This window comes from Dermacentor albipictus, chromosome 10 (assembly GCF_038994185.2).
Source record: "Dermacentor albipictus isolate Rhodes 1998 colony chromosome 10, USDA_Dalb.pri_finalv2, whole genome shotgun sequence".
NCBI lineage: Eukaryota > Metazoa > Arthropoda > Arachnida > Ixodida > Ixodidae > Dermacentor > Dermacentor albipictus.
Window position 1 is genome coordinate 26,251,116 of NC_091830.1, and position 60,948 is coordinate 26,312,063.

The 60,948-nt window shown below is 45.9% G+C and overlaps 3 protein-coding genes across 8 annotated transcripts in view; 2 read left to right on the top strand and 1 right to left on the bottom strand.

Annotated features, from left to right (window-relative positions):
• The window catches only part of LOC139051039 (uncharacterized), a 47,824-nt gene extending 21,538 nt beyond the window's left edge, over positions 1-26,286 (top strand). For 3 of the 6 annotated variants that reach the window (XR_011509210.1, XM_070528071.1, XM_070528073.1), the window contains one exon: positions 563-740. Coding sequence is in view for 4 of the 6 variants with exons in the window: in XM_070528071.1 (XP_070384172.1) it covers positions 563-652 (90 nt within the window). In the remaining 2 variants the exon portion in view is untranslated. Of the gene's footprint in view, positions 1-562; positions 741-9,438; positions 9,519-21,739; positions 21,924-24,073; positions 24,210-26,031 lie in introns of those variants that run through there. The other 3 variants (XR_011509211.1, XM_070528072.1, XM_070528074.1) reach the window with 2 other exon arrangements.
• A 9,688-nt stretch (positions 26,287-35,974) lies between these two features.
• Positions 35,975-43,672, top strand: LOC139051040 (uncharacterized). The gene is made up of 4 exons (XM_070528075.1): positions 35,975-36,283; positions 41,684-41,837; positions 42,003-42,138; positions 43,322-43,672. The coding sequence occupies exons 1-4, from the start codon at positions 36,151-36,153 to the stop codon at positions 43,394-43,396; spliced, it is 498 nt and encodes a 165-aa protein (XP_070384176.1). The 5' UTR covers positions 35,975-36,150; the 3' UTR covers positions 43,397-43,672.
• An 8,422-nt stretch (positions 43,673-52,094) lies between these two features.
• On the bottom strand, positions 52,095-56,826 carry LOC139050728 (uncharacterized). Its single transcript, XM_070527409.1, has 4 exons — positions 56,491-56,826; positions 54,072-54,249; positions 53,121-53,274; positions 52,095-52,312 (listed from the first exon to the last, which is right to left on the bottom strand). Exons 1-4 carry the CDS (start codon positions 56,582-56,584, stop codon positions 52,199-52,201), a joined length of 540 nt encoding a protein of 179 aa, XP_070383510.1. The 5' UTR covers positions 56,585-56,826; the 3' UTR covers positions 52,095-52,198.
• Between the last annotated feature and the right edge of the window lie 4,122 nt (positions 56,827-60,948).

Below are 60,948 nucleotides of genomic sequence, written 5' to 3' on the forward strand. Positions count from 1 at the left end.
ATTGAAAGATCCAGGTGGCCCTTCCGCCAGAGACTCGATACCTTGAGTTCTGACTGTTGTCTACGTGCGAACACATTCACACTACCTTTAGGTAAAAAACACGGCTCAGTGTAACTCCTACGTAAGTTTTTGCCATGCGGTTAAAGCATATCTTGTGATTTTGCTTTCACTTCAAATCGTAGTGATTTTCGATCAATTACCTTATCAGGAATAAGGAGTTTATCGCTGGACTGGAGAGCTCGGCTATCTTAATTAATATGTCGTGTGGGCAAGCTGGTTGGTTCATAGGATTAACAAGCGCACACATTAGGTGCGACAAGGGCGTAAACACAAGACAAGCGCTAACTCGTAAACATAGTTTATGGTGAACAGACAGCTTACGTAAAATAAAAAAACAGCGCATGAAAATCCCGCAACTACGTGGTCGTCTTGCGATGGATACAAACAACCAAATCACATCATTATTTCCAGAAATTTTTGGTAATTACTTCGTAGGAGCATATATGCATTGTTATACTGTGGGTGTCCCTTTGACGCACACTTTATTTTGTTTCATTTTCAGAATGGTCGTCTGGTTTTCACTTTCAAGATACGAGACGAAGGTTTTATTTTAGAGTGCGTGAAATTTCCCGTAGAAATCGAGCAAGACTGATGAGCGAGTGGTTAGCTCTTTGCAAATGCTTCGCACTCGGTTTCAATTTCAAACAAGTAATAAAGACACGAGCGATATGCCAACATAAGTTCACTGTTTTTTTCAATTAGTTATATTGGTTCGCTTGTAAACCATCTAGATTGATGCTTCTTTCTTTTTTTTCTGTTGTGCCTTAATTAGGCAGTACAGCAACGACGTTATAAATATGTGTTGCGCGGCATTTTCTGGGACGTGCACAGAAGGAAAGCCTTCTGTTTTGTTCTTCGAACACGCCAGGCCCGCATCTTTCTAAGAGAGCACGGGATAATATTTTTTTTTACTTAGACATGGTGGGGAACGTCTATGAATTGTACAGCATTAACCACAGGGTAGCGACCATTGTAAGAACGCTAAATTAGAAGTATAAGTTTTTATACGTATATATAGAGGACATCCCCCATCTATTGTGAAGGTGATGAAGCAGCAGAATAGTTCCGAGCAGACATCAAACTAGAAATAACAAAAGTACTGTAGTACACTACAGCACTGTGATAGGAGTTTGGACTGTTTGAATGTCGCGGCCGAATGCGCGTGATTGCTGTGCGGCGGCGACGGACGAAGAAGAAGAGAAGGACCGGTGTCTGGGCGGAGACGGCAGCCATGCGATCTGCCTGAGCTGCCTGGGCTGGCCTTCCGTACGAGCCGAGCAGTCATCTACCCAAGGCCGGTGTTCCTGGGTGTGCTGGCAGAACAGGCCGGGCTGTCCTTGGTCTTCAACCGGCCTGCTCCACTGCTGGGCGAGCATCCGACAGCGGCATGTTCCGGTGCAGCTAAGCCTCCCGAACGGTCTACCCTGTGGCGGGCCGACGTCCCGACCCTGCTGTCGCGCGAGTGGCTCGTCGTGTGCCGGGCACCCGCCCCGGCCTCCAACACCTGCGCCACTCGCCGCTCGAGATTCATCTCTGCGCCTCTTCGTGCCGTGAGTGTGTGAGACCGACGCGCTATCGGACGCCTTCCGACATTGACGCTGAGCGCGACGATACTTACGCGACAGACATTTATGAAAGGAACTCTGTGTGTGTTATCGTGTACGTTATCCTAGTCCCGTCCCCGTGTCATTAAAGCCTCTCTGTGTTCATTGTGCCATCCCTGTGTGCTTGAGGCCTGGGCCCACATCCTCCTATCACAAAATTTTGGCGAGCCTGCCAGGATATTCAAACGCACAGGAGGAGCGATGGAGATCGAGAGGTTGTACGCCATAGGGAAAGAGCTAGGAATGACAGGAGCGGAGTTAAAGCGTTGGATTGATACAGAAATCGTGAGGGAACGCGACCAGCGCGCCCAACATCGGGAAGACGCGAAAGCGCAGGCGCTGGAGGCCGAAGCGCAGGCAGAACAAGAGCGTCTACGACTAGAAGCGGAAGAACGAGTACTAAAGCTCAAGATCGAGCTCCAGGAAAAGACTGCTGGCGTACAAAGCGCACAGAGAGACAGCACTATGGAACAGTCGGTTACCAGGGCGGCTCCTGAGCTATTCAGTCCTCATAAGCTGATCCCGCCCTTTAACGAAGCCCGGGATGATTTAGACGCTTACTTGCAACGTTTTGAGCGAGTGGCAACAAGTCAGGAATGGCCCCGCGCAAAATGGGCGCTCTCCCTCAGCCTCTGCCTGACAGGAGAAGCGTTGACGGTCATAGGACGGCTTGATTCTAATGCAGCCCTAGACTACGACCAGCTGAAGGTTACTCTCCTTCAGCGCTTTCGGTGCACTGCTGAGGGATACCGAGAAAAGTTTCGAAACGCAAGGCCCGAAGACAATGAGACTGGCCTACAATATGCAGGTAGAATATCGGGCTACTTTGACCACTGGCTTGAAATGTCCCATATTGAGAGGACCTTCGACTCCCTCAGGGACACCATGATTGCTGAACAGTTCTTGAGAAGATGTTCTGCGTCACTGCGAGTGTTCCTGAAAGAAAGGAACTGTAAGACCCTCGCTATGTTGTCGAAGAATGCCGATTGTTTTATAGAGGCACAAAACCTGACCAATCTAGGTAGAGAAAAGTTATCCAAGGAGGGCGTGTTAGACTCTGCTCGCAAGACTGAACCTCCAACAGCGATGCCACGTGCAACTAATCGGTGCTTCCTGTGTGATAAAGCGGGACATCGAGCTTCGGAGTGCTGGTCTCGGACTAAAGAGGACTCTACCGGTCGCGGATGGTCCGGCAGAAAGGGACAAGGCGGTGAAACCTCAAGAAGGAAAAATCAAGGACAAGCTTCGTGTATTCTGGCTCCATCGCAAGCCGAAAAGCCGACAGAAGAGAGTGGCGGATACGTAGTGCTTCAAGGTGGCGAAACGGTCCCAATAGTCAACATGACGTTAATGCGACAAGGTCCCAGATGTGACAGTGGAAATCTGCCAGTGAGAAGAGGCTTTCTCGAATCACAACCGGTTTCTGTCTTACGAGACACTGGCTGCAATACCGTGGTCGTGCGACTGTCTTTGGTACCTGAGGACAAAATGACAGGAACAAAAAGTCCAGTGTTCTTGCTGGACCGTACAATCCACTACTTACCGGAAGCCATAGTATACTTAGACAGTCCGTTCTTTACCGGCGTCGCGCGAGTTAAATGTATGCAAGATCCCCTGTATGATGTCGTACTGGGAAACATTGAAGGTGCCCGTGCACCTGATAACCCGACCAATTCTTGGTCTCCGCTGAAACATAACAGCGACAAGATGAGTTACCCTGCTAACAGGATGTCATCCACCGCTCAAGCAGAGCTACCAGACGTAGAGGGCCAAACGTTGTCCACAGCTAAAAACGCAGCCGCATCCTCGAAACATAAAGAAGACTGTGAATTTGGTGCCGAGATCGTTGCTCTGACAAGGGAAACGAAGATACGGTCCCTGCCTACTCTGCCTGTCCCGCAACCCGCAGTCGTTGGAATAGAGAAAGAGAAATTAAAAGCTTTACAGAGGGACGATGGGTCTCTGAGGAGAGGTTTCGAAAAGGTCGGCAAGAGGATGACCGCGGATGGCCGCGTAAGCGAATATTACTTAAAGGATGACATTTTATACAGGAAGCACACAGTGCCAGGTGGGAAAATACTCGATCAACTAGTGGTGCCAAAAGACCTCAGGGAGATGGTGATGAAGTTGGCTCATGAAGGGATCCTCGCCGGTCACCGGGGTGTGAGGAGAACGGTGGATCGAATTGTTGCTGAATTTTACTGGCCAAGGGTCCAGTCGGAGACGAAACGGTTTGTTAAATCGTGCGACGTCTGTCAACGAAAGGTGCCGCGCCATTTAGTCGGACGCGCCCCACTGAGTACAGATGACGAGACAGGTCTAGAGCTTGGAGAGACAACACCGCTTTACCCATCACTCGTCGGAACGCAGACATCAAAGGACATCGCCATTTCCAACCAACTGACTATGGATCAGCGACTCAAAGCTGAAGTAGAGAAGTCTCGGAGCAGTTCTTTTGCAAGAACCCGACGGGCGTTTGCATCCCGTGTTCTACGATAGCCGCAAGCTTCTGCCGCGTGAAGCTGTCTACTCCACAATTGAGAGGGAGTACCTCGCCATAGTGTGGGCTGTACATAAATTTCATGTGTACCTTTACGGTAAACTGTTCATCGTGCAGTCCGACCACCAACAAGTGCGATACCTCAATTCGGCAAAGCACGTGAACAGTCGCGTGCTACGTTGGAGTTTACTCCTCATGGATTATGACTTTCATGTGGAGTATATTCGTGGATGTGATAACGTTGGTGCAGACTATCTAAGTAGAATAGCTACGGACACGGACTAATCTGTCATGAGAGTAATAATTTGAACCGTGTCATTTGTGATACTCCGTAGTGCTACCCTCCTCGACTTCTTGAACTTGGGGGGAAATGTGATAGGAGTTTGGACTGTTTGAATGTCGCGGCCGAATGCGCGTGATTGCTGTGCGGCGGCGACGGACGAAGAAGAAGAGAAGGACCGGTGTCTGGGCGGAGACGGCAGCCATGCGATCTGCCTGAGCTGCCTGGGCTGGCCTTCCGTACGAGCCGAGCAGTCATCTACCCAAGGCCGGTGTTCCTGGGTGTGCTGGCAGAACAGGCCGGGCTGTCCTTGGTCTTCAACCGGCCTGCTCCACTGCTGGGCGAGCATCCGACAGCGGCATGTTCCGGTGCAGCTAAGCCTCCCGAACGGTCTACCCTGTGGCGGGCCGACGTCCCGACCCTGCTGTCGCGCGAGTGGCTCGTCGTGTGCCGGGCACCCGCCCCGGCCTCCAACACCTGCGCCACTCGCCGCTCGAGATTCATCTCTGCGCCTCTTCGTGCCGTGAGTGTGTGAGACCGACGCGCTATCGGACGCCTTCCGACATTGATGCTGAGCGCGACGATACTTACGCGACAGACATTTATGAAAGGAACTCTGTGTGTGTTATCGTGTACGTTATCCTAGTCCCGTCCCCGTGTCATTAAAGCCTCTCTGTGTTCATTGTGCCATCCCTGTGTGCTTGAGGCCTGGGCCCACATCCTCCTATCACAAGCACACAGCATCGCTGGCCGACTTCAACGGGAAAGCGGGGCAAAAAATATATGGAACCAATTGGCAGTACACTGAATGCTGCATCAATATTATTTATTATTATTTTATTTATTAGTACCTCAAAGGCCCCATTGAAGGGGTATTACATGAGGGGGTGGAATTTCAGCAGAACATTTCTTCTATGGATGATCTGAATGACGATGAGTCGATCTGATCAACGATGGCGTTTGGCAGGTCATTCCAGTCCCTTGCTGTATGGACGAAAAATGATGACAGATGCGCAGAAGTGCGAGCAAGGGGCGGGTAGACGGCGTTCCCGTGGTTTGTGCGACTTGAAATGCGATGGGCGGGGCTGATAATGGAGTTCAGAGATGGATGATAAAAGAATTTATGAAACAGACACAATCTGGAAATTTTCCGGCGGTTAGCTAAAGTTGTGAGATGAGCATTACGTTTTAGTTCAGTTACACTTACATGGTAGGAATAGGCGGAGAAAATGAAACGAGCTGAGCTATTTTGTACAGATTCAAGAGTAATGGAAAGGTTATTTTGATGAGAGTCCCAGATCGCGCATGCATACTCTAATTTGGGGCGGATTAGTGTTAAGTAAGCAAGGGATTTCACTGATGGGGGTGCTAGTCGCAGGGTTCGTCGAAAGTAACCAAGGACGCGATTTGCCTCGTTAGTAATCTGTGAAATATGAAAAGACCAATTTAGATCAGATGTCAAATGGATGCCTAAATACTTATAAGTTGATACTGAAGCGATTTCTGCATTCCCAATTAGGTATTTTGAAGATGGTTGTGAGTGACGTCGGTGGAATGATAGCAGAGATGTTTTTTTCACATTTAAGGACATTAGCCATGAATTACACCATGTTAGTACGTGCTGAATGTCAGACTGAAGAAACAAAATGTCATCGGTGTTAGTAATAGGCCGGTAGATAACGCAGTCATCAGCGAATATGCGGATGTTAGAACATATGTTAGCAGGCAAATCATTAATATATATGAGAAAGAGAAGGGGGCCCAAGACGGTGCCCTGAGGTACCCCAGATATAACAGAGGAATAAGAAGATGAACATTTATTAGCAAAGACAAACTGCTGCCGATTAGTGAGAAAGCTGCATATCCAATTAAAAACATGTTCGTTAAGATTGAGACGAGAAGGTTTTAGGAATAGTCGTTTGTGAGGAACTTTGTCAAAAGCTTTTTCAAAATCGAGGAAGAGGGCGTCAATAGGAATGTTAAGGTCAATGCTAGAGCTAAGGTCGTTAATAAAGAGGGCTAACTGTGTTTCGCAAGACAAACCTTTTAAAAATCCATGCTGGTTAGGGTGGAAGAAGTTGACGGATACTAGAAATTTTATAATTTGAGAGAAAATTATATGTTCCATTAGTTTAGAAGTGATACATGTGATAGATATCGGTCGATAATTATGGCGAGAAGATGAAGGCCCTTTTTTGGGGACTGGGATGACCTTGCCTATTTTCCAGTCATGAGGTATAATGGCTGATGAAAGCGATTGCTGAAATATATGAGACAGTATGGTGCTAGTTGCATGTTTTGTATTTTTCAACACTTTAGTATTAATATTGTCGACACCAGCTGAGGCGGTTAATTTCAAAGAGTCGATCATTTTGACAATGCCATCAGGTTCGAAGTTTAAGCCCGGCATAGGTGGAAAGTTAAAGGAAGGGAAATCAGGTAATTCGTTATCGGGTTCGTGGGTGAAAACTAAGCTGAATGATAAATTCAAAACTTCCGCAACGTCATGATCTTCAATTGGATTATTATCATCGTCACACAGTGTTATGTTTCTGATGGGGTTAGGATTGATGCATTTCCAGAATTGACGTGGGTTTGTACGAATCATGTCGGGTAGAGTAGAAGAAAAAAATGAGTGTCTAGTCTTGTATACATTTAGGTTATAGGATTTTTCTGCTTCGTAATAATTTTGCCACGTGGTGGGGTTATTGGTTTTTTTGGCGCTTCGGAAAAGTCTTTTCTTTTTGTTATTCATGCGTTTTAGCACGGAATTGAACCAAGGTGATTCATGGCGCTCAGTTACGGTGATGGTAGGTATGAATTTTTTGATTAGAGCGTGCATTTTGTTTTTGAACAGTAGCCAATTAGTTTCAGGAGTGCGATCATGAAAATCGGTTAGAAACCAGGTTCGGAATGCATCAAGTTCACTGTTGATGCTTTCATAATTTCCTCTGTCATAAAGTGTGATAGTTTTAGTTATTTTTTTTGGGGTGCGGCAAGTGGTTGAAAAACGTATTACTGAGTGGTCACTGATTCCCGGCAGATTTAAGAGTAATATCAAGTTTTCTGCATGTGATGTTAGTATTAGATCTAATATGTTCGATGATTGAGCATTTTGCCTTGTTGGGCTGGTGACCACTTGGGTCAGACCAAAAGTGTGGCACGTATTCAAGAAATCGCGCGCACAAGAATTAGTCGTGTCAGTTGGGTTCTGCCAATTAATTTCGGGAAAGTTGAAGTCACCTAGGACAAAGAGACAAGCGTGTGGAAGTTCCGAAGTTATCATATGAAGGGCGTTGTGGAAAGAAGGTATAAACGAAGCATCACTGTCTGGGGCACGATAGCAAGCGCAGATTACTGTCGGTGGAAATGAGGCTTTAGAACAGATGAATAATATTTCTATGGGAGAGTCAATCGGCATAACATGAAATTTCAGGCTGTAGTGTGTTGCTATTAGAACGCCACCGCCTCGTTTACCGATGCGGTCGCAGCGGAAGACGTCACAGTTGAGCGCAACACGACTTTACCTGCTAAACTTTAGGCTGATTTGCGCTCAATTTTAGCTCAGAGGTAGCATTTCGCAGTGGGTTAGTTTAACGCCCCGTTTTCCGGCATTCCGTACAAAATTTGTGCGTAATAAATAAGAAGTGGATGTCGTCTGCGGCGGCACCGCTCAAAATTTTCGATTGCGCTGAAATGAAATGGTGGCGCCATCTGTCGTCTCTTAGGCTGAAATGCTGCGTTTGCACGAGACATCCAACATAGCGCGCGCACGGTGACCGTTCATCATACGGCGGGCGGACTGGACTTCTCGCGTGTTAGAGAGAATACGCCCGGAGCCCGATCTGGCCCTGTATGTAACCCATGGCAGTCACGGGCATCCCGTTACAGTTTAATAACCATGTTTTGAGAGGCGTATGTTCGCGTACTGCGCTTACTTCGTATTATTGGGGACGGAACTTGCAATTAATGTCCACAAACGGGGCAGTAAACTAAATTCACCGCGGCATCCTACTTCTCTGCCGATTGGCCCAACTTCAGAACCAAACTCCAAATAGTGCCTTAACTATCTTCGAAAAAGGCAACTTCGTGTTCGCGTAACGCAGTAGAGGGGTGGTTAGGCTACACGGTGCCATAATTTATTATTTTAAATCCTACGGATATTTCTCTGCCCTTCAGATCATACGTGGGTCAGACCAGTTTGCAGCATCATAGAGAGACTTCAAAATATTCGTATCCCCCGAAACGGTAACGATCCATGAAAGCCTCAGTCCCCAAGCCGAAGAGGGAAACTGAGACATGCTTGTTTATTTGTGGCTTTCACTTAAGATTGAAGCCCTTCATATGACTTTCTAGTCCTATATTACCTCGATGTCATGGAGTATATTGTTATAGAATATGTTAAAACTTTGGGCTCTTTCGTTCATATACATTCCTACCGCTCCATACACGCCACAGCGAGTTTTTCAACTGCGCAGGCCTCTGCCAGAGTCATAGAAGACCAAAATTCCATACGAAGACTTCTCAATTTTTCCCTTCGTGGGAAATTCTTCTCAATCGGAGAGGTTTCACGTGGGCTTACAAATAAAGTCATCCATCACGGCCCAGTGGAGCGTTCGAGTAATCCCGAAACATATCTCATTGAGTCGTCAATAACGCATTGGCTAAACTGTCTCGATAATGAGTTTGCAGACAGCTTTACAGCAAGGCTTTCTCGACCTCGTGATCCGCTCATCACATCATCAGATGCTTTACGGGTGCTTGTTCTTCTTTGTTAGAAGTGAAACAATAGAAGTATGGCCAGAAAATGGGCCGGCTATCCTTAAGTTAGGGCTATGGAAGAGAAAAAGAAAATGCATTGAAAATGCCATACACAGTCAAAAGCATACAACAAAAGATTTGCAGATCCGCACATATCGGAAAGTATGTGAGCCATCGAAAGTTTAGTGATTGGTGCTCTAGTGATGAGGTTATTTATATTCTTTACAGCTAACGGTGATGCGTACAATTTGGTATACTTTGATCCTATGCAACTTGGAATCTGGTGCAAAGTTTACGTTTACCTACCACAAAGGTAACAAATTCAATCTCACGCAATTCTTTTATGTTAACGCACTGCACCATTCACAAGCTATGCCGAAACTGAAACTCCAAATCAGGTGGATGTGCAGTTTGAGGCGTCCATCCAGTGATGTCGGGAAGACAAAGACAATGCATGGTGCTTGATGAGAGAAGAGTGGCGATTGCATGTGCATGCACAGAGAAGTATGACATATACCTAGCGATACTTCAGATTCTCTCCTTTATTTTGTCACACTGACCCATACTGAGTGACACATACCGAATGGCTAAATCAACGAAAATCTGGTAAATGAAGGAATCCGTTGAACATATTGCGCAATTCTGCCAAGACGTCGGCTCACCTCTGGAGATAAATGTGAGCCGAGATTACATGTGCCGGCTTCATGGTAGATGTGATTTTGTTATGCACAATGGAAGTGCGCTTACTGCTTATTTTTGCTTATCGGCACTGCAAGTAGTTGCATTCTACGCACATATAACTTTTGTATGTACGAGCGTATCCAGAAACTTGTCCGCAGAGATACTGACTCACCGAGCAGCAAACTGCAGCAGCAGCATACGCGCCAAACCTAGGAGGTTTGGCGACCTTTTAGGTTCACCTCCGCTATTAAAGCTTATAACGAAGCACTAACAATGGTGTCTTGATTACCAGACAACTTCGGTTCTGTAAGGGCTGCTTGTTGTAGGCTTATTCTTGGTCACTCCTGTAGAATTACGGTCTGCAACTGGTACACAACGGTTCACGAGTTTTAAATGTACTTAGATGCGTTTTCGAACCCTTTTGTAGCTTCATCACTAATCCGGATACTTTCCTCGACAGGCGTCATGCATGGGCTCCGTACTTGTGACAGATACAGCTAAAAGCTTGGTTAGCCGCTACGGCTGCTACCTCACTAACTCATTATAAGTATTTTTCTCTGCTATAGCACTGGACTGCGAAAACGTCGTTCGTAGGTGCGAATCCTCACTGCGAAATAACAATTTCCGTCTTTGTAAGTTTCTCGCAAAGAATTTCGGGAATCCACTGAGGACCCCGGCGAATACAAAACAACCAGGCGAATGAGCCCGTAACAGCCATCGCTGTCAATAAACCAATATGCGTCGTACCATTATCCTATATGGTCATACGATGAAGAAAAAAAAATGGTATTCACCCGATTTGTAGCAGGAAGCTTAAGAAAATCCATGCGGATTTCTCAGAAAAAAAGCCTCTCAGTTCAAGAAACATTCTTCCTGATCCGGGACTCGAACCCGGGACCAGCACCTTTCCGGGGCATTCGCTCTATCATCTCAGCTAAGCAGGAGGCTAGCTGATCGCAGGGCGGGGGCGAATTAATCGACAACTCGATGCACAGTGACCCTGGATATGGCAAATCGGTTCTGCGAAGCCCTCAAGTAAATGAACCTGTTTGTATTTCCCTTCACCTTGCGAGCTTCCGCAGAACTCATTTGCGATGGACATGAGAGTTTCGATGGAAACATATGGCTTTTTTATATCACTGCTCCATGTGATCATATGATACCATGCGTTCGGGGCATTTTGGGCATACGATTTTTTCAATAGGGTGAGTTATCAGAAAGTGATATAGTGAAGCTTTGATACATAGCTACCAACCATTGCAATTTCTCGGACAAGTTAATGTCCGATTCTTCACTCAGTCTTCCTGAAGAGGCGCAAAATTGCGGTGAATGCGCCAGGCGAAATCAAAAAGAAAGCATATTCAGACTAAAAAAAATAAGATTATAAAAAGTGAAGGAAGACATTCCAGACTAGAGCCCATTATTTAGCATGCAATGTCATTGCCAGCTCAGGCACAATGTGCTACACACCGGTGTTCTACAATAGTAAATCAAGTGAGCTTCCTGAAAACCTTGAACTCGCGAAATGTCATGCCGGCACAACTATTTTTCTGACACATGCGCAAAGTTATGCTCACACTTTTACGAGTAAAATTTCGTTGGTGAGATAACTGCACTCCAAACGCCGAAAGAGCTGGCAGAAGAAACCGATTGTTAGCTGTTGCTATTCATTCAATGATGTGACTCGGAAATATAGGATTCACTCTTCATTGAACTCATGTGGCCACTAATGAGAATAAACAACATTTGTGAACCCCACCCCTTTTGTAAAACCCGCATTGAGGGGTCTTTCAGGAACTAAAAGTGAAGTGAAGACGGGAAGTAATCTCACAAACATGAATGCTGAACTCTAGTAACCAAAAAAAATGCAAAAGAAAAAATAACTACAAGAACAGAGCAAACGAAAAAGAGAGAAATTTAAAAAAAATCACTTATGCAAAGCACAGCTTAGTATTATGTATTACCAACTAGCACTAGTCTGTATGCATAGACCTAGGCCACAGGTTAGATTTTACTTCTTGCCATATTGACCATATTTTAACAAAATATCGCTTTATCAGTTTATTGTTCGATGTAAGACGTGCTCACTTTGTGCTGTATTTCTCTAACATTGTCGCCCGGTATTGGTTAGATAATAAGATACCAAAAAAAAAGACCAACTATATGTGGCAATGCATAGCGTGCTATTAGCATTACAAATAGCAAAAAATAGCCGCTTGAACTTTTGTCTTTCATTCTGAGTGGCGGCAGTGCGGTGTCTTAGGACATTGTTGTGAAAATTTTTGATGTCACAGTCATAAATGACGCAATGGATGACACTGTATCCACGACTGTCCTGCTGAAACAAACCTGAGCAGTGGCGACAGTGAAAGCGGGGATGAAGAGACTGGCATCTATGGCATGATGCGCATGCACGAACAAATAAATGCATCCCGAGAAAAATATTGTTTCCTCTTTTGGAACCAAGGAATCGGGGGATTGGGAGGGGTCGAAAAAAAAACTTACTCAGAAGGAGCGTAAACATGTAGGGCCGCACCTCTTAACGATCGCGAAGAAAAAAGAAGGTACTGTCTTCAAACTAGCGTATCTATACCTTATACGGCGTTTCCATTTTACCATCCTTAACGTAGAATGTCTCCTTCCGAAGTACCTTCCCAAGGGAAGCGTAGCAGAGGGTGGCAGAAAGTTAGGTGGGCGGATGAGATTAAGAAGTTCGCAGGGACAACATGGCCACAATTAGTACATGACCGGGGTAGTTGGGGAAGTATGGGAGAGGCCTTTTCCCTGCAGTGGGCGTAACCAGGCTGATGATGATGTTGATGATGAACGTAGAATGTGATTTGCAGTCTTCATTAATATGAGCGTGACCTGGCGGTTCGTTGGATCAATAAATTTAGAGGTGAACGTCCAGAGCAGCGAAAGGAAAGGATTGGGGTTCGGAGAAGCACGAGTACCGGATGGGACCTGCCGCCGGCATGTCCACTAAATGTCTCGTAACTGTCACGCAAGCGCCAACTGAAAGAAAAAAAAGCATGCGGTCTTCGAACTTCCTCCGGAATCAGCTACATTTCGGCATGCGTTTAAAAGCCAAGGGTGTCCTGCTGTACAACCAGCAGTGTTAAGGTTTCAGCTGACAATGAAGACCCTAACCATCGCGAGCTTTACCTTGCTGGTCGTCCTGCAGCTTGGCGAAGCATCGAAGGAGGAACAGCAGCCAAAGTTAACCAGATGTTCTTGTAAGTCTTGCGCGCCTTGTGTATCGACGCTGGCGCGTACTTATGCATCATTTGATAAAAATAATTTTCTGCAAAGCCTAATTAGTGTTGCGCATGCTGGCATTGATAATTACGCTGGGCTTCAGAGTATTTGCATGCCAACTTCTTTCTTCGTGCAGCCTTCGCGGTCATCTTGGCTTGCTGAAATGTTCCATCTCACTGTAATTTCTATTAACAGCACGCGTATTGATGTTAGTGTCATCGATTTTATTTGATGTGTGTATATTCTGCGCCTTGATTATCATAACATATACGTGTCGGTTGAGTATACGCTGCGCACGAAAAGTCTTCAACAAAGCGATGTTTTTATAAATGGTGGAATTCGCTGCTGAAAGCGAAGTTGTCCTAAAGGTTAAACAAAGCTTTCGTAACTCACTGGGTCTGCAAGATTAGTGTGTTATGGTTAGTATCGGTGCCACATGATATTCTGTGGGAGTTAGACCTCAAAGGCTTAGGTGGCAGTCGACTCTCGAAAGAACAGGTCATAGGGCCTTGGCCGAAACACTCTTGCGTGCACAACACCACAGAAGCACTGGAATAGAGTTCTGAAGAAGTAGGAAAGTTTCCTCATGGACGCCTGGTTACTCTGCCTACCAGGTCGGTTTCCGGAAATTTCCAGCGCTTACCGGCCAGGCATGTTGATGCTTGCTGATTAGGGATGACGCTTCAACAAGGACCAAGTTGGGTTTATTTTGCGTTTTAGAGGCATTAGGCCCAGAAGAGGAAAATTATGGAAATCGACATTATTTTTCTTGAGGGATACACAGCAGCAGAACGAACGCTGCTCTTGAAAGTCTGAGGATTCCCTCACCCATAGGCGCACTGCTGCTTTTCCCACCTCTTGGCCCGTCGGGGTTGTAAATGGGCTTCTCTACTTCGGGTTCTGTTAATTTGAGAACGTCCACTGCCCTGCACTCGATGTCAGCCACTCTGTCCCGATGAAAACGAGCTATCCTTGTGGTTCTCGCACGATGAGTTCTCTGGAGACAATTCACCATCTGCGCGATGACGTCGACGAATTTGCAGAGGGCGACGGTGGAGTCGAGTTCAGTGTTCGGGCGACTCGTCAAAAGGCACGTTACCATATGGTGCCCACGGACACGATAACCCTGACACACACGCTGCTCGCGAAAACACTGGTTCTTTGGCCAAGGATGAAGCGCAGTGGGGCCTCGACGGATCATCAGTCCCTGCCGTCTCGCACAAAATGCCTGGAATGTATTTGTGACAGCGGGTGGTTTCTTTCGTGAAACATCGGCAGCAGGCGCTCAACCGACCATCTCTAAGACCCTAAGGCGCTTTTGGAAGGCGACAGTGTTTGTCGCGCGCTGTAAAGAACGGCGGGTTGCACAACAAGATTGTCACCTTGCCACCCGATTACGACAAGGGGTGCAAGACGCGCACCTCCCGCTCTCCGCCGCTGCAGCTGCGAGGCGTCAAAGAAGCGACCTTTGCGCTGGAATCCGCCGCCTTCCTCCAGCCCGCTTCGACATTGTGACGGGACGAGTTTGGTGTGGGGACAATGATTCCAGAGTTCCTCAACGCGGCGCTGATCTGACACGCCTGAAGAAGCTACCGCGGGAACGTCTTATTTTTGCGCTCTCACGGTTCCGCATGTTGCAAAACAACGAGCGTCCCTCGAGCGGCGTCGATTTTCCGGAACGGCACCACCTTCAACGCCGTCGCTTGGGCTTCGGAATGTGTGTGCCTTTGTGTCTGTAAACTGGTCTTCAGAGCAGCTGCGAGTTGGTGGTGTGTAAACGAACAGCCGCCGCGTCGTAGGACCAGCGGATCGAGTGTATAAAAACTGTGGTTGTGCGATTGTTGGACACACTTCTCTTGAGCAGTCTTGTTAGACTGGTTCACTTCTCTCATGCAGTCCTGTTGGACTAATACTATTTTTCTCAAACAGTCATGTTAGACTGAGTTAATTTTCTGTAAATAAACCCCTTTTTCCTCGTTCTCGATGAGAAGCAGTTCTTCACTTCATCAACGATCTCAGCGTAAATAAGTTGGACGACGGCATGGGCCAGCTACCTTCGAATTCATGCCGTACTCCAATCTTGGCAAAGGACCACGGACGAAGGGATTGAGCCCCCAATCCTGACAACTGGCTGACAGCGGTGAGATGGACTTTGCGACATGGTGCTGTATCTGTGGTGAGTGCTTGGTTTTTGCTTTGACTCTCTAGGCTTCATTTTTGTGGTTGTTCTGTTTAGAACAGTAGGGAAGCTAGATTGTTGTGTGTTAGCTAGGTTGTGTTTTCCTAGCTAGATTTAGAGAGCAGAATCAAGGCAGTAAAGCAGCAGTCATGGAGTTAAGGACACTGCTGAGAGACGAGTTGTTGATTGTTGGTGAGGAACTGGGCCTAGATGTACGCAAGGAAATGCTCAAATCGGAATTATTGGAGCTAATTTCCAATCAGGCCAGTGAGCAAGATATTGAAATGGGATTGGAACTTCTCAAAAAGAGAGAGAAACGGGAAAAAGAAAGAGAAGAACGAGACAGAGAAAAACGAGAGAGAGAGGAACGCGATAAAGATCGCGAGATAACAAAAATGCAACTTGAACTTGAAAACAGACGTTTGGAGTTGTCTCAAGGAAGTGAAGGAGCTCTGGGTCGATCAAGTGAGGCAGAATCGTACCGCATGGACAGGCTATTAAAGCCATATGAGGTCGGGACCGACATAGGCTTGTTCCTAAGCAATTTTGAAAGGACTTGCGAAAAGATGAACTTCGGTCCGAGTACATGGCCACAGCGGTTGCTGTCTATGTTGCCGTGTGAGGCGGCGGAAGTAATCGCCAGATTGAGTGTGCAGGATGCATATGATTATGCGAAAGTTAAGGCTAGTCTCCTGAAGAAATACCGCCTTTCAGCCGAAGCTTTTCGGCAAAGGTTTAGGAGCACAGGCAAGAAAGATAGCGAGGGCTATCCGGAGTTTGCATATAGCTTAAAGGCCAACCTAGTCGAGTGGCTTAAAAGCGCGGAAGCGTACGACAGCAGAGACATGATCATTGAATGCATGTGTCTAGAGCAGTTTTACAAAACCATTCCCCAAGCTGTGAAACTTTGGGTGCAAGATAGAGGTAATGTAAACACTGTGGAAAGGGCGGCTGAATTAGCCGAAGAGTACGCAACCCGTAGAAAGTTGAACGCCGAGGAGGGAAACTGGGACGGTCGAAATGGACCGCGGAAGCCATTTCCGTTCAAAAAGGGTGCGCAAGCTAGACGATCCGAGCCTGTAGACATGGCGGAAAAGCCCGCAGAAAAGAGCGAGGAGAAAGTTAACGGAGAAACCGCACAAAAAGAACAGAAAAGAAAATTCGAATCTGTCAGACCAATTCGCTGTTACAAATGCCACAAACTGGGACATATAGCTGTAAACTGCGAGAAGCCAAGCGTAGTTTTTTCCTACGTGGAGGAAAAGGATGAGAATATGGAACTTTTAAGTCCATATCTCCACGACCTGCAAGTTAATGGAAAACCATGCCGAGTGCTAAGAGACAGTGCCGCCACGCTGGACATTGTCCATCCGTCCTACGTGATGGTAGATGACTTCACCGGAGAAGTAGCATGGATAAAACAGGTTGTAGAAGAACACAGCGTATGTCTGCCCATGGCCAAAGTCAAAATCAGTGGACCATTCGGGGAGCTAGAGACTGAGGCTGCAGTTTCCAAATTTTTGTCACTGCAGTATCCCTACATCTTTTCGAATCGTTCGAATCAGTTACTGCGTGACAGAGGGCTCAAACTGGGAGAGGGCATAGTACAGGCATTGACCAGAGGCCAAGCTCGTAAGATCGCGGCGCTTTCGGCTGAAAATGCTCAAGCTCCTCCAGCTGAAGCAGAAAAGGGGATAGCTTCAATACCCGAATCCGAGCTAGGCCCGACGGACAAAAGAACAGTTGAGGAGAGCCTGCCAGTTGACCAGCTCAATGAGAGCGTAGCACTAGAGTGTCAGAGTTCTAGCCTGCAGGAAGAGCATGCAGACGCGCTCCCAAGCGAGACAGGGTCGTTATTATCACCGGCCTCAAAGAACTTTGATCAACTCTTACGCGTGGATAGAGAGTCACTGGCAGCTGAGCAAAAGAATGATGAGAGCTTAGCTAAATTACGGGACACAGCTAAAGAAGGCATTGCTAGGCGCAACGTAACGATACATGAGAAAGGAGGATTGTTGTATCGGCATTACAGAGATCGAAAGGGTAGGATTTTAGATCAGTTAGTCATACCTACTAAGTATAGGGAGGACCTTTTGAGTCTTTGTCATGGAAATGGGTGGTCCGGCCACCTAGGCATAAACAAATCAAAGGAAAGATTGCTTATGGAATACTACTGGCCTGGCTGTTTCAAAGATGTAGAAAACTTTGTAAGATCATGCGACGCCTGCCAGCGTTCTGGTAAACCAGGAGAGACTTGGAAAGCTCCACTGAAGGTAGTGCCCTTAATAACAGAGCCTTTCAGACGGCTTGTAATAGACACGGTAGGGCCTCTTCCAAAAACAAAATCAGGCTACAGGTACTTGTTTACCATGCTGTGTCCGGCTACCAAGTTTCCAGAAGCAATCCCTTTGAAAGAGCTCAGCTCCACTGAAGTAGTAGACGCGCTTTTGACAGTGTTTGCACGAGTTGGGTTTCCAGCCGAAATTCAGGCAGATCAAGGGTCAGTATTCACGAGCGCACTGACTTCCACATTCTTGCAAAAGTGCGGGGTAAAGTTAATACACAGTTCTGTCTATCACCCTCAGTCAAACAGTGTAGAGAGGTGGCATTCGGTGCTTAAGCGAGTTTTGCGTGCGCTCTGTTACGAGCACAAGGAGGACTGGGAGAACTGTCTGCCGGCAACTTTGTTTGCTTTGCGAACGGTTCCACATGAAGCGACAGGGTTCTCACCAGCAGAACTAGTGTATGGGAGGACACTCCGTTCTCCACTGAGAATGTTAAGAGAGATGTGGGAGGAAAGAGGGGAGAGTCCAACCGTGGTTGAATACGTGCTAAATTTACTGGAACGGCTAAGCGCAACCCAAGAACTAGTCGGAAAGAACATGGCACTAGCTCAAAAGAACGCCAAATTCTATTACGACAGGAATGCGAGGCTTCGTACGTTTAACGCCGGAGACCAGGTAATGATCCTCAAACCTTCAAGAAAGAACAAGCTTGAAGTTCACTGGGACGGGCCCGTTAAAGTGTTGCACAAACTTTCAGAAACTAACTATGCTTTGAGAATGCCCGGTCGCAGGAAGGAAGTGAGGATATATCACTGTAATTTGATGAAGCCGTATGTAGAGCGGAGCGGAGTCGTTAACTATACTGTCAAAGAGCCGGATGGCATTGGTACCAAGTTTAAGGAGGATAGGGCAACCTCCAACTCTGAAATCGGCCTAGAAGAAGTAGTAGAACACTCGGTAAGCTCGCATGCTCTAAGACCCGAGCAGCTAGATGAGCTAAAAGGGGTGTTAGGGGAATATCTCGACAGATTCAGCGATCGGCCGGGTAGAACCGAACTGATAACGCATGAAATTGAGCTGACCTCTGCCGAACCAGTAAGATCAAAACCTTACAGGGTGTCTCCAAGACAGAGAGAGATTATGGAGGCAGAGATACAGCGCATGCTAGAGTTGGGAGTTATTGAGCCCGCTGAGAGTGACTACACGTCACCGCTAATACTCGTAGAAACCCCTAACAAGGACCCTCGTCCGTGTGTTGACTACAGGAAGTTAAATGCGATCACTAGGGATCAGCTGTACCCGATACCCAACATTGAGGAACGAATTGAAAGAGTTAGCGCTGCTAAATACATTTCAACTATAGATCTCGTGCGGGGGTACTGGCAAGTTCCCCTTTCCGAAAGTGCCAGCCGCTATGCCGCATTCATCTCGCCTGTAGGCACTTTTCGCCCTCTCGCACTCAGCTTCGGGCTGAAGAACGCGCCGTTTAGCTTCTCTAAGTTAATGGATATTGTCCTAAAGGACTTGCAGGAGTTCGCCTTACCTTATCTTGATGATGTGGCCATTTTTTCGGACAGCTGGGAACAACACGTATCGCACCTCAAACAGGTGTTCTCACGGTTGAGGGAAGCCGGCTTAACGATGAAAGCGGAAAAGTGTAGGTTTGGTTGTTCGCAGGTTACTTATCTGGGCCATGTTGTTGGTCAGGGCATGAGACGGCCGGCTGAGCTGAAAATAGCTACGATTGGAGATTTTTCTCAGCCGCGCACGAAAACGGACGTTCGTTCATTTTTGGGACTTGTGGGGTACTATCAACGGTACATTCCGAATTACTCACAATTGGCAAGTCCATTAACAGACGCCCTCCGAAAGGGAGCACCGAGTAACGTACACTGGGATAAGGACAAAGAGAACGCTTTCCAAAGTTTGAAGACGCTATTGGTTTCTCGCCCTGTGCTTCGCGCGCCAGACTACACAAAGGAATTCATAGTTCAATGCGACGCAAGCGACAGAGGTATGGGCGTGGTACTTAGTCAAGTCGGCGACGATAACGAGGAGCATCCTATCCTCTACGCCAGCCGTAAACTAAATGTAAGAGAGGAGGCCTACAGCGCTTCAGAGAAGGAATGCGCTTGTTTGGTTTGGGCCGCCAGAAGTTGTCGTGTTACTTGTACGGAGCGAAGTTCATCTTCGAGACCGACCACTGTCCTCTGACGTGGCTCAATCAAATGTCACACAAAAACGGCCGCTTGCTCCGATGGAGCCTCACTCTCCAAGAGTACAACTTCTCCGTTAGATATAAGAAGGGAAAGTTGCATAGCAATGCGGATGGTTTGAGCAGGCTAATTTGAATTCTGCGTTTGAGGGTCCCGCCTAAATTTTAGGGTTACTAGTGTTAAATTTATTAAGCGAAGAAGATCCCCTCTCATTTAGCAGGATTCCCTCCATGATTGATGAATTTGTCAGCAGGAATTTGCTTCAGAAATTGGCATAGTGAAATGCAGCATTTTTTTTGTTTCTGCACTTATGTTGTTGTTGTTTTTTTTGAAGCCTAGCGAGTCTAAAGTGAGAGCCAATGCACGTCATCTCGGCGCAGAGCCGTGTTGTGGGGTTCATTTTGCAGTTGCCTGTCCTTGTTGGATGTTTTGGGGCGGTGACATCAATGCACAAGTGGTCGCTGCGAGCCAAGACATCAATCCCCCCCTGACCAGCAGCCGTTCTCTTCCTGCCTAGCGGTTGTCAGCGCTAGACAGTCGAGACTTTTGGGGCCATGGAGGCGCTGTAAAGAACGGCGGGTTGCACAACAAGATTGTCACCTTGCCACCCGATTACGACAAGGGGTGCAAGACGCGCACCTCCCGCTCTCCGCCGCTGCAGCTGCGAGGCGTCAAAGAAGCGACCTTTGCGCTGGAATCCGCCGCCTTCCTCCAGCCCGCTTCGACATTGTGACGGGACGAGTTTGGTGTGGGGACAATGATTCCAGAGTTCCTCAACGCGGCGCTGATCTGACACGCCTGAAGAAGCTACCGCGGGAACGTCTTATTTTTGCGCTCTCACGGTTCCGCATGTTGCAAAACAACGAGCGTCCCTCGAGCGGCGTCGATTTTCCGGAACGGCACCACCTTCAACGCCGTCGCTTGGGCTTCGGAATGTGTGTGCCTTTGTGTCTGTAAACTGGTCTTCAGAGCAGCTGCGAGTTGGTGGTGTGTAAACGAACAGCCGCCGCGTCGTAGGACCAGCGGATCGAGTGTATAAAAACTGTGGTTGTGCGATTGTTGGACACACTTCTCTTGAGCAGTCTTGTTAGACTGGTTCACTTCTCTCATGCAGTCCTGTTGGACTAATACTATTTTTCTCAAACAGTCATGTTAGACTGAGTTAATTTTCTGTAAATAAACCCCTTTTTCCTCGTTCTCGATGAGAAGCAGTTCTTCACTTCATCAACGATCTCAGCGTAAATAAGTTGGACGACGGCATGGGCCAGCTACCTTCGAATTCATGCCGTACTCCAATCTTGGCAAAGGACCACGGACGAAGGGATTGAGCCCCCAATCCTGACAGCGCCAGTGATTTTGCGCGAGCATGCGTTTGCAACTGTGTTCGCAATGACTGCTCCCTGTGCCTAGTTTTATTATCCCATTCTATCTTTTCTCCTTTCCCCGTGCCTATGTCTTTAGAGACATTTTGACGTCGCGTTATCTCGATGGAGCGGGTGCCATTAAATAATTCCGTTATTTTGAGCACCTTACAAACCTTACTTACTTAACACCTTAACAACCTTAATAAGTAACCTTACTGCACACCTAAGCAATTACCTTTAGCGAAGTTGTATAGTTTCTTTTTTTGTTTGTTTGTCTGTTTTGTATTGCGTTAACATTGTGAGAGCCATGTCTCATGTTCGCCAGCTACTATTTGCATAATTTTTGGTACTTCCTTTTTGTTACTTCCCACAGTTGTATTGCTTCATTTATCGTATTATTTGTGTTGTTAGATAAGTATTCTTTCATATTTACTCGCTAACAATGTATAATTTCTTTGTATTCCTTCCTTTTTGCTAATTCCCAGTATCCTCACCTCACGTAATACTCCTTCAGGAGCCTGGTAGGTAACTGAATAAATAATCTTTTACAGTGGGTTCCAATAAGTTCATCACCATTACTAATATCACCCTCGATTACAAAAGAGGGTCGAAGAAAGTACACCTGGATGCCGGAATTCGCGTGAACAGAACGTTCGGGTCCAGTCCTGCTTTGGAAATCTCCGTCGAGGAACCAAGAGGAAGTTCACGTTCTTGCGACCTCTATGCCAAGCCGGAGTACGTACATAAAATTCAAAACTATTATTGTGTCGTTAGCTGAGCTCATACGTTCTTGCGCATTACACATAGGTTAGCAACGTTCGTTCATTTAGATCGTGAGCACGCCGGGATGTGGATGAGAGAGAGAAAGCACTTTATTTGCACCCGTCAGGGAGTATGGGTGATCGGGGTGAGACGTCGCTCCCCCTTTCGCCATCTACCTCCCCCCCTATACGTCTGCCGGAATTAGTTGGCTTCCGGCGGCGGCCTGGGCTTGATCGATGACCTCTTTTTGGGCTTGTTCTTCCTGTCTACGGAGGGTGGATTCCCAAATCTGTATATCCTACACAAATGGCATCCTGAGGTGCACTCTTCCAAATGCAAAAACTTTGAAGGCATAGCGATGCTAAATCACGTGCTCTGGGCTTGCCGAGCACTAAACGGTCTATATGGAAATAAAGAGTCATGATGTAGATGAGAACTAGCCCATTTTCATGCAGTTCCTCCAATTATATTTAAGCACGGCAGGATATGAAATCGTTTGCGATCCTATCACTACCAGTGTGCGGTTAAATGGCCTAACAAACCGCCCAATTCAGGTCTGTACACAAATATATTGTCACGTAGTAGTGACCGTGAAGAAAGCAGCAATACTGCGAATGACGAAACTAGCGTTTTTATTGGGCGGACCTGTGCCCTGAAAAGCAGGCTACACTCAAAGAACAACGATAGCGTCAAACAGTAGGCTATCGTCGAGAATTTCCTCTTACCCGCCGTGGTTGCTCAGTGGCTATGGTGTTGGGCTGCTGAGCACGAGGTCGCGGGATCGAATCCCGGCCACGGCGGCCGCATTTCGATGGGGGCGAAATGCGCAAACACCCGTGTACTTAGATTTAGGTGCACGTTAAAGAACCCCAGGTGGTCGAAATTTCCGGAGTCCTCCACCACGGCGTGCCTCATAATCTGAAAGTGGTATGGCACGTAAAACCCCATAATTTATTATTATTTTTTAATTTCCTCTGCCAATCAAGCGCGCCGGTTCTTATACATGAGTCGTCGAAGGTCCCAGATTAATCGCTGGTGCCCGCATGTCTTTCAGAAAGTTCCACACAATTCGCGTGGCCCATGCAATAAGATTACGCAAGATTCTGTGACAACAGACAGCAGCCAGAACCATCGATAACATCGGAGAAACTTCCGATACGCACAGGCGCGTCCGGCGCTGAGCGATAACATTTGTTTGACGGTGGAAAGCGGTCACCCGAAAAAGATAAACAATTACACGCGTCAATATGCACGTAGCTTTTTCTTTTGCGAAGTAATATAACTATCGTTTCTACTTCACCTTCTGCCTACACTGATACCCGTCGTCCTGTGCATTTGCCAAGCTCGCATTCATTGATTAAATGATTTCCAGTAATCCGACGAGGTATTCAACATGAAAATTAGCTTCGTTTCATGAATGGAAGCACAATGAGTAGCGTAAAATTTGTAAATGATCCTCTCAAGTTTGTACCCTAAGAAGCCAGCGTTCCGATGCAAGTTTGTTTCTTTTTTTGTTGTTGCATTCCTTGTATTTAGTTATAGCATGATACACGCCACTTCCCTATTTGTTTCCGAAAGCACTGAAAAGTTTAGACTAGAGAAAATTTTTCGAATAAGGCAATCATTCCCTAAACTTCTGTTCTATCTGCAACAACTTCTTGGTTGTCCGCTTAAATTATAGCTCAAAGACTCAGTCGAAGAAACCCTGTAAACAGCTCACTTAGGTTGCTTTGAATGGCTTTTAGAATCATATCACATCAAATAATAATTTGAAATTTGGGCCACACGTCAGGAGCAAAGAAAAAAAGAAAAAAAAATGGTTCCCTTGGGCCTGAACCTCCTACGAGAGATGCGCATAGTCGTAAGAAAAAAAAATTAAGCCAAAAGTGTAGATTGATGGCCAACTGCTTCAGTTTAAATCTTCTTTATTGTACTGACTTTCTCGAAACATTCTGAAATTACTCATTGTGTGATTCCACGCTATCAATTGCGTCTTTCAGTCAGTCAGACCACGGGTGGCAACCTTCTGGACGTAGTCGCCGAACATGAGGTTAAATTTGATCGATGCGCTGTTGTACTTGATGGTTTTGTATTTCCGTTTTTTACATGTGTGCTTACGAAAGAGAGCTGATGCTTTGTGACGGGAAGACGCGCACTGAAAAAAAACTGAACTCTGAATGGAACAACGAGTGCCCCATACGAGCAGGAGTATACAACGCCTACCTGTCATTCAAGATTCGTCCCAAATCATGCGCAAAGGTCAGTGGATGGCTGCTTCCTCAATGAGCACTTTATTACTTTTGTGCGCTGTACTTTTCATACTTATGTAACGCCCACGGGCACTTGAAGTGGCATGAATAAAAAAATTGAAATTAGACAGCGTGGCAATAAACCAAGGTGCTGCGTTTCCATGATACGAGTTGCGACAGCTTAAGTGACACTGTTCCGACGTATGTTACACTTAGCGTGTTTCCTAGTCATTTCGCACCCAACATTGGTAAGGGTCCGAACCAAAATCAAATGCGACACCTTATATTATCGGAATACCGCTGTATGCGAGCGCGTTGTAATATGTGCAATATGGCTTAATTTCTGAACAGAAATATTCTAGAATTACTCCCAGAATTCTGTATAATGGCTTTTTAGCGTACAAATATAATAGGCGAATTTCTGCGCGGCGACCTTTGGACAGTCGCATTCGCTTTTTTATAGATACGGTTTACTGGTGGAGTAAAAAGAATCGCCTCGCACCTAGTTTTTACCAATAATGTCAGGCGACCATGAAACAACTAGGTTGCAATGCGGTGTTCTCATTAATTTATTGTTATCACTACAGCAAATGATTCAATGCTTTACACTTACAATGAGTTCTTATAGTGAACATGGCATGCACAATGAACAGCCAGAATCGACCTGCCAACCTGAAACAAAATTAACTTAAAACACACACACACGCTCGCGCGCACACACACCCACAAGGAGCCACCCAAGGCATTTATCTTCAACGTGTCAGAATTGATGACTTATGAGTACGACGTTACTACAAACTTGGTACAATGGGCACAATGTACCAAGATTGCAAGCAATTCAAGAAAACCTTTGAATGTATTGAAATGAGGTTCATTGCAACGAGAAGCGGGCGAACAGGTAGCAATGAGATATGTTCAGCCAAGCAAAACAACCATGAGCAAATGCAGGTGGGGATGCTGCTTAGGCACGGACCATTCTTCATCGCTACAGTGCAAAGAAAATGATCTATCACAAACGCAGATATGTGTTCAGGCTCTTGCACTGAAAAATGAGAAGGCATAAACTGAGAAAAATTTGCGTGCTTCTAGGATTGCAGGAGCAGAAGCTGTGTGACACAGATACAGAAAGAAAAGAACAGACGTGAACATAGCTGCGTATGTTCGTACCTTTGTGTGTCTGCGTCCGACAATTTCTGCTGCTACAGCCCTAAAAGAATGAACCAACTAGCTCAGTTAAACACCTTTTTGAAGGTCCACATAGTCTGGAAAATACCATACGAATGAAAAATATACCAAGTAAATTTAAGCCTCTAGTATTCACTACGGTACAGACTGGAATGGCCATTTTATGGCACTGCACCTGATTTTCACGAAAAAAATATTTGTAAACTAAGTTTTCCCATTTTCCAGGTTCCGCTTACCTAAACCTTTCTTGTTCTAAAATTTTTCGTACCATTGATCACGTCATTATAATTACCGGTTGGGGTCAGTTATGTATGGAGTTGCATGAGTATACGTCTATTCTAAAAATAGCATGACGTGGAATACGTTTTTCTTCGTAGCACAGAAACAATTCCATATAGATAGTTTGTAATTAGGTATGCGTATAGAATAGATGTATATATACTTAGCATGAAATCTTAATTTCTTACATCGCAGATGTCCAAGTACCTCGTATGATCATTATAGACCACATATGCAACAAATAATTATCATACAAAGCTACAATAAATGGATATGTGCATATGAATGAAATTAGATGTTCGCACACTCAGTACTTCTTGGGAATAGTTTGCTGGACTAATCCTTCTCACCATTCTTGTGTTTTTCAGGATAGCCCACTAGTCGTCACATTGAAAATCAGGGACGAAGGAACTACGCTGGAGTGCGTGTCCTTCCCTCTCATTACTGAGAAACAATGAAGAAAAGTTGAGCCACTGAGAAATGGCTTCCAGTCGAATCCGCGGACAGCATGGGAGACCAAAGAAATATCGTGTTGTAGATGACCAAACTCTTCCGTCGTGACCCTGTATTTGTCCAGACGTGCGGAAAGTCGCCAATAAACCAATGATGTGTAAATTTTCTGACTTTTTGACCACGTGTTCATTATGATTTCCATGCTATCACACCTACCAACTGGGGTCAAGCGGGCAAAAAGCGAACGATACATATCATGCCAATGCGAATTAGCTTGTTTAGATGATCGCCGCATGTTCACGATTGTGACTTTCATACAACGCTACATACCCACAGCAGGGTGGTCAAGAAGCTGGTGGCACATATCGTGAAAATCGGCTCTTTGAGAACGTCGCTTCCTGTTGATTTGGGTTATGGTGCCTTACAGTATGGTACATACGCAATACGGTGTTTCAGCCACAAAGTATGGGTACAATCAAAAGAAATGGGGCGAAATGAAAAAAAAAATGGCTGTGGCTTAGCTAAGGTTAAGCCCAGGATGCGAAGCATACTAGCCTTTATTTTAACGCGACAGCGTTAAGGAGCTCGTGTCGCAGAAAAGCCGGTGTCGTCGGCGTCGGCTCAGGCGTGCGGCGCTTGCTCAGGCGCACATTTCGTTGTCGCGCCGAAGGCTGCGTTGCTCGACGCTCACCGCGTCCGATGCGGGGCGCGTAGTCGCTGCGCCGTAGCAAAGCCACCTAGAAACAGTCTCTGTAGCACGCCGCAACCTTCGCTTCTCATTCCAACGAGCAGCTCTGTCTCCAGGAGGCATCTCACCTCGTGAGTGTCTAGCAGAGGCAAGCGCAGCTGCTTATATACCGCCGCGACGCCGCGAGCGACAGCGCGAGTAGCAGCCCCGTTTCTCCTCTGTCGTGACATCACGGTGTCACGTGGTATTGAAGGCGACACCGCCGTGCCTGAGGAGCTGGGTTGAGCTCTAGTAATATGCTTGTTGAAAATGTAAACAACCTTGTTTACATTTTCGTAGATATGCAACGACCAGGGGAAAATCTCAATGACGCTGTCCTTTGTTAGAATGTATTGAGAAGGAGCAGCTGTCACCGGTTGTGTATTGCGAGTAATTGCTCGGAAATTATAGTCGGAACAGAGAGCACATATAAAAAGCAGGAGTTCTGCAAAACATACGAGGGCGAGTCAAATGAAAGTGAGCCAATGCGAATATATGAGAAACGGGGTACTTTATTTAAAAGTAGTCACCATAAGTATTTAGACACTTGTCCTACTAACGAGTCGCGTGATTCCCGTCTCATAAAACTCCTTGGGTTGCTGCCTCAAAAATCTGTATATGACTACACGTCATCTTCCGACACGAATGTGGTTCCCTTGAGCAGTTTTTTTTTTCAAATTTTACCAAATGTGGAAGACGCAAGGCAACAGGTCTAGGCTGCATGAGGGATGTTGCAGCGTTTCCCACTTGAACTTTGCCAGTTTTGTATTAACCACATCAGCGACGTTGGAACGGGCAATGTCGTGAAGCAAGATGTTCCCAATGCTCAATTTTCCACGTCGTTTGTTCTTGATTGCGACACGCAGCCGATACGACCTTTCACAATATCTGAAACGATTTATAGTTTCTCCAGGTTTAGAAAATTCGATCAATAATGGCCCCTAACGATCTAAAAAGAAGTCAACATGACGGCCCTTGTTTTCCTTGGGAATGGGGAATTCAAATGTTTCCACTGTAAGCTTTGCCGTAGTGTTTCAGGCTAGTAGTAGCGGCACCACGAGTCATCCCCGGTCACAATTGCAGACAAAAAGTCGTCACCCTCCTCTGGGGTTCTTTGACGTGCACCTAAATCTAAGTACACCGGTGTTTTTGCATTTCGCCTCCATCGAAATGCAGCCGCCGTGACCGGGATTCGATCCCGCGAACTCGTGCTCAGCATCCTAACACCATAGCCACTGAGCAACCACGGCATTTTCAATTGTGTTGGGGGTGATTGCACGGTGGCTTTGGCCCGGCCATGGATCTTCTTTGTAACTTTCATGTCGTTCTTTGAACAGTTGGCTACAACGCTTCGCAGTGGCCAATGAAACGCAATGTTCAACGTATACGGCAGCCATACGGCGAATAATTTCTTTTTGGGAAACATCTTCATTTGTCAAAAACCTCATGACATCAAGCTGTTCAACTTTGGGAGTGTCCATTATGCCACGCAACCATGTTCGACCCAGTGTATGAGAGCATTAAAGAACATTTAACCTCACCTCTGTATGTCACTTGTAAATGAGATGCGTATGTGCTACGCGCATGCCTCGAAAATAATGAACCGAAGCATTATTGCGCGGGGTGAAGATACAGCTTGATACAGGGCAAAAAATTGTCACTGGAAACAAAGTTCACTGCGCATACACACAAAACCTCGCAACAAGATATTTAAATATACGTATAAGTCTCCAATAAATCTACGTACCTAAGAAAAAGTCACTATATATAATGCGTAAAACAAGGCAGATAAACAGGTTGCGCAACCACAGATTCACAGATCACCCCTCCCCCTCCCCTTTCTCCACTCCCAATATGTATCGCGTGCGACGGAAGGCGGCGCGCCTCCTCCCCGCTTTTCTCTCTTGCGCACACAAGACTCATCGTCGGCTCATCCCCTCCCCCTCCCCTCCCACGCTTTCATTCGCACATAGAGCATGCGGCGCGTGGTCAAGATGTTATCGCCCTTGGCCTTTATTTATACAGAACATGGGGCAACAGCAGGAATGCGCCCGGAGTCTTCATATAGCTGCTATTGCAATAATATAATAGTATCTGGCAACTGAAGCATCCCTCGGCCCATTACTTTCCGCAAAAGAAGTAACAAAATCGAACTTTCACCATGCGACAATTCGCTGCGCCGCAACAATGTCTTCCTTCTTTTCTTTAGTGGGGCGGGGGGCGGCGAAATAGAATAACGCAAAGGAACGCATGTTGGCTACAATCGAATGCCTACTTTGGGCACCTAGTGTGGCTACCGAACGAATATCGAAGAAAACGTGTGACGCTTGGTCCACAGAAAACCATACGCATAATGCTCGGTATCCTACACCGGCGAGACAAAATTTTCCGAAGAGGTTGCGCTCAAGCGAACTCGTTGCAATCCGTCGAGTCCCCGCAGTGCTGGCGGCGAGCGACTATGCATTGTTTCTTTTTCTCGTCTGCTAGCCAGAAAGCGTCCAAAACTCTGCAAGGCGAAAATGCAGTCGGCCAGAGAAAAGGAACGCGCATCCAAGTACGTACCGCGGTTGTCGATGCAGCACGAGAAAAACGCATGCGCTCTGGCTGGATCGGCAGCCCGCGGGTTACGAGAACAAAAGAAAAAAAAAGAAGAGAAAGGGGCTCAATGTATCCTCGCGGATAAAAGTCCACGTAGAAAAATAAATAAGAACTTAGTTACACTGGTGGATTTAGTGTCTTGACATGGATGCTTTGGCGCAGGTGGAAAAAAAATGTTCATATTCTTTTCTGTGACCTGACGGCACAAATGAACCACCACAACGCTTTGTCTCATCGGACCTATCGCCACGCACACTCTCACGTGGTTCCCCGCTCACATGGGATGATGGGATCCATCATGGGAGGCCCCACAAACCTCAACGAGCTGACCCACTCCAAGGCGCGAGGTCTCACTTTCCGCGACCATGGAGAACCCCAACGCCGGCCCGCAGTGGTGAAGAACAGAGATCAACCGACCACATACAACGAAATTGCGCAGCACTTTCATCTCGGCAGGAGAGACTTTCCCCTTCCACCCAAGAAGTTAAATAGAGCGCAGGCACTGACCCTCAGATTATTGCAAACAGGCTCATATCCCAACCCGGCTTTATTCCACAAAATTTATCCGGACACCTATGCCACTAGTTCTTGCAGGCACTGCAATGACATCGCTAGCCTAAACCATATGCTCTGGCGTTGCCACTCGTTACGAGGCACAGAACAAATCAACGAGGACAAGTGGCTCTCCGCTATCAAGAGCTCCGATGCCGGGGCGCAACTATGGGCTGTCCAGAGGGCCCACGATGCGGCAGTCAGGCAAGGCCTGGGGGTCCCAACGTGGGAGCGGCCCGCAGGGCGCTGAGTCACGTACCTCAGGACCTTATTAAAGTTTTGCATCCATCCATCCATCGGACCTCGCTGCGTGCTTTGTCAACTTGTCTGATAATATGTTGATTTGGCTTGTCTCGTTGTATGGCCCGACGTACGACCTTAGAAAGTCGATGCACCTTTGGCGTCAATGGTTTACAACAGCATTAAACCCACAAAGTTCCGTAATTGAAAATCTAAAGCACGACTTCGGAAATGTCAATGCACCTTTCGCATCAAAATGTTATGATAACTTTACACCCACAAAGTTTCAGAATTGAAATCCAAGCGCTCCGTAGATTCCGCGGCCTCCGCGAGGTGCCGAGACGAGCCCGCTCGCCATCAAAACGCCCTTGAAATTTTGTGCTCGGTGGGGCTCCTTGCGTTACGATATGTGACTCCCGATGCATGGGCGTTGCCGCGAAATCCAGCCCGATTTCGCAATGTTCGCGCTTAAATGTCTTTTCGAGCGTGAATTAAGGGCATTCTAGACAAAATTGAGCATGCTTTCCGGAGCCGGGAGTTGTTTTGGTCGGTGGCGCATGACAGCACGAAAAAATTTCGGGGGGGGGCTGAAGCCCCATAAGCCCCCCCCCCCCTGGCTACGCCCCTGACAGTGAAGGTACAAAACAAAAGACGATACTCGCTGCTTCACCAGCAAGGTATGAGGACCGGATGGCTTGCCGAAAAAGAAGGAGTCACGTGGTTGAGCTGAGGGTACCTTTTAAGTGCCTAAGAATTTCTATGCCAACCCAAGAAGGAAACCCGTCCGTCCGTCCGTCCGTCCGTCCATATGTCACGTGAGGCGATCCGCACCAGCGCGGGAATTGACGTTCCTGCTACCTCTCAATCCAACGAAAACTAATTGGCGAGACACATCGCGCATCAAGCTTGGTGCATTCGGCCCCCACCGCAGATCGCTTTCAAGATAGGGCGTGAGGGGCTGCGCCATACGCAGCTGCCGCCAGAGTGCGGTTGATCACGATTGTCAATGGTTCCACGCGAATGGATAAGCCGCTAGAGGGCCATAACAGCTTGTATTGATCGGAATGTCAGCAGCGCACCTATCGCCGCCGCATGTAGTAATTTCATCGCGCCATCAACTCACATTGCGCCGCGGTCTGCATCAGTTGGTGTCACCGCAGCGCTCTCGTTTACACTGGTCGGGCCACGTTTCATAACATTGATAATGACTGCGGCCTGCGTGGAGATAAGCAAGTGTCACGATGCTCACGCATGCTTAGACAACTCCCGGAGGAGTTTATGAGCAAAATATTTTAATTGGTTTGATCGCTCCACCTACTGCGTTATCTCTGCATGTAGGTCAAAGAAAATAAATATGGTATATTTTAACGTATTCGAAAGGAAGGGGGATGGTTTGCTACAAAATGTGCCATGGCTGCACTATTCACATATGGTGGTGGATAGACATAACGTTCGAAAGAGCAAACACATCTTTTGCGCGCCCCGCAAAGGCGTGGCAAGTGGCTTGTGCCGAGTGGCTACATAGATAGCGGGACTCCTTTCTAGGCTCATGGAGAAGATTGTGTGAGCCGACCTGACCGCCGGTGTGTTCGGCGAACCGTTATCACGCCATATGACGGCAGAATAAAGACAGATTAAAGAATGAAAAATGATTGATAGTGACAGTTAGTGAATAATAACGTTGCAATCGAGATTGGTAGAGGTTAATAATGAGTACTAATGACTAACAATGACTAGTAATGACTTGTATTATCTACTAATGACTCCTATATAAGCAATATCTCTAATGACGGCTGGTAATTAATGACCACAGTTTATTAAAAATTACTAAAATGTTTAGTAATGCGTAGTAATGACTAGAATGAGTGCTAATGACTTGTAATGACTACTAGTGACTACGACATGACCGATATGTCTAATGACGGCTTGTAATGAGCCCAATTGATTACACATGACTAAAAATGCTTACTAGTTGGCAGTAATGACTAATAATGACTGAAATGACTAGTAATGACTACGAAATGACCAATATGTTTAAAGACGAATTGTAACGACGAAAATCTATGAGAAATAACTAAAATGCTTAGTAATGACTAATAATGACTGAAATGACTTGTAGTGACTACCGATGACTAGCATATGACCAACATGTCTAACGACAGCTTGTAATGACTACAATTGAGTACAGATGACTAAAAATGCATAGTAGTGAGCAGTAATGGCTAAAACAAAGAAGAGAAAAAGAAGAGGCAATGAGAAAGAGGCGAATGATAAGATGAGGAAGAGTAGGCTTTCGCTGTTCACCTCTTAGGAGAGATATTAAGAGACCCTGTAGTTTGTTTTGTTTTTTGCGATACTGCACTATTGCGTCGAAAAGAATAGGCGGCGCTAGCGCGTAAAACTGCCCAGTATTCTGTGTTCGAAACGAGGAAGCGGCGTGAGCAGGGTGCGCTCGTGTTGACATAATAATAATAATCGGTGTTTTACGTGCCAAAACCACTTTCTGATTATGAGGCACGCCGTAGTGGAGGGCTCCGGAAATTTCGACCACCTGGGGATCTTTAACGTGCGCCTAAATCTAAGCACACGGGTGTTTTCGCATTTCGCCCCCATCGAAATGCGGCCGCCGTGGCCGGGATTCGATCCCGCGACCTTGTGCTCAGCAGCCCAACACCATAGCCACTGAGCAACCACGGCGGATCGGTGTGTTGACATACGTGGCTTTATCTTGATACTTTTTCTTGTCAGCTGCTTTCGAGCGTTCCGCGCTAACTTTGCCCACTGACTACCTTCGAGCAAACTCAGGTCAGCGAGAAACTCGGGGCATTCCGCAGAGCACCACAGTGTAGTTCCTGAAGCTGCGAAGCTATCCTCGGTTAAAGCAGCTGCAAGCGAGAAAGCGCCTACGGCAGCCCTAAAGAACCCTGATATATCCGGGATATGACGTGTCCCTGTGAAGTAATCATCGTCGAAACCTGCAAAATGCGCGCGGCCACGCTGAACGACGTTTCGCAGCTGCGTCTGTAAATCATGAACAGGATACCTGCGGTTTCCATAACACTGGCGCGTCTACGGCGACACCGCATGGCAAAGTAGGTAACGAGTAATCAACGTATGTAGTTCCTGCTCACAACAGTGGATCCTTGGTTTTAAAGACAATTTTTGGCCCTCCACTCAATGGCCTATACAAAACACCCGTTTTATGGCATTAACGGCATCAATGGCATTTGAAGGGTTATCTCTTGGCTTCGAAGCAATGTACTCGAGGCTTTTTCGATTTGGAGAAAATGCAGCAAAGTGTGTGGCGTGCAAAACGGAACAGAGTGCGTGCGTGCGTGCGCGCGCGCACGTGTATATATGTGTGTATGTGTGTTATCAAGTGCGTTATCAAGTGTGTTATCAAGTTATCAAGTGCAAGCGTGTTATCACTGGCACTTACCCGTGATTTTTGAGACCCTGTGCCTTCAATAATGCGCAACATAGAAACTGATCTCCTTATCTCAATATTCATAATGAATGTCCAAAGCATTCGCTGATGTCACGTAGGTTAAGAAAAGTTAGTGGGTTGCAAGCGAGAAAAAGAGGATAAGTGGCAAGGACAAAGGGATAATAGCGAAATTCAAGAACAAGTAGAGCGGTATCACTCACCTTGCGACAAGTCATAGCGGAGTAAAACGTGAGAATGAAAACCTATACTTTGATATATCTTAAGACCACGGTGTTTCAAAAGACTGAAAGTAACTAAGAGGGAAGGTCCCTTGTTAAGAACGCTTTTAGTTTGATTGTAATTCAGGATTAAGCGCGCACTGAAATGAATTATAAACATGACGCTAACATCCAGGCCGTTTTGCAAGTATGTCCGGACAGCTTGTTAATGGTTCAACACACCGATATAACATGCGCTTCATATAAAATCAACTAAAGGTGGATCGACAACGTCATGCGTTCACTCCCGATTTCTATAATTTGCACTACTTCGTGTGGTTAGCTTTGTAGAAGTATGTATACTGGCTGCCTTTTTCTGTGTTTTGTGGAAGCTTAAACGTGAAATCGATGTCTGAAAAGTTGCTCACGCGGGGATCCATATGAACAATAGGCAGAAGAGCACGCGTTCTCACTTTTATCAATTGGTTATTTATTTTTTTCTTTCCAGAGTGAGAGCGATCTTTGATGTGCTAGATAGCAGCAGCACGTCAAAGCGGGTGAACTACTCTAACAATGCTAATCGCATCAGAAAAATTCGCAATTCGCAACGAATTATTCAACAAGGTCTGGACGTAATAATGAGTGACTCCAAGCTCTTAAAAAGGTTTGCACGCTTGGGACCTATGTCGGACCGCAACAATAAGTGTCGTCTGCTTGTTTCCATTTCCTTTCTTGGAAACTTGGCGTTCGCTACTTTCTTGTCGAAAATGCCATAACATGCTGTTTAGGTGCTTGCCCTTGGTGACCTGAAAGTACCGTGCGCGCAGCGTTAAAGAAAGGAAATGTGGGCAAGATGGATGGCGACTGTTTGTTGTGGCACAAGAAAAGCCCCAACCGGTGCAAACGTTTTTAAGAGCGTATAGAGCAAGAAGAATTAAGTAATCGATGGTGTCCATACTCAGAAACAACCGCGAGGACGCACAAGACGCTGAAGCCAAGGAAAGTTTATGGGCAAAGCAACTGTTCTTTCTCCAGGGAAGCTGTTTATGGCTAGAATCTGAAAAAAAAAATTGTTTGAGATGTTGACAAAAATAAATAATCAGATGGGCCGACCCGGGCGATAATGCAGAAAGGGTCCAAGCTCAATGGCACATGCCCCAGGAGGCTCGCTACACTATGACGTTGCGCGTCGGAACGTCAGTGTATATGTATAAAGTAAAATAATAATAAGTAAAAAAAAGAAATGAAAAAAGAGAAAAGGGGGGAAAACATAACGTTGTTGCACAAACGTTAGTTTATGACGATGTGTGTCGAAACGTCAGCGCACATGTGTAAAGTAAAAAAATAGAAAGCAAGATAATAAGTAGAAGAAAATAAAGAAGACGAAACAAAACAAGGAAATTATGTGTTTGTGCCTTTATTCAACCAATATAGCATAACCACGATGTAAAACTTAATGTAGCTATTCAGCAACATAGCTTTGCTGGTCTTCCATATTCACATAGTGGAAGGGCTCTAACATTTTTGTTTACTTGAAATGTTCAATTAGTTGTGAACGGTGCTTAAATTTGCGCAATGCACGCTGTCAATAAAGGAATGAAGAAGTGAAAGTGGAACAAAAGACAACTTCCTGCCACTGAGAAATAAGCCTAAAAAGTAATAATATCCAATACATCGATCAAACAGTTAGTACCATGCCCAAGAACAACCGTAAGGTGTCTCAATGCTGGCGCACGCATACATCAAAACAATTCAGTTCGTAAATAAAGCTGTTTTTCCCGATCTATCCAATGACGTCATTATGCTTCGGTTCAAATGTTTGGATAAGGAATTACACATTTAAGAATTTCTTGTTCATGTTTTGTTTTAGAGCCGTATTACATGCTTTCTTTTACGTTTTCCATAGTCGAGTGCATTTTAACACGAAACTCAGCGATACTTCGCAAAAATGAAAGGGTGTTTCTTTTTTGTTTCTTGTTTGTGACTGCTGAGGCACGAGCCTTTTCACTGGTACTTCTACGGAGGGCAAAATGTTTTTACCAACTCCAGCGATCGCTTGAGCGATTGGTGAATTCGTGCCCGACATTTGCACGTCTACGCGAGCGATTTCCTCGTGCGCTGTCGCGAGGTAACCGGGGCACAGTCGAAGCCACTCGCACGCTCACTCTGCCGTTGCGCAAAACAGAAACAGACACGAATAGTGTGCAGCTGTTGCGGCTGCACCCAGTTCGCTGCTTCTCGCTCGGCGCGTTTGGCCAGCCACACTGTTCCCATGGCTCACGTCGACCTTTGGCTTCATCGCCGATGTTACACGCCGACATTTGCAGCGTTGGGCCTTGCGGCACTTTTTTCCCTGTGCTTCGGTATGGCCGCCGTCAAACGCTATCCGCTTAAACCCTGCTCAAGTGAGTGTCAGTCGCAGATATAGTAACGCTTAGAAACGCTTCCTAACTTCGAGTGAACTTTATGCTAACCTATACCGCATGTGTCGGGCCTTTAAGGTCTTGCTAGCTTTGGTTGTCACTTGCATGGCGCGCTTGCGTTCAAGTGGACTTGCTGTTGGCTTAGTTTAGTGTGCTCTGTTATCGCATGTCATGTTTGCATCCGTTCTTTGCAAGTGTCACAATACCTGTCGCCTCTGGCTCACCTCGTAAGGCGCACTACGTAAGCGAAAGGCGGATTCTGCTGAAGTCAAAACAAGACGTGGCTGCCTTGTGAAGCATTAGCTTAGCATCGCAGATGTATTTCGTATAGCTTAGTACCGATCAGATGAATTTCAAATCATTATGTGTTTTACAGGGTACTTAGGTAAGCTAGAGTAAGCATTAGCCAGCAGAGCTACTAATGCTTAGCCTGTGTGGACTAGACTTCGGGTATGTCGGACCTGTCAAATAAAATTTATTTTCAACAGAAATGTTGCAAGGAGTGTCATGGAGAAAGCAGTGCTAGTAGCGGGAGAGATCATGTTAGAAATGCGGTTTAAGAGGAACTTCTAGGTCGGGACGAACACTGATATTTGTGTTGCGACCTCGGTTTGGCAGAGGCAAGGCATAAACGTTTTGACAGCTTGAGAACGGAGAGTCAACCTGATTTATTCAAAAGTAAACGCAGGTTTTTGCCCAGTGGTGGTGGTAGCATCCCAGTCGGGCAGCCGCCTCGGTTACAAGAAAGAGCATGGGCCAATGACGTCCACAGCGAGGGAAGCTGGATTTCTGAGAAGCGGGGACAGGAAGTGACGGACGGTCCCTACAAGGGTTCACCGGTCAGTCGCTACAAGCACCACAAAGTGTAAATGCACTTGACCGAAACGACTCTCTGGTGGTCGAAACGGCTGCCCGCGGGTCACTTTCACGGCTTCGCAGGCTTGCCAGCTTCTTGCCCTGCTTCGAACACCTTTGTTGATCCCAGGACAGACGAAGCGATCTCTGATAAGCCTCTAGCTGTGTCGCTCTGATACCGATATGGCTTAGCCATGCAGAGAACCGAATATTGGCCGCTGAAACTAATGGCGCGCGAACGGGCGAGGAATTGCCAGCGATGCGTCGCACGTGACTAATCTCGTTGTGTAGGGAAGCGGCACCTCTACAAGTTGAAGTGACGAGCCTTTTTCCCGCAATTGGCGCAGCTCGAGTCGTTTGCCGGGCGACGGCTGGAGCTTGGAAATCCACATGGCCAGCTGGCAAAACGGCGATCGGCCACAGTGCGTCAGCTGCCTCATTTGCGGTCCCGGATACATGGCGGATGTCCGTAGAAAATTCGTAAATGCAACAAAACTGCCTAAGCTCGCGTTCTGAGCATGAGGAACTGTTGTTCTAGAAAACGACGGTTAATGGCTTGCGGTCGGTGAGAGTGTAACAACTACTGCCTACAAGAAAGAAACGGAAATGGTTGGCAGCGCAACAGACGCCTAACATCTCCCTTTCGAAGGTAGTGTAGCGAGCTTGTGTAGGTTTGAGACGCTTTGAGAAGAAGCCCTGCGGCCTACAGTTTGTGCCATCGTGCTGCTGCAGAACTGCACCCACTGCCGTAGTCTACGCGTCTACAATAAGGCGAGTTGATGCGTCGGGCAACAGATGAATCAGCAGCAGTGCTGTCGCCAAACACGTCTTGGCTTCCTGGAAGGAGTGTTCGTGCTCTGAGGACCAGGGGAAGAAATTTGTATATTTGGGGATTCGGGACGCAGCACGTTGGCAGGCGACAGAAAACTTGTTCACGGGATGGTATGAAACGCCTGTGAAAATTTATGAGCCCGAGAAACTCGCGCAGCTTTCGGAATAAGGTTGGAGAGCAGTGAAATAGGATGGTCGAGAAAATCCAGGGCTTCAACTCCGTGTTTCGCCAGCTGCGCCGGGTTCATCCAGTCACTCAAATGGAAGGCGAATGTGTTCGTTGTGCTTTTCGTCTGTGCGACTCTCAACGTGATCGAATGTCGTCAATGTAGAAGAAAATGAGTGGGAGTCTACCTCTTCCATCAAGCTTTGAAACGTTTGCACCAGATTCTTCAAGTAAGCCAAAAAACTCAAATAGACCGAATGGAGTTGGGATTGCTGTCTTCGGAGTGTCGCTGGGTTCGAGAGAAATTGGGTGGTAGGCGCTGATGAAATTGAACTTGCTGTATATTTTGGCTCCTGCGAGACGGGCGCCGAAGTCATGTATGTGGGGAAGGGGATATTGATCCGGAGTAGTGACGGCATTCAAAGCTCGGTAATCTCCACAAGGCCACTAGTGGCAACTGTCGTGTTTTCCTACCATATGGAGAGGTGAAGACCACTTGCTGGAGGGAGGGTGAATAACGCCGAGCTGAAGCATGTGTTCGAACTCACGGCGGACGACTTCCAACCTCCGTCCAGCGAGCCCCCGTGGTCGCGCAGCGACAGCTTGGCGAGTGGTGGTGATATCGTGCGTCACCTTATGTTTCGCGGGTAGTGCATAGTTTCGGGGCTCCGTGAGTTGCGAGTACTCGGCAAGTGTCTTGTACTTTGAGACCGGCCGAAACGTACGGTTGCCTGAGGAGGTAAGGCTGGACTGCAGGCCAAGTACATCGAGGGATGTGACGTTATCCTTTAGGCACCAATCGCACTGGATGCACGAATCGCGAATACTCACATCTAGGTTGAACTGATTGTGGAAGTCCGCTTACCTAATGGCAAAGCTGGCGTCGGCGATCACAAACGCCTAGTTGTGCAAGCGACCGAGTCCGATGTCTAGCGTTATTGCCCGGAGCCCATACAACGCGACAACAGCGTTGTTCCCTGCGTGGAGCGTGGGCGTGGACACGCCGCGTTGGCGATCTGCAGCCGTGGAGGGGACGATAGACTGCTCGCCTCCGGTGTGGACGACGAGGCGGGTGCCGGTGATGCGGTCGAGTATAATACAGAATACGTAGCTTACTCGAGTGCCGATGTCGGGTGCATCCGTTAGCGACTGGCCGGTGTGTTTTCGTCCACGAACAGGGCCGAGTGCAGCGACATGCTTGTTCGCGAAAGCGACGGCGGTACCATCACAACTGCCGCGACGAGCCTCTAGGTGTGCTGCGAGACTGTGAGGCCGAATGGTTGCGCCGAAGTTGGTAGTCGGTGTTTCCGACAGTCGTCAGCTTCTCTAGTGCACTGGTAAGACAGTCGAGCGCATCCTTCAGGAATGAGAGTCGGTCTCCGGGCTGCTGAGAGTCTCGCAGCGGCGATAGGTAGCTGTACCGAAGACGAGCATTTGCATAAGCGATCAACGAGTGCAGCTAGCCGACCGAGACTCATGTCGTAGGAACCCGCTAGTATCACGCGTGCGGACTGTGCTAGGTGTTTCAAAAACAGCTCGCGCAAACTTGGAAGCTGGCTCTTGTTTTCGGAGTGTGCACCCAGTAATTGACGCAACCGGTGCAGCAGTGGTGGCGGTCGTTGGTCACCGAGTTCTTCGGAGAGGAGCTGTTGGAACCTACTCTGTTTCGATGGCTCGAGGCGCTGCAGGACCGTGCGTTTCAGGTCGTCGTATGCGGTGGCCAATGGCGTACCTGCTAGCAATTCGTCTATGGCATCGGCGATGTCGGAGGGTAGCGCGGCGACAACCTACGGATACTTTCCTGTGTGTGAAGTGATGTGACGGAGTTGAAAACGGTCCTCTACTTGCATAAACCAAACTCAAGGAATCTTGAGCCAGAAGCTGGGCTGGGAAGCTGAAGCTTTGCGGCGATGACAGGACACGTAATCGTACTCTGACAGCAGGTGTAGGAGCAGCGTCGTTCGTGGTTTGTGTTCGAAAAAAAAATACGTAAATATCCTGTGTCACCACATGTTGGGAGCTCGGTTTGACGAAGGCACAGAATATAGGTTTGGCAGCTTCAGAACAGACAGTCGACTGGCTTTATTCAAAAGCAAAAGCCGCTTCTGCCGAATAGCAGTGGCGGCGCCCCAGTCGGGCGGCCGCTCCGGCTCCAAGAAGGAGCAGGGGCCACGGCGTGGTAAAATGGATTTCCCAGAAGCGGGTAAACGATGGGGCGGATGGTCGCTGCACTTCTATTCATATGCATGTAAAACGAAGAAATGCTTTAATGAGACGACCGATAGACCTATTTGAATTGAATATATTAGATCTGAGAGAGCAAGCTAAAGTCTAATAAATATAGGCCGAAAAATTTTAATTTAGGACAGCCTTTGTTTTGCCAAATTGCCAAAACCTCGTACGTTTAAAAAAAATGGAAGCACGAAGTTTAAAAATCTCTTAACATTGCACCAATAACAGATATTAAAGTTTTGTGAACTCCACCTGCTGGAACAACACAAATGGGCAAATCAGATATCAGGATTCACAGCTCAACCAAAATATGTATGTTTACAAGGATATTTATTGCCTAAGTTTGGCTTTCAAATTAGGGGTATATTTCAGATTGGTGTATAATGCATCGATTTCGCCAGCTTTAAATCCAATAAGTGAGGTTTACCAAATTGTCATGTTGTTTATTTTATTGCTGAGTTACAGAGTTATAAATTCGATAAGCCGGTATTGTATTTTTTAATTTCCAATAATTATTCTAAAAACATTTAGTGCCCGAGTTGAAAGTCCACTTCCTGCAGGTACTCTCATCTAAGGTGTATTTTTTTTTCTTTTGTGTAATCCTACGCAAACGTCACCGAAACTGATACGCACTGGTTCCCGAGCAGAAAGAACTCCGATACCATTTATTCAGGTAGGAGGTCCCAACGCTTAAGTATTTGCAGTTTCGGTGACTGACTCTAAAAGTTGCAACGCGTTGTATCGCATTTCAGTGCACCTTTACATATTTGTCACTGCTCTAATTTTTCTAGCACAAGTTACACAGCTGGTAGTACTTACACTGGATAACCTCCCTGTCTTTTCAACTCGGTTTCCTCCTCTCTCCCGTGGTGACCTTGCTCTTAATGCACTAACCAAATATAAACTAGCGCCATGCTACTAGGATTTGATATTCCTGTCACATACGAGTGTGTCACATATAACTTTGACGCTGGGAGAAGGCCAAGCGAGTACGTCTTTGTGTGTGCATATTTTTCGGTGTTCGAGCTATTCAAACCAGTTAAGCGACGGCAGTACATAGCAGCCGCCTGAATTTCCGGTTTGATGTGAAAGCTTAAGCGGCTTTTTTTTTGTCATGTCTTTAGGCCATATGTTGTGGTCTCTTACGCTATATGTATGAATTCTTAGCGTGCATGAGCTCATAGTATGCACACAATCTCGGCCCTTTCTTGTGGTTGTGCAAGAACATGCAGCGTGTTTTTGTGCCTGCGTGCGTGTGTGTTTGTGTGTGTTTTCATTCGTTACGTGTTTCGATGCAGCATCCGCAGCGGCCAAGATCCAAAATGTCGTAGTTCAAAGCAAAATGGACCGAGGACAGGCACTGCTTTCCTTCGACATAATTGTGACGGGACGCCTGGATGATCCTAAACTTCGCGTCAAGGCACGTGGGGAAGACCTGAGTCCTCTCACACCGTGCGTATCAAGTTTCCATTAAGCCTCGATGGACTTTCTGCCTACGCTAGTGTTACATAGTTTAAGCCAAGCGGCCATCGCCTGTATTTATCATGCTTTTCTTTTGAAGAAGTCTGAGCATGCGAGAAATTGGCTGATTGCAACTCCTCCTTATTCTCATTATAGGGATTACGACATGTGTAAGCTAGTGAGGCAGGGCCCCGAGGACCCACCCCCCTCAAAACCATGCGACTTCGAGACCGGTGTGTACCACGCCGAAATACAGGTTTCCGGTTACCAAGCGTTCTACTTAACGACAGAGGTAAGCTTTTTCCAGAAGATTTGCGTTCATTTTACAAACTAATCTGCTTAATCCTCCAAATGCAAAGCAGCGCAAGCGAATCTGAGCGAACCAAACATGCTGGCGGATTTGGCCATAGAAGTGCACGGATACCTTTCTCTTCAACCAGAGTAAATATTCTAGTTACCTCGATATTTTTATGAACCAACCTTTGCTTTTTCTGCATGTAAATATGCGTCTTATATTTTAGCTGTCTTATAGACTGCACCTAAAGCCCATTTATGGTGTTTGGCTTATTTTCGCATCTCATATTTAAATCCGTCTTTGAGGTATGGTCTTTCATTAACGGTCAGGCTTTAGCTTTCGAAGCCCATTTTGGTCTGTGTTTCTGGTGAAGAGGCCGGTTATTAGATCCCTCAAGGGAACTTGATGCAGCACTTTATTTCAAATAAATACAGCTGCGAGAGTGCGGTGTGGAAAGGAGCAACAGGGAATGCTGTGGGATTGAAGTGTTTCTGTCATTGCCATATACATATCAAATTCGAATGAAAGACTGTGAACACTTGCGATATGATTACATGGCACTCAAAGACCTACAGTCTCTAGCATTAAATCACCACTGCCGAGCTACATCATTTCGGCGTCGAAAGCTGAGTTCGAATACTGAAAGCACATCCTAACATTTTATCTTACGATTTCAAAAGCTCTATTTCATGTTTTACAATACTGCGCACTGAAATTCTACGAAGTGCATTCAGACAGCTTTACTGACACAGTCTACGCCAATTCACAGCTCAAGGCACGCAAAACAATAGTCGGAGTGGTCGGCCTTCCCTGGGTAGCGGGTTTCATTCTGGTGCCCAGGGAACATTTCATTAACGGCTAGTTATAAGTGAGAGGTTTAAGATTGCGTGTGCCATGTGACAGTTTTTTCGTGCCTCTCGAAGCATGTCCTTCACAATTCAGTTTCCCCGATCACTCGGGGAGTGATGAAAATCCATTAGTTTCTTCTAATACATTAGAAAATAAGCCGATCAGTTTCTATTATTACTTATTTGAAGTAGTAGCTTAGCGCTAATATGGACGACCAACTAGCCCAACAGTCAACTCTTCTATCATTAATCTTCTGGTTGTTTCAAATCATCCCTTTATTCGCACGCCACTTATCACCATCACCTAATATGACTCACTCGTTGACTCACAGGGTGGCAAGAGTGATCTACGCTTCGAAGTCATCGACAACGGAGCAGTCGTGGGTTGTGAATCGAGTGCTCCGTGACTGTTCTGAGTGGCCAACAATTTTCTGATCAATTATTTGAGTTCACGAAACGACCAATCAGCAGGAACCTGTCCGTGCACGATGCGGGAAACGCACAATGTTGACTCAGAGCTTCAACGAAAAAGGTTTGGGTTTACCTGCTCTCGGAGTTATAGAGTGCGGCTCTCCTGATGTGGTCACAAGCTGGGACAGTAGAATGCAACATGAAAACGCATGTCAGATTGACGCTGGCGTTGCGCGCGAAATGTGTCAATAAAGTCAGTGTTCTTACCTAGACATTGCGGTTGTGACCCTCGTTCACGTGACTCAAGGCTACGGAATGCCGACGTCTTCGGAAACGCAACAGCTCATACGTGGGCAGGGATTTCTGCACAAACGAGTTTGATTACGTCTCGACTTTTCACAAATTTTGGAACCTGCCAGGAGTGCCGTGTTCTCAACTGGTAACAAAAACGTGTTTTGACATGAGGCTTGATAAAACTGTAACGGGAAAGGATCGCCTAGCGAGTGTTTGCGTCAATGGACCATCCGGAGTCACACTTTAGTCTAAAGTTTAAAAAACAAAATTGAGGTTGCTTATCTTGCTGCAACTAGGACAGCAGTCCCAAAAGAAGGCTTAAATGGGTCAAATGCGACAAACACCGAAGGCGGTGACAATCCTTCGTCAGTGCGACAAGAAGTGCGGATGGGGGGGGGGGAGCCAAAAATCCTATGTATATACCAAGTTATCAGCAGGGTAAGTCAAAAAACAAATTTATTCGTAAACGTCGAATTCAAAGTCTAAATGCATGTGTTTAGGCTGTGTCGTGTGATTCTGTCACTCGATAGCGAAAAGGTACTCGAAGTTTGTGTTTGCTATTGGCCAAGAGACCGTTGTCGTTATCGAACCCGTGAGCTCTCTCAACAGAAGTATTGCGCTCAATAGTGAGGCCAGATATGTAGTGGCGCTAATTATCACTCCCGAGTGCTTGTCGTATTTGTTGACAATGTGTTGTTTCGATGTTGATGATCTGTCTACTAACGAGTGCTAATTCACCATCCACTACTTACAAGGAAGGAGAACATGTCTGCGTGGTCTCGAAGCAGTGCTTTTTCCTTGCTCCTGCGCAGACGCACTCCTGAAATCGCTGTTACAGCGCTCTAGGCAGGCAATGAATGAGACTGCGCGTACAGTGAGCTCTCACCTCAAGAGGAAGCTTTAGCTTGGGCCCAACACTGACGCCCCCAATTTTTGTACATGTAAGCCGCAAAAATGTTTGGATAAGATACTCTCTAAGCCGATTTTGATAAAATGTGTTCTATTTCAGAGAAAACATTACATTCTAGTGCCTGCTGGAAGCGAAATGTTCTAGTATGGCCTTAACGTTTTTGCCAACTTGCCGAGACTCGGGTGAGCTTGAAAAATGTAGAAGCATGAATTTCACAAATTTGTAACACTGCGGCGATAACAGCAGTGTTATCCTAACATCCTAACATTTTATCTTACGATTTCAAAAGCTCTGTTTCATGTTTTACATTACTGCGCACTGAAATTCCACGTCCGATAGCTGTTTATCGCAGTTCTCTAAACTGTATCCGCTGGAACATCCAAACTGGACAAACTTAATGTGTAATAACGTCGCTTAGCTTAATTGGTTACAATGTCTGCATTGCTTTTACAAAAGTCCTACTAACTCATTAGTAGTCCACTTAGCCGTGCAAAGTAGAGCGATTTGGTCCGATATAGTTGAACAATAAGGTTCAATTTGCAGAAGAGGAATATTGTTTTTTTCTATCTGAGTTACAGAATTGAAAATTTCAGTTTCTTGTTTGGAAATTTGCGATTTTCAACAATTCCTATGAAAAAACTGATTGCGGAAATCAAGAATTCCCTTCCGATAGTCACTAGATTTTAACTTTTAACAAGCGTCGTGATATTTATTGCAATGGCTGCCAACAAACAAAAACGATTTCACCGTTCCATTGCCTTTAGAGCAGAGACTCCGAGCAAAAGCTTCCTCTTAAGTAGTAGCTTTAGCTCGGGGTCTGCTGTCTAAATGCATGGAAATGCTGGCATCGTTTTTTTCATAGAACACCGTACCAAATTTAATGAGGTTTTTCTCATTTAATAATGACAGTTGCCATCTATTGAATGAAAGGACGCGGACTCTTTATGAATGCCGTATTTTTCTCTATGTGGAAAATCACTAAATTGAAAAACATAAACTGAAGTCTTAAGTTGACAACTCTGCATCTCACAATAAAAGAAACGTTATCACGACCCCGTAAATCGCACTATTGATACATCTGAGGCGGACAAAATGTTTCAGAGTGGACACCACTTTGAAATATAACCCTAAATAATCGAGCAGGACTTTCACAAAACCGTCGTAAACATTGCAACTATTTCACATAAGGTCCGAAGTCCTTAATAACAATCAGTTCGGTTAAGTTGATTTAGCAGATGCATAATACGGAACTGCAATATCTGTTTTCAGTGCAGAGTTCAAGATTTGTAAGCATGGAGCTTTTCATTTATTTTTCGAACCTACCCATTTTTTATATTTTCGAAAAAAGAAATCCAAGCCCTAAATCGAAATTCTGCTTCAAAGATACAGTATAACGTAACTCTATCTCTCCAAGGAACAAATTTTGTACAAATCAGTCCAGCAGAGTCCTCATCAGAGCACTTCTGCGTTCGGCAACTATTTGAATAGGGGAATCAGATGTCCGTGTCAAGTTAGTCTGGATTAAAACGTTGACTTGTCCTGGTCGGTTCATACTTGGTGAGAACGCAGGCCGAGTGGGACGAAGACAGCAAAGCACAAACACGCAGGAGAAGCGCCTTGTCTCATGTATTTGATTTCTCCTTTCTTCATGCCAGTTGCGCGGCGTACCCGCTTATGAAATGCGTAGGCGTAAGCCTACGCAGAACAACTGCTCTATGCTGCGCTTGTTCTTCTACGCCAGATATCATACTGCTCTTTAAAGGCACACTAAAGCGAAACAACAAATCAGTTTAGACTAATAAAGCGTTGTTTGAGAACACTGCAGGCAGTCATTTCAAAACAATAGTTTGATTATTAGATGAGAAAATGAAGGTCCAAGTATCAGCATTTGAATTTCGCGCCGAAACACCAGCGCCGGTACGTCAGCGTGACGTCAGGGATTCTAAAGTATGTTTTCGCATTTGGGCCGCGTTGGCCGAATAAAGGTTCCCAAAACTTGCCATGTTTAATATTTGGTTCCTTTAGAACACAATGTAGTCAATATATGCCGCTATATATTATTAGCAGGCCCTAGAAGATGCCATCAAAATCCAAGACGTCACAGCCCCCAGGTGCGGGAACTTAAGTAGGCGTCGCCACCAGTATTTTGTTCTTGCGCTTTCTCTTGCTTACCAAACGTCTCATCGTTGTAGGAGTGGTGTTTTTGGTGTTGTAGAACGGTAATTTACTGATGCAGAAGAAATCATTCTTCACTTTAGTGTCCCTTTAACAGCATCACAACTGCAATGCAGTTTCAAACTGCAATGCGGCGGCTTCAAAGAAGGAGCCTTGTAGGCGTACGTCCCTTTCAACGTTGAACACACCTGCAACACCCACACTCGCTCATTTTCTGTGACGCTCCCAACTGGGGTGTTTACCGCAGTCAGCGTCGCGGAAGCTCTGCGGAGTGAGAACAAACCGACCAGCGGCTGTGGCTGCTGACGCACGCAGGACACTCGTCACATGACTTCGCTTCTGTGAAAACGTAATGTTTATGCGAGCATCGGCGAGCACTCGCACGATCGATCACTTCCGGTTCCAACCGGGAGATTGTTCAGAGCACACGTTCGCCCACACCATGGCGAGGAAAGCAAGCCGTCGTAGTCGCTCACATACCAGAAGCGCTTCGCTAAAATTCAGTAAAAGCAAAACGACACGACGCAGCTGTGGCTGTGGCGGGAACTTTGCCGCGGCAGCAGGAATATGCGCAGAACTTTCTTTTTTATTCCAGCTTTTTCCGCATCACAGTGGGTCAAAGCCATGTCGTCGTCCCTGTGAATACATAAAAGCTGTGTCGCCGTTCACTTTATTTTTTTCTCGGTGCACGCCTCACGAATGGCAATACATAGGCGCTAGGTTCTCGGTAGCTGAACGTGTGACTACGATTTACAAAACAACCGTTCCGGCCCCCGTTTTCAAAACTATCTGCAGTTATATTCGTCTAGTCGTTTTGAAGCGTGGTGGAGCGCTGTGAAGCGCCTCGCAATGTCGTTCAAACGGAGCGCTTCAATCAGTTCGGCTCGCTCCCGGCTTGTGAGCGGATCTTAGATAGAACTCTCAGGCCAAGCGTCAGTCCTGTCTGTGCGCATTCTAAACCACATTTGCAATACACTTTCTGGGGTAGGGTTGCTGGTGCGATTTTGCGGTAGTGTGTTTCCGTTTCCCTTTCCTACCTCATGCTGCTCCAAAAAAGCGTTGAACGGAGCCAGCTGCCTCCGGCTTAAACAGCTAACGAACCGCAACGTCGCTTCAATAGGTTGTGGAGGATTAGAATAAGCAGGGGAAGAAATCAATCTTGCGGTTTATGCATGAGCATATTCCTGTGGGTGGGCAGCGCAACCCGGACAAGGACGAAAGGAAGAACACAACACGAGCGCAACACAACACTGCGCTCGTGTTGTGTTCTTCCTTTCGTCCTTGTCCGGGTTGCGCTGCCCACCCACAGGAATATGTTCAACCACCAACTCGCCCAACTCGCCGTCTTAATTATGCATGAGGATGATTATGATGTGAACATTTCCTTTGACACGAAGTCATGCCTCATGGGTTCATTCACTTTAACTTTATGGTGTATGTAAAAGTTTAGTTAATGTTATGCACTAAGTCATACATAAGAGAGTTTTCAAATAGTCTTAAAACACACTTTAAATGTAAGCCCTTTGAGAGGGGCTGCACGTCCACGTCACACCTATGGATGCCGGAATCACCTAAGGAGGTCTGAAAAACGACTCACCACACCCTAAAAACTAGAGTTTGAAGTAAGTTTAAGTAAAACTCTTGCTTGGGCTAGTTGGTTCATGCTTGAATTAGTAAAGGCAAGGCGCAGAAGACCAGGTCTCAAGAAGAAGCACACGCCGGTCTTGTCACGCCGGTGCTGTCGTTTGTGTTTCATCTTGAGTCCTGGTCTTCTGCGCCTTGCCTTTACGAAGTAAGTTTACTTGAAGCGAAAGCGCATTTCAATGGTCATTGTGGATCAGCGACAGCGAGAGCATAGCCATCACGACAATTTACGCTGAAGCGGAAGCCACAGATGCTTCCATGTTTGGTAGCGCTATATCTTGGCGATTACGTAAACATTATGTACGTTAAGCTCTCCCAACGGCGTACTGTCAAAGACAAAAGTTTACCGACTACGCGATCTCAGAAAATGTTGCATTTCCAAGCAGCCTGAAACAGTAGCCTGTTAAACCGTACATCACAATCTTGTTCGCATGAACTTGTACTTGTGCATGCTGTAAAGAAGAATACCAGGCTGCATTGCGAGGCTGTGGGTATATTCAGCTTTTTCCCAGAACTTGCCGTCTGCGAACATTTGTCGTCGATTGTACGTTAACACGGCCTAAGTAAACGACAGAAATGCGATTCCGCTTGGAGCATGTGCAGTGAGGACAGCTGTAGCTCCTTACGTACGTAATGCGTTTACGTGTTCTAGCAAATGCTTCCCTAAAACTGTTTGTTATTCAAAATAGAAAACTTTCGGCGTGGCGTGTTTTCCGTCCTATGTGCATCCAGTGTTGCAGTCACTTTTCACCAGTCTCCGCCGCAGATTCAGTTGCTTCTACACAGCTTATTTTTTAAAAGTATATTTACGGGTGTTTTGAATGTCCCAGTTTACTTCAGTAGATTTGTTTCATCTTCAGGAAAGGTGATTTTGGCAGAATCGTTTCTTTAGATTTCACCTAGTTTGTCATCTGAGCCGAATAAATGTATAACACCGTGACTGATAAGGACTAAGGACAACTATAATATTTTCATACCTGATCAGTTAGTTTTGTTATTTCTTTATTGTATAGAATTTTTTTTATGAGTTTAGTTATGTGAACTTTGTTCTTTTTCTCTCGTCTGTGTCTTTCTTCATTCTTGTGCACCACGCAATTAGAAGGCAAGAACGCTCTCATGGGGCACAGCAGTGAAAACTAGGCACTTCTATTCCAACTACCTTAATATGTAGGGCCTCAAAGAGGCTATTTACATTCATATTCATGATTGTATGATAGTACATGGAGCACCACGTCGAAAGTTACGGTGTTTAGAGTTCGGTCGTCCAACTGGTTTAACACAGAAGTAACAAAACATCAGCCCGACTCAGCCTAACACCAGAAGGCCGTGAAAGCATAACTGGGCTTTTCGCGATTCACCAGCCTCAGTGCAAGCATATTGAGCTTTCCGCTGCTACTTCTTCCCACCTTTGTGAAAGTGTGTGGAATAAAACGGTGTGAAAGAGAACTGTTTCAGTGAATTATTTTTACCCGTTACTTTCATGATGCTCCGGTTGGTGCTGGCAATCGTAAAAAGACCAAGGCGCGTCTGAAGGTGCTTCAATAGCGATATCTGTGCAGGCTGCATAAAATATTTTTGTTGGGATGACGTGTGTATGAGATGTGATCACAAAGAAAGGTGAGGCTGCAAACCCGTACACTTTAGCCCTCACAGCCCACCTCTGCTTCTCTTGAATTTAAGGCCAAATAAAGGGTCCTCTCTGTGACCTTGAATTCTCCCAACGCCAGACTGGGAGAACTAAGTCGGCAAAATAAATAGAAGGCACTCAAAGTCGCTCACCAATTACACATCTTTTTTTTTTTTCCTGTAGGCCGCGCGATCGGACTCAGACTCGTCAGAATTCTACCCACTCGGTGTGACTCGGTCTCAGACTAACGGGTCGATCATAGTCAGTGAACTCATTGTGAGGGGGACGAAGTAATAGCTGTATTTTTCCTCCCCCTTCTCCTTCTCCCATTCCTCTTCTTCCCATTTCGTGAGCTCCAAGACGACAGCAAATGCCTTCTAAGGGTCAGTGGCGCAGACCACGATGTGCTCTGTGCAACATACAACGTGCCAACGATAGAGCATTTCGTTCGCGAAGCCCACGACCTACCGCTACGTCGATGCCACAATGGCCTCGGTGATGCCACATGTGCGCTGCCTCTCTGCTATCTATTGCGGAGTCTGACAAGCTGCAGTCGTTGCGCGTTGCCTCGGAGACTATTGACGGAGCGCCGCGCTAACAGTCACGGAGGCCGTGTTTCTCGTTCATCGTACAGCTTGCAGAGGGCGCGAGTCACGCGCATACGGCAACACTTCATATCATTTCAAGTGTGCATTGGCCTCGTTCCTTTTCCAGCGACAGGCAACAGCCGGACAAGCCATGGCTCATTGCCAGTTTATGCAGTTCTGGGACATAAAAGCTCCATCAACTGTGTTAAAGACGCACATAACACACGCCTGCACACGCACGCACATTTACGTATGACTACGTGCGAACATACATGATGTATACATGCGAACACGCTTCCTCCACATCTACGAACAGCAACGACGAAGTCCCTGTGTTGACACTAAAAAATTTGAGTCTGGACCTATCTTTTTTTTTTCTCACCATTACCTCCTCCCTTGTGTACATCAGAAAGTTTACTGATGGTTAGCATCTCTACATTTCTTCTTTCATATTGACCCGTGTGCTCGTTTATCTTTCTCTGCTGACCGCATTTCACCGCCTAACAAATGTTACTACATTGCTTGACGCAGGGCACGCCAGCAAGTATCGGAAGCTTTTCGAATCTTAACGATAGTTTTAACCGTTGTCTGTTGTCATCGGACCTAGTGTAATCTGACTGCGTGCGCCATGTGAATTGTGTAGTCCTTTCCAGAAGGCACGCGGGAACCGCCGGCACACCCTCTCACGCTTTCACTCGCACATACAGTATGCGGCGTGCGGTGGCGATTTTATCCCTCTTGGACTTTATACGGAACCCCACGGCAACGCCAACGCCGACGACATAAATGCGCCTGGAGTGCCCATGTAATTCCTATCGCAATAAAATAGTACGAGAAAGACGCGGACAGAACAGGAAACAGCACAAGCACTTCCTAAAATACATCCTAAAGTGCCTAAAGTGTTCTGAATGTCACTGAAGTTTCTTAAAGTACACCTCTTTTTAGTGGGCGCTTGTCTTGTTCCCTATCCTTTCGATGTCATGGTTGCGTTATTTTAATTATTCGCATATTTATTATCTTGGGTCACACAGTGCACATGCGTACATATGTACATACGCACGCGTACTTACGTACGTACGTACGTACGTACATACATACATACATACATACATACATACATACATACATACATACATACATACATACATACATACATACATACATACATACATACATACATACATACATATCATTCTGCAACCCACCTTGTCATATTTAGCGCCAGGTATAACTCAGGCAGCCAAGTCGGTGCATACGTAGTTCCGCGTAGACTCCAAAGTAAACTCTTTAGTGGGGAATACGCTGCTGCGTCCGTGAAAAGTCCCATAACTGTAAAATGAATTTACTGTTTTTTGATCCGTTGCTTAACTTTTAAGGCTGAGCCACACTGATGGCCACGAGAAGGCTGGTATTTTAGCCGGACGTAGTAGAAGTAAGTGTAAAACAAGCCACAGTCGCTTCGTTCAATCTTATCGCCGTGCTCCGTTCTTTCAATTTATTAAGCCGCGTAGCGGTGAACCGTTCAGGTGGGTGATGGGGCAAGTTTCGCAGGCAGCGCCTTCTAGTACCATTCCTTCACTTTTGGCTTCTGAGGGTAGAGCACCATGAAATGGGCGTGGCACGCAACCACCTTGGTTCCGCTCTCAAGTCGCATAGTCCCGAGAAGTTCACCGTTCTGCGAGCAGAAGAACGTTCACGTCCACATCAGCGCAGAGAAAAAAAACACAGTAGGCGGATTTCACTGTGAGAAGCGCGGTCTCGTTTTGTAAATACCAGCTCTGACAGAAGTGCACTTGCAAAAGTCGATATTATAGCATGTTTCTGCGGTGATTTGAAAATATCATCGGAAACCCCATGCTAACTTGACCGTGTTAGTGACTTGTTATGTTCTTTGATGTGGTGTGAACTAGAACTATTACAGCTTGAGTAGAGACAACGGGTGCTTTTCGGAGGTCATGCGACAAGCACTTCTCACTCGACCGTCTCCAAAGACTGCAACTGCTGGGCAAATAAGCCGAAAATATACGCATGGTTCTGCGCCTTTGTATATATATATATATATATATATATATATATATATATATATATATATATATATATATATATATATATATATATATATATATATATATAATGAGGAAGAAGAGTACGACGTACGTTCAACAAGCACAGTATATTTGACTGACGTTTCTGCTGGTGGACCAGCCTTTGTGAAAGGCAGGTTTCGCTGGCAGCGCCGTCTAGAACCATTCCTTGACTTTTGGCTTCTGAGGGTAGAGCACCATGGAATGGGCGTGGCACGTGACCACCTTGGTTCCAATCTCAAGTCGCATAGCCCTTTGACAAAGGCTCGTCCACCAGCCGAAACGTCAGTGTGATTCTGTAATTACTCTTCTTCATTTTACTACCGGGGCCAGCGTGATTTCCTCAGCTAGTGTGTGTTATGGCGGAGAATTGAGCCCTGCGCTCTGGCGCGTACTTACCCCAATGTGCTTGTTTAGCTCCGGCGAGAGCTTGAATTCCATCGTGCGGTAGTAGGTACCCGGTGGAATGGGACACTTGGCAGTGATCGCGGGCTTCGTCCCTTTAGCCAGAAGCTTCGTATTGTTCTTGTTCTCCTTGCAGAGGTCGTACACACTACAACGTACGAGCCAAGGATGTCATGTTGCGTGTTCCAAGTTCTCCGATAGTTTACTTCTTCAATATGTAGTGCGCCCTGTGCTAGCTATGTTCAAAGACAATCTAGCTGCTGCAGTTCCAACGTCTGTACAACGTTCGTTACGCTACCCAAAAAACTTGGTTGCCAGAGGAACTTATTGTCATTACACCCTAAATTTTGACCATGGTACCACCTGCCACGTCTGTGCAGTCACTATGACACTCTGCTGCAGAGCGAGAGGTCGTGAGTTCGGCACCGGACCGCGGAAGCCGCATAGCTGTGAAGGTCAATCCAAAGACGCTCGCGTACCGACATTTATGCGCGTTAAGGATTTCTCCGCAGTCGGAATTAAACCGGAGCCATCCACAACTGCGTTTCTCCTAGACTTCTTTTGAGAAATTAAAGCCCATGAGTCAATCCATCAATCCCTAAGCTAATGCAATCCTATCAAAGGAAAATATATTTACTTTTCTAAAAAACTTCGATGTGACGGAACGTTATTAGCTTGACCGAGAAGAAGCAACACGGAAGGCACGACGCCGCGTAATGCTGACAAGTATGAGCTTTCGTTATCAGTATTTATAAGGTGAATCCTGCACTGTTGGCCCATCTCTAAACGCTCCCGCTATTACCTGTGGCCATTACGAAAGTTGGCCGCTAAGCAAAGCCGACGCAGAATAGAACGGATTGCCTTTTGCGTGAATTGCAGCTCACAAGAGTTAACCGACGGAGAGTTGTATGTTTTGGGACATACGCTTCCATAAAGATTGCTTACCAGCTTCCGAACCCGCCAATACATGGCACTATGTGGCCTTCTGGAGTGAACAAGGCAGTCCTCAGCTTTAGGTCCTTGAGGATCGCATCGTAGACACGCAGCTTTATCTTGGCCTTCATAGTTGAGCCTACGATGGCATCTTTTGTGGTCAGGCGCGATATCTCGGCTGTGTGATTATCTGCGTTGTGACAAGTGGTTATCAGCATGTTGCCCCGCGCACCATCTCACGCGATAAAGAGGCAGTTGCAGACATGAGGTGTACCATTCAGTAGTACTCCACTAACGTTTTCCACAGTTTTGTTGCCTTCACTGTCAGCGTAGCCGATGGACAGCGCAATGAATGTACGAGTATGTCGTCACCATCATCGTCAAGCCATTTCTATGTCTACTGCAGGACGAAGGCTTGTCCGAGCCACCTCCAATTACCCTTTTCTTGCGCCTGTATGTTTACTCATTTCATCACCCCACCTAACTTTCTGCTATTCTAGACTGCACTTCCCTTCCCTTGGCGCACATTCTGTAGCTCGAAAGCTCCAGCGGTTATCTTTCCTACGCATTACATGGCCTGCCCAACTCCATCTTTTCTCTTAATGTTAACTAGAACATCGGACATCCCCGTTTGCTCCTCTATAATCGACACCTCTCCCATTTTCCTAACGTTACTCCTAGCATTTCTCCTTCCATCGCTCTTCGCGCGATCTTTAACTTGTTCTCGAGCTTTTTTGTTAACCTCTAAGTTTCTGCCTCATATAATATGACGTGTAGAATGCAATGATTGTACACTTTTCATTTCCAGAAACGTCGTTTGGGTTTACCTGTGTGGTGGAATTTGCGGTTCCTTTCCTACAAGTCTTGAATAGAAAAGTGTGCAATACCGTTGTTCACAGAACCACAAATGACACCATATAGGTAAATCCAAATTACGTTTCCAAACCTGTTTTGTCTGTTTAGCCCATAGGTCGTTTCAGCCCAGTTTGTTTCACTCAGTTTACTATGTGTTTAACGTGCCATAGGACTTTAAGCTTCCTGGCGATGGATGGAAACATTCGTCACTAACACCTATAGTGCGTGTCCTTTGTCAGTGGTGCCATGACTTGATTACAGTACCCTAGATTACACTAAGACCATAGTTAGCAGATTTCTTCTCATTTATCTACAGTAGTACAGCCAAAAATATTGGTATAAATTCTCAAACAGAGTATCGAAAGTGCGTCGTCGATAGGAGTTTAGAGTGCAGTTTTCACAAAGTGCCATGACACCTTTTCTCATGAAGCACTGTGAGCAGATACCTTTCGTCCTGGTCAGGCGTCACCAGCTCATTCCCTTCGACCTTAGCACCCATTTGCAGCCCACGTTCCGAAGCGCGCTAACTTGATTTAGCAAAGACACGCGAAGTACTTTTTTGTCAGTGTGCTTTAATATTTTTCTAAAAACTTCCCTACGTGTTTCTTATGACAAAAGAACACATAACCTTTGTATTGCTCTGTCCTGCAAACACAAGAAAATAAATGTACGATTCAGTTTTTCGGAAGGGAATGTTGCAACCCCCGGTCCAGGGCGCAATGTTCTATCAACCACGAGTTGTTTAGTTTTGAGGAACACGGTATGAATTTCTGTTGTAGCCTCATGGGTGCTATCTACAACAAAATGGACGCCAATTTTCATATTGGTGCTTTTTGGGCTCACATTCAATCACCTTCACGTTATCGTAGCACGCGCTCAAACATATTAACACAAGCGGTAGGTTAGACTTCGTGCATGTCGTTGTGTGCTGCGATGCAACAACGTCAAGATTACTTCTCAACAAGCCCGCAGTAGCCAGTCACATCCACATTGTGAACTTGCCCACAACTCCACCTCTTGATCACTTTTCGTGAAAATGTTATAGACACTCGAAACCTCTTCCTGAAGTATAGCCGTCAGTCATCTATGGACCACCTTCAATGCCTTCCATGGAACGTGCATTGAAACATATGATACGGTATCATGCAGGTTGTCGGATCACATAAGCTGCATGATAAGAAAAGCGCAAGGGACCTGTTTTTATCAATGCAAAGGATGGTACAGAGAAATAGAAAGACAGGCACAGTGCGCTGGCAGACAGCCACCAAGCGCGGACCAACAAGGCTGTTAGTGAGTGCTCGCCAGCTAGTATAGTTGTTAGTCAATGCTGAACAACATGTTAAGTGACGGTTAGAGTTAAGCAACTACAAACACAGTTGTTACCGTTGCTCAAGTAGCATGGATTGCAGTTTTGCCAACATTGACCAATTAAAACCGTTACTAATATCCAATGCATGTGTAGTTCTATTCCTCGTCCCATCTTTTCCACTGCTGATCGTTCACAAGCGACTGCCAAAAACATGCAGCCACAATTATGTCGCCACGCGCGGAGGGTACACGGGGACGCTCGACTTACTGTCACATCTGAGCATAGGATGGTACTGCACGGGGCCTTCGTTTCCACCGCCTCCGAGAGAGCCCAGCAGTACTGCGACGACAGCGAACGTCATGACGGCAGGCTGTTGTCTAAGCAGGTAAAAAAAAACTGAAGTCCTGCGGGCTACGATTCCACGGTCGACCTCCGAGGAGGCTATTTAACTGGCCTTTGCAACCACCGACTTCCCTTCGCATCGACAATAAACTCAAGCAAAAGAACAGAGGCCAAGATGAAAAAGAACGGAATAATTAGAAACTGGATGTCGGCTCAAAATGCCGTCAGCTTTAAGACTCACAGCTCCCCTGCTGGTGACTCCTAGATCTACGGCAGTCTGAACGAAAGGTGGAAATAGAAGTAATTTCTAAGTTTTGAAAAAAAAGCTCGAAAAATATTCAGTGGTATTGCATTTCGACTGTGATGAATTGCACACCAACTGGCTTGTACGAATGCCTTATGCAATAACGTTCATCCTCAATAGTATAGAAAAACTGCTTTAAAACCATTCTTCATTATTTTTCGGTAGAGTGACAAGGCGAAAGAACAAATTTGTCGAGAGAATAGACGTCAACTAACGCGTAGATGAGATCAACAACGGTCGCTTTCAGTACAAAGGGTTCCTTAAGATTTTCATTGTTGTGACAGCATGTCAGCAGCTGCTGCGGATGAAGACACAGATCTACGTGCAGCCCTTACAAAGGCAGAAGCGAAAGCCCCTTCCGCACAAGTTTCATATTTTCACCCTGTAAAGTGAGGTGAACCATACAGTACGAGCCAACACCGCAGTTTATTAGTTCACGGCTTTACTTTTTCCACGCAAGCAAACTCTATTTATGGGACCCTAGCTCATCTGCCGTAAGAAAAGTGAGCCGGCTAATGTTTTTCGGTACGACTGCCCTTTCTTTAAGAAATACAGCAAATTAAACACAATGTATCATTTTTGCGAGTTTTTTTGTCTGCACTTATGTGCACCTTACCCAGGGAAGTAATTCAAGGATGCCTTTTTCTCGTTTCTTTTTGGTGGGACAACTATGAAGCCAAACATATTAAATAATATTATTACCTTTATTCAAGGAGATGCCGGCGTCTATACGCGGCTCCCGCTGCTAATTTTCTCTCACTTTCCAGATGTGCACAAAACGATGGACATTATGGAAGCAAAGAAATTAGAAAAATGCGCTGAAAAGTTTATAGGTCCACCCACACTCCCAAAACACATGCACTGGAACAAATACTGCTGGCCAGTTGGCAATCCATAAGCGTTCCTGAAATTGTGCAAATCAATTTCCAAGTCAGTTTAAACCCTGTTCCCAGTTCTTTCTCACACGCGCCCAAAAAGCACAAGTTCTGGACCGAATTAACTTGGCTTTGTCTCAAAATAAAACCGATAAGTTTCAGTCTACTCAAATCACCGTGAACCCAGCAACATTTCAACAGACGTATCGTTTGAATACACGACTTAGAAGCATTAAGGGCTGACAAAAAAGAGCTTTGAACATAGGCCAGTGTTCCTCTAGGTCATCCATTGTGACAATTCTCAGAATACCATCTCAGAGCATCGTTTCTCTTTACTTCTGCGCACCTTGCTATATTTCTGGCTGACTCGCTACCTTAACAAAATATTTCAACCACTAAACGTGCTTTTACGGTCCAGAACTTTAAAAACAGTTTGCTTTCGCTTACGCACCACCATTAAATGTGATGTCATTGTGATGTTAATTTCTCTGAAGGCAGGGCCCCACCGCTGTCCTGACATTTATAAACAATATTCTCATTACGGACTTGTAATTACGTTCAGCAGAGGTACCACCCCAACTTTTTGTATCATCTCATATTATATGGCCCAAGTTTTACTACTTCCATAGATATAAACCAGTATCACGTGAAATGGTATCGTGAAGAGGTTGCGATGTTATTTTTTGTTTTTTGTTCACGTTTTATGTACTTAATATACCACAATGTCTATCTGCTCATACTTGCAAGGTCGACGTTGCACTGTCGAACAAATGGATTCAATCGTCTCATCGTAACCCGCAACACGCCCTCTACGTCCAGGAAACAAGTCTAACCTAACAATAAGTCCACGCTTCACCATGACTTTAAAACAAAGCCCTTTGCATCAAAGCAGCAGCAGTATTGCAACTACCGTGTTCGTCATTGTCATAATATGGCTGATCCCAATGGCCAAATTAAAACTGCGCATTTCTTTTTTTTATCGCACGGCTTGCCATGCAACATACTTTTATTTTTATTTCACAATAACCCTAAAGGCCCTCTAGGGAGGGTATTACATAGGGTAAAGGTTAAATGGTGAGGCGTGTGCGTAATGTAAATACAACACAAAAACAAGACTGGCAAAAAATTAGTGCATCAATGTAAAACACAGAAAAGCAAACGAAAAATAAACATAGTCATCAGTACAGCAACTTGAAATCATTTGCACAAATTATGGCAACGTCGCGGAGGCTTTGGTTATCGGAGCAGGAAAAAAATCAGTTTACAAATCAGAGAGTGAAACGTTATATATTAGGTATGCATGGTACTGCGTAGAGCGTCTGTAAATTTCGAGGCATTTGTTTTCGTGACAATGTACCCAGGCAGATTATTCCATTCTCTCGCAGTACGATGTATGAATGACTCACCAAATACGAGGGAACGACGCATGATGCATTTGACTTTGCAAGAATGATCCCGGCACGGAAAAATGGCTGAAGGTTCACACATGAACTCGTTATGAAGATATACGTGATAGTAAAGCTTATGGGATAGGGTTAAACGAGATATATTACGACGAAGGGACAAGACTTCAAGCTCGGCGCAATTTTTTAATGCTGTTACACTGGTTTCTCGGGAATAATTTCAAAAGATGACGCGTACAGCACGGTTCGGCAGGGCTTCTAAGTCAGTTGTTAGATATGTCTGATGCGGATCCCATATGCCTGACGCGTACTCTATTTTAGGGCGTAGTAGTGTTGTGTACGCCAATTTGCGTAAGTGTACAGGATCATGTTTGAGGTTATGTTTAAGGAAACGAAGTGAATGGTTTGCTGATGCGAGGATATGATTAATGTGATTATTCCATGACAAGTGAGGGGTTAGGTGTGCGCCAAGATATTTGTAGCTGGAAACTTGTTCAACAAGGCTGTCGTTTAAGATGAAAGATGATGAAGTTCGGGGTGCCTGATTAGTACTAGACATGAGTTAAGTTTTAGCAAGACTTAGATGCATTAGCCAGGTTGAAGACCATACATTTATTGCGTTTAAGTAAGATTGAAGAATTTCATGATCACAGTTAGAGTGAATATTACGATATATGACGCAGTCATCGGCAAATAGTCTGATATTGAATTTGATGCCGTCTGGTAGATCACTAACATAAATATTATTTAAAGAAAAACACGTGCAGTTTTTCTTCCTGAAGAAGCTGGATAAGTAGCTTGTGGAACTTATTGGACAAAACAAATTAATTGCAGCCAGGTATTTCATTCAGAAAAGTACTTGTACCACAAGAAAACTAGAACTTCGACAGACATGAAATGTTGAGGCTTTTCTAAAGTACAATCAAGAGAAAGATCAGTCCTTGCAGAGTGTTAACTTACTTATGCGTCTCAAATGTCAGACTATCGGAACACTCCTTGAGGGTTCACGTACGATCGACACGCCAATTCAAGCTTAATTCTTAACACGCTGTACATCATGGCTGTCGTAGAACGCTTCAAATTCTGTAAAGTGGAAAAACCACATAATGCTTTAGAAATTGTGCTGGTGATAAAAATAAGTGCGTTCCATGCTAATGTGCATGGAACGCACTTTGAGTCGGCAAAAATGGCACAATAATGTTGCACAAGGCAAAGTCGCACCATATGGATTCCGTATTTTTATTGGTGTTAAATGACTGGACGTCACCTTTCATTTTCGAATTTCATTCATTTAATTTCATTTATGTACTCTCAGGGCCATTAGGTGTTACTGAGAGGAGTGGGTAATGGACAAAAATACACGTGTGGAAGGCAGATTAACTGAGATATTCATATACAGCCGACTTAAAGGCTTCGTGTGCTGTGATTAATCCTGCAGCTTGGCACGCCAACTTTGACTGGTGGTCCATTGGGGATGAAAGGTAAGTAGGAGTAATAAATATTGATTGCTTTGGAGTTTCATCAGTCCAACATATTTTCTGATACAGGCATAAACGAGAACTACGACGGCGTGAAGGAAGGTCAGGAAGATCTAATGTTTCCTTCATAAGCGTTACGCTTGCTCAACGAGCATAATTAAGAAGTATTAAAAAACAGAGCAATTTCGGATGGATTCGAGAACTTGTATGAGTGATTTGGTATGGGGATCCCAAATGGAAGAGGCATATTCTACTTTCGGGTGCACAAGATCCTTATATAGAAGTAGCTTTAGAAACTCAGGAGCCAGGAAAAAATTGTGACG

What these genes read in the sequence shown, in the direction of transcription:
- LOC139051040 (XM_070528075.1), top strand. Translation starts at nt 36,151, where the DNA reads ATGGCTCACGTCGACCTTTGGCTTCATCGCCGATGTTACACGCCGACA. An exon ending in TCCGCTTAAACCCTGCTCAA is followed by an intron (nt 36,284 to 41,683) that starts GTGAGTGTCAGT and finishes GTTTCGATGCAG; the next exon opens with CATCCGCAGCGGCCAAGATC. An exon ending in GACCTGAGTCCTCTCACACC is followed by an intron (nt 41,838 to 42,002) that starts GTGCGTATCAAG and finishes TTCTCATTATAG; the next exon opens with GGATTACGACATGTGTAAGC.
- LOC139050728 (XM_070527409.1), bottom strand. Translation starts at nt 56,584, where the DNA reads ATGACGTTCGCTGTCGTCGCAGTACTGCTGGGCTCTCTCGGAGGCGGT. An exon ending in TCCTATGCTCAGATGTGACA is followed by an intron (nt 54,250 to 56,490) that starts GTAAGTCGAGCG and finishes GTCACAACGCAG; the next exon opens with ATAATCACACAGCCGAGATA. An exon ending in AGCTAAACAAGCACATTGGG is followed by an intron (nt 52,313 to 53,120) that starts GTAAGTACGCGC and finishes TTCTGCTCGCAG; the next exon opens with AACGGTGAACTTCTCGGGAC.